Here is a 72,089-nt window from a genome sequence, read left to right as displayed (position 1 = left end):
AATAAAATGAACAATAATAATAATAATAATAGTAATAATAAAGTTATCTACGTAAGAATACATTAATGGCATTGGTACTACCCTTTCAGAAGAACAAAATGAAAAAAACTTTATTTATTTAAATAATCAAGTGTTTTAAAGAAGACCGAATTAGTGGCATTGCTATTATCCTTAAAGAAGAAATAAAATGTAAACAAACTAATGTCAGAATTTGCACACAATTTATCAATTTTTATTTCATTTTTCTTCTCCTTAAAGGGTAATACAAATGTAATTACTTTCAGAGAAAAAAAAATCTAATATATAGTAGATTTTTTTGCAAGAAACAAAGTTTTCTCTGGAAGTAATTACATTTGTATTACCCTTTAAGGAGAAGAAAAATGAAATAAAAATTGAACAGTATCAAAATAATGAAGTTTTCTATGGCAAAATCATTTAGTGGCATCGATATTACGCTTTAAGAAGAAAGAAAAGAAAAGAAAGAACAAATGTCAAAATTTCCACACGTTGCACAGAATTTGTGTTTTTTGTAATATACAAGAATAAACATATAATAGTGATTTTTGTAAAAAAAGAAATGGTTCCTAAGAAGGAATTTACTAGTGTAATTGGGTTTACCCCTGAAGAAAAAGGCAAACAAGCGCAGCCCAACAATTAGCATAGGCTAGGAAAAAATGCAGCACGAATATCGAAGCGATAATCAACGGCCAAGAAATTGACTGATCAAAATTTAAAATTCAGGCAACTTACAAGTAGCTAAAATGAAAGAAATAAAGAAAGAGTACGTGCACTCTGTCGATGCTGATTAAGTGCGTGCATGCATCCATCAATCTAGCTTTTTTTCTTTGCGGGGATCCATCAATCTAGCTGCACGGTTTAGTTTCGGGTCTGCTCTGGTTTCTTTAGCAAAAAGGAAAAAAATTAATTAGGGAAGTCAAGGATTTATATATCTCCCTAGTGCACATTCTTATTAAGATTATCTCAAAAGGTGCTAGCAATTTGGCTTCAACACTTCATCCCAGATCCTATTCATCATATATATGGAGTCAGTATTTATTAGGGGTGGATTCATTACTATCGAAAATTTCATCCTTGCCTCTGAGATGGTTCAAACAGCGGTTAAGAGGAAGCCATCAATGATGGTCCTAAAATTAGACTTCCAAAAGGCTTTGCGAAGCGGGCGTTGCAGTTGCAGCCTTTGGTGGATCTGAATGAGTACGTCTCCGGTTCGGCGCATGCTGCTGTGTCGCCATGGAGGGTGCGGGGCGCCTTCAGCGTGGCTTGGTGGCTCCCAGCGACGCGGCGGCTTCCAGCTGTGGCTGCACGGTGGCTCCCGGCTCGACTTCCTAGGCAGTTCCTACTCCATTGAGGTTCGTCTCGGCGCGCGTCTGCTGCCTATGGTGGCAGCTGCCCCGGTGCTGTGGGCGCGGGACAGCAAATCCGTCGGTTGGGAGCTAGCGTGGAGCTGACTACGCGACATGGTAGCGATCCAGTTGGTTGTGAGTTGGGGAGGAGATGCGCCCGATGAAAATCAAGCTCCGACTTCGGTCTTGGTTGGCGATGACAGGGTTTTATGCCGTTATTTTGTTGAAGGCATCATCGCTGCCACAATTGGAACTCAAATTCGTACTGTCGTATGGCTTGGATCGGGTCCGGAGGAAGTCATTGGTATTGTACATTGTAACATTTGGCCTTGAGTAATACAAGCATTTTTTTTATCACCAGAGTTTTGACTGGGGATGCTTATTCGACATTCTTCATCACCGGGATTTCCCTAGGAAGTGGATTAGATGGCCCAGACGCAGGTTCTCATGGCCCTTCCTTCGCATTCTGGTTGCTCATATTGTTCAACACACATGTATAAATAAAAGCTCTCAACGACGAACAACTCGTCCATCCGATATTTATACCTAATAATAAAGGGACTATTGCTTCTTGCGGTATGTCACGGAAATTACCTCAAAAGTTGCAAAATATTACCCACTGATACCACCTATAAGTAATAAAAGCCATTTCAGACACAGGAATCCCTCGCCTGTGCTGGCCCATGCAGTTGGGCCGGCTCATCTCCGGGCAGCCTGTTTTCTAAATTTCGCTTTTTATTTTCTATTTTTTCCTTTTGGTTTTTTCAACTTTAATAATTTCGGACTCCAAAAAAGTTATAAAATTTATACAAAATGAGAATTTTGAAATAAAATGTTTGTGGATTAAAAAATGTTTGCGCTTTTATCAAAAAAGTTTGCTTATTCAAAAAATCTTCGCAATTTTGGAAACAAAATTTCAAGAATTCAAAAAATGTTCGTGATTTTCTACAAAGTTTGTGTATTAAAACATGTTAAAAAAATTTCATCAATTCAGAAAATTTTCATGAATGGAAAAATATCCTAAAAATTCAAAAAACAAATTATGACTTACAAAATAGTTTATTCAATCGTAAAATGTTCACTGATTCAGAAAATGATCTTGCATTTCAAAAAATGTTCGTTAAATAAAAAAATGTTCGTTAAATAAAAAAAATCTTCATGAATTTCAAAAACTATTCCACCAATTTCCAAAACAATGTTCATCCACTCTAGAAATGTTCGCCGATTCAAGTACATTGTTAAAAAAACGTTCACAACTTTGGAAAAATGTTTGCGAATAGTAATATTCATGAATTTTAAAAAAATTCGAAAATTTGTAAAAGTGTTCATGAATTTGAAAAATGTTCACGACTTCAAATATGTTCACGAGTTTAAAAAAACGTTCATGATTTCACGAAATTCCGAGTGATAGTTTATCTTGGTGAAGCAGGAAAATGTGATCATGGCCATTGAAGATTATGATTTTTTTTTTCACGTTGCAATGCACGAATCCTTTTGCTATAGAAAATCAAGGGCTATTCCCAGTTTTACTGTACACAGCGACACACTTTTGCTCTTACATGGCATGGCACCACTCATGAAGCACGTGTTTTTTTTTATGGTAATACGTGTCTCATTTATATCATAAAGAACAAAGTACAAGTCACATAAACATGTGTGATGAAGCAAATTTTGACGGCCTTTTCGGTATTCTCTTATAAGGACCGAAGATAAACTGTCATCATAAAAGTAGCTAGCTTGGTACAACAGAGATTTGGGTATCCGGGAGCCCAATAGAGCTTTTTTACTCTGCAAAAAGAAAACTAGACTCGTTTCTTTTGCACAACAGAGCGCTTCTGCCTTTTCAATCCGAGCAGTAGCAGGCATCGACTCCTTTTATTAGAAAAGAAGGATTACCCCGGCCTCTGTATCAGAATGATGCATGTGGTCCCTTTATTAAACAAAGTATCCAAAAGGACTATACAGAACAAGCTCATATAGTGTTGAAAAAGTAATGAACAAAGTAAAATATGCCACAACCGGCGAAAATAGGACTAGATGACTAAACATCTATCCTATTACTGGACCGCCATCCAAACCGATTGTAGACATCCCGAGCTACCATCTCCCATCGGGTAGACCCAGTAACCAAAGGCTCACTGGCTTCCACAGGAGTGAGTAACAACCACGTACGGATCCAAGCAGTGGCCTTGTAAATAACCTACAAATTTTTTATACGAGTTTGTCTGTTAAAAACCATATCATTTCTACAGTTCCATATAGTCCAAAGCAATGCACATGCTCCTATCCGAATATATCTCGCAATATTTGTCTCTACTCCATTTAGCCACGTTCCAAATAATGTGTGAATACTATTTGAAAAGGTGATATTAAAGGCTATTTAGAAAGTATTCAACTCTGTGATTCCAACTGTCATGAATAGAGCATGCATGCAAGTAGGTAACACACTAACACGTAACATAATGGTGTTTACAGTTTGCATCATGTCTCATGGGAGAAAAGGTTATCATATCATCTGGAGACATCCTCCTAATCACAAATAATATACATATGAGCATCATACAGTACTAACTAGAGGCAGACTAGACTCCAATCTATCCCAAATAAGATACGAGTTCACGAACTCACTGTCATGGCAGGGTACCACGGTTAGAACCATACAGACAATGCATTAACTACCAGTATCTCTACACTTAAAGAGGGAGTTGGTTCATCGTTCGTTCGTACCCTCCCCACTCCCTCATCGGTCGAAGGAAGTCAACCATCAATCCCAGCCCCCACCGATTTTCTTTTCTTTATTCTTACTCCGGTTTTCTCTCAATTACCCCCGCTCATCCGGTTCTTTCCCGAGTTTATTGCCCACGTCACTCCTCTCCCACTTCCCCATCGTTCCCAAGTTTGTTGTCCACGATCGACACCCTTCCTGATGTTTTCCCCGCCCTTCCATCACGATGTTCTCTTCCACCAAAACCAATATAGGGTTCTAGCACCTACAACCATTCCCGCCGCTGCCGTGCACTACGTCTACATCGGGGGTGAGTGGAAATCCATGGGGGCGCGGTGAAGGCTAAGTCGATTAAAAAGGGCAGGTGCTCCTGAAAACGAAACCTTAAGAACCAAACTTGACGCATGATGGATGCTCCTGAAACTGATAGGCTAATTGTATTTTCTTCCTAACTTAATTCATAACCCGGTCATAGTTATTGGCAACTCCTGGTGCTGTATGTTCTCTTGTTGTGGGCTTCCTCCTCCGACCCCACCTAACACAATGCAAGTTGCACTTTAAGTTTAAATATGCATTTCATGCTTGCCAATCCAGATAGTGATTAAAAGTTTGGAGGAAAGTAATTCTGTGGTTGGATTTATATAGGACGAGGGGAAATGCTTCTACTTCAAAACCTCCAAACTTCTTTCCTCCTACAAATGGTTAATTTGATTCTATATAGCAAATTAAGAGAGACATAAAATGAACACATGTATTCAAAAATTTACTACATACATACATATACCTAAGGGGTGGGACTGGCCCTAACCCATTTGATATCCTCGCAAGTTTCCCTACAAGGGCCGATCACATTAATCTGGAAGCTTTTTCCTTGGTTGTTTCAAGCTTCCGAAGTGTATCTTTATATTTCCGCATTCCAGAGTTAGGCCACCCCTCCATAACACCACAACAAAGTGTGGTGCAGGGAACTAGGAGTTCCTTGGGGCCCTTACTTTTGCATCCAGTTTCTATCATTTAATCAAACACTCGTCAATCTTAGTAAACATTGTGGCTTTCACATTGCGATAGCATATTTTGACACTTCTTTTCTTATCCGAAAAATTCCGAAAATCGTTCTTTATGGACCTTTTGCTTAAATTGAGCTCTATTAGGTTTCCCATACCCTCAAATCCGTGTAACTTCCTTCAACCCCTCCCTGAACGGGATTGGGGATCATCAAAACATTAATCAAATGATTGCATAAATCCTTCAGGGTCATCGTCATCGGGGATTATAAACCCTCATATGTAAAGGTTGTCGTTTCTTATAACAAATATGATTTTACCATCTCCAAAAAATTGTTGTTATTTGTATACAAAGAGATACGTTGATGCTAAACTTTTATAAATTTTCAATTATTTGGTTAGCATGATTAACCATGTAAGAATGTGGCTAACATGGCTTTGTTATGTGTAAAAAATAATTTGCAGTTACTTTTTGTTTTTGTTTTTGAGATATTGCTCCTTAGAATGTACTCCCTCCGTCCCAAGATAAGTGTCTCAACTTTGTACTAACTTTAGTACAAAGTTGTACTAAGGTTGAGACACTTATTTTGGGACGGAGGGAGTATTTAATTAGATCCAATCCTAAATTGTACGAAATATTGAAAAGGAAAAGGATTCATGCCTCCATGGATTAAATTGTGACATTTTCATGAGGTCTTGTGTGTGTGACATCCTTAAATACTTTAGTAGAAATCTTTAGAGTGTTTGTGATTGTCTTAGTAGTAGCTTCTAGTGTATCGTTCGATATAAGTATTATGTTGCTGAAAGATTATTTGTTCCTTTGAAGTCTAAATATGATCTTTAGGACAAAAATCTGCAAATTGTTGAAAGAATCCAGCATGTTTGTAAAAACATTTATTTGTTTATGAATATTTGTGTCGTCGATTAAAAATTATACTGCTTTGGATACACTCTTGTTTACCAAAAGATTGTTTATGACTATAAAAAAGGTTCACGTATACTAAGTAAAATAGGTATTTATGCATATCAAAACAATTGATCATGTATGTAAAAATAAAAGTTGATTACCTTAAAAAAGAAGTATTCACGCCCCTCGGAAAGGGAATGTATTTACCTCCATAGGGAAGTAAGTAAAAATAAATTCAGAAAGATGGTCATAAAATACGGGAGAAAATGAAAAGAAAAAAGAACTACGAGAAGGAAAAAGACTACAAAATGAGTAGCAACCATTTTTATTATTTTCGAAAAAGGGTTGACCCTAGCCTCTGTGTCATTATGATGCACATAACCATCTTTATTAAACAAGTAGCAAGCCAGACTTTGGACCTACTCTTTGCATCCCGCCGCAGGGGCTCTCGCTTAGGAAGAAGCGTGCTCTCTTCTACGACATGGTGATCCATGTTTGTTCGGTGTAGGAGTTCATGGCTCCACCTTCCCAGAGTTTTGACGATGATCCTATGCAAGGTTTCTTCGGTCCTACGGCAAAGGATAGTGGCTCCGATGGGAGATTTGAGTGGAGGCTACCATGGACATCGCCGCTGTTGCTGCCTCCAAGTGCTGCCCTTGAGTGCTTTGCCGGTGGCCGTCGTTGGGCTGTTTTGGAGCATGGCACCTCCTCTGAGGCATCAGTCGTTGTGACCGCCGTGGTCAGATTTATAAATGTTCAAGATTTTAGATCGGATTATTAATGCGAACTTTATAAATGTGCTTAATCGGCATGATTTAATCTATCATTCTCATATACATACAATCTCAAGATGATGCCTCATCGAATGTCTTCCTTCGATCGATTTTGTACGAGAATTTCCTCTTCACCTTACATTGTTCAACCTAGGTCTTCTAGGCACGTCGCTAAGTTTTTTCTCACATGATGGTACCACTGATTGATTAAACATCATTACCTTGGTGCTACCTGGGTGGACATAAAAACAGAAATTTCAGACCTGGGGCATGCAAAAAAAAATATGCATGCAAAATTGTTGGGCCTCCCGTTCGCACGCTTAGTGGGCTTGAATGGGCCAAGAAGGGTGGAGGCAATTATGTGAAGGTAGAGGAAATTGCACAAACCACCTACTTTTGGTGCTAGTGTTGCATAAAACACCTACTTTACAAGTTTGTTGCACAAAACACCGTATATTGGGGTTAATTCATTGCAGCTAGGTCTAATCCATCATTTAGGTGTGTTGACATGATTCCTGACAAGTGGGTCCAGTTTGTAAGGCACCGGTGGCAAAAAAAAAAACGGCCACATTAGCAGCCAACTAGAACTGTCAATATCTCACAATTATTTGCTCTAGTTGAGCTGAATTTTTCCGAGAATATTAGTAAGTGCATTTATGATTTATTGAATTATTTTTGCATTTTTTTAAGTTAAAATTTGAACAAAAAAAATTGAACGAGCCAACAAATATTGCAAATATCTCACAATCCGTTGGCCCAAATGACCTGCGTTTTTTCCAGAGTAGTACTGGCTACATGTGTGATTTACTGGAATTGTTTTGCATTTTTTTTGTTGGATTTAAGGTTGGGGCCCTTAAGAAACTAGAAGATATTGTTGTGTACGCTTCAGAACTGTGCATCCCTGTTTCTGTTGACTTTGGACGCGGTTCAGTTCGAAGAGGCAATCAACTATTAGGAGACTGTCAACCAACGTAGTGCTGAGGGGAACTATTTACTCAAGATGGTTGACGAAAGTATCCGCGTGGGCGCTCTTCTCCATGGCCACCAACATAACGCTTGGGGATGGCGCTCTGACGAGCTTCTGGCACGACCGATGGCTGAATGGACAATGCCCCAAGACAATCGCCCCAACACTATATCAAATATCGGTTCGCAAAAACAGGACGGTTAAGGAGGCGATGACATGGGAGTCATGGCTCGCGGATTTGGCGATGGGACTCACAGAACACATGGCATCCGAACTCGCAGAGCTGGCCGCATTGCTGGATGCGGTCGACCTACATCCTGGTCAGCAGGACAGGATCTCTTGGCGTCTTTCGGCAGATGGCGTCTACACTGCGAGCTTGAAGGCTCCATTCCCCTGAATGGCTTTGAGTTGATCTGGTCGGCCTGGGCCCCTGGGAAGTTTAGATTCTTCATTTGGACTGCAATCCTGGGAAAGATTTTAACAGCAGATGCATTGCTCCGTCGCGGCTGGGAGAATTCCTACTTCTGCCCACTCTGTGAACGCAACTTAGAGACCCCCTTTCATCTTCTTGTGGAATGTCCTTGGGTCCGAGATATTTGGAGCTCTGTTGCAACGCTTACGAGCATCCCATCACTCAAGCCATCCACCCGGTCTGGTTGCACCAATATCAAGGAATGGATGTATACTTGCATCCAACAAGCACCGACAACAATAAAAAAGGGCACCTTATCGCTGGTACACCTCGTCTCCTGGGAGGTATGGCGAGAACGGAATAGGCGCCTGTTCCAGAAAGAGTTGATGCCCAAAGTAGTCCTAGTGCGCAAGATTGCAGATGAGATTCATCTTTGGAACATGGCCGGTGCCGGCATCCCTTATGATCCGGGTTGAGTAGATTGTTTCCTTTCCTCTTTTTCTTTTGCACCTAGTTCCATGTTTTCTGGTGCTTGCCTTTTGGCCTTCTCTGTACTTGTGCTTTCTCCCTGATCAATGAATTTGGCAAAGCTTATGCCAACATTCAAAAAAAAGTATCCGCGTGCTGGAGACTAGGTATACTCGCAATGCAAGAGGCGCGGAACATTTGCTGTGTCCAAAGCAGCTGGAGACGATAGACCCCTCGTCCGCTCAGTGGGCAGCTTTTCACCGCTTTGCTACCGGATAAACAGTCAATTAATCAAATAGCAATACATTTTTAAAAACTATTTATTGTACAAACATTGATGAGTTTTGTGAAGAAATTTTTATTTTTTGGATTTTTACTATTCATAACCAGAGCATTTGAGCTCAAGATTAGAATGCCACTTTCGGGTTAGGTGGTGTGTCTCGTAACTAGAATCTTAAGAAGCGCGATGTAGTCAAATGAACTTTAGACGCATGATTAGGAATACTCTGGGTGATTTAAGTTGGCATTGTCTTGCCATTCAAAGAGTAGATCAGAATTTCTCTATTAAAATTAACTCCAAAATTACAAATAGAAATGACACAATGCATGATTGCATATCAGGGATTTGCATTCGCAACCTGTTGCAAAGCAGTCCCTTTCTAAAAAACAATATAAGACACAAGCATTTCTCAAGATTTATCTTTGGTTAAGATCTTTTTTATGATACATGGATTAATTTTGTGATATAAATTGATATTGTTGTATTCATGCTTAAAATAACCTTGATTGTATTAAACAATCCATATATAACTAGATTTGTCTTCGTTCAAACTTGAATCTCGAAAACGTGTTTTCCTTATTATTTGCAATACAAGTACATAATTGAAGGCAATCATCTTGAATCATAATTGAAGGCAAGCATACATGCTTGGGCCTTCATGGGACTATACTAGGTTATGTCGCTGTGGGTCTACCCGGTGGGAGATGACCTTGTCATTAGCCCCTGAATTCGTCAGGGTCTTGAAATGAACATCAAGCAGACGGGAAGAGATCCTAATGGATTCTAAGAGCAAAGATTTCATGGCCTTAATTATTACGAACAAGTTTCATAAAATGTTTGATGATACACAATCGTCCCTCGGGAGAGGCTGACTAGTGATCCAACTGAGACTGACTAGTGATTCGACACTTTGGTTCCTAGAGAAAGGACCAAACCATGCCGCGGAAGGCACGCATCGAATTCGCCCCTTGTTTGTGACATCCCCAATGATACGACAATCTAAAAATAATGGATCATCGGTTTATAACCTTATAGAACTAACCTGCATAGAGTGAATGATCACTCGGATTTATCTTCGCACAATCGATTGGAAAGTGAGAAGACAAGTTCTTCTTTCTTTTATCACTTAGGAGCCATGCGAGATGAAAGTCTCATGCACGGTTTTGCATGAGAGAAAGAAGCGAGGAATCCTCTTTTCGACTCTGACTCCCGCACTCCAGTCGTTGCTTTTCTTTCTGATACTTCGAAAGTAGCTGCTTCAGCTTCAGCCACGCGAATTCTCGATATTCCTTTTTATTTCTCATCAAACGAATGTCATCTTCTTCTGGAAATCCTAGCTATTCTTAGCATGATTTTGGGGAATCTCCTTGCGTTTAGTTCAAGATTCTCTCAACTGAGATTAAAATTTCATCCGTCTGGAAGCAAACCGTCTCGTGACTTCTCTGGATGGACATCATAAATCTCAAGTTCCTTCTCCTCTGTTTTGAGGAGATGTCGGATCTAAAGATTAACTTTGATAAGAGTGAGATAGTTGTTGTGGGATTCTCAACCGAGGAACAACAACAGATTGCGGATAATTTCAACTGCAATCTGGCCTCATTTTCCATTACTTACCTGGGAATGTCGTTGGCCGACTGAAAGATCCTGATGAGCGACTTCGACCCGTTGGTGGGACGTGTGGCATCTCGGGCTGAGCCCTAGCGAGGACGGTTCACCTTCAAGGGGAGAAAATGGGTCCTCATTAGTGCTAACCTAGCAAGCCTTGAACGAAATATGCCCTAGAGGCAATAATAAAGTATTATATATTTCCTTATATCATGATAAATGTCTATTATTCATGCTAGAATTGTATTAACCGGAAACATAATACATGTGTGAATACATAGACAAACAGAGTGTCACTAGTATGCCTCTACTTGACTAGCTCGTTAATCAAAGATGGTTATGTTTCCTAGCCATAGACATGAGTTGTCATTTGATTAACGGGATCACCTCATTAGGAGAATGACGTGATTGACTTGACCCATTCCGTTAGCTTAGCACCCGATCGTTTAGTATGTTGCTATTGCTTTCTTCATGACTTATACATGTTCCTATGACTATGAGATTATGCAACTCCCGTTTACCGGAGGAACACTTTGTGTGCTACCAAACGTCACAACGTAAATGGGTGATTATAAAGGTGCTCTACAGGTGACTCCAAAGGTACTTGTTGGGTTGGCGTATTTCGAGATTAGGATTTGTCACTCCGATTGTCGGAGAGGTATCTCTGGGCCCACTCGGTAATGCACATCACTATAAGCCTTGCAAGCATTGTGACTAATGAGTTAGTTGCGGGATGATGTATTACGGAACGAGTAAAGAGACTTGCCGGTAACGAGATTGAACTAGGTATCGAGATACCGACGATCAAATCTCGGGCAAGTAACATACCGGTGACAAAGGGAACAACGTATGTTGTTATGCGGTCTGACCGATAAAGATCTTTGTAGAATATGTGGGAGCCAATATGGGCATCCAGGTCCCGCTATTGGTTATTGACCGGAGACGTGTCTCGGTCATGTCTACATAGTTCTCGAACTCGTAGGGTCCGCACGCTTAAAGTTACGATGACAGTTTTATTATGAGTTTATGTATGTTGATGTACCGAAGGAGTTCGGAGTCCCGGATGAGATCGGGGACATGACGAGGAGTCTCGAAATGGTCGAGATGTAAAGATCGATATATTGGATGACTATATTCGGACTTCGGAAAGGTTCCGAGTGATTCGGGTATTTTTCGGAGTACCGGAGAGTTACGGGAATACGTACTGGGCCTTATTGGGCCATACGGGAAAGAAGGAAAAGGGCCTCAAGGGTGGCCGCACCCCTCCCCTTGGTCTGGTCCGAATTGGACTAGGGAAGGGGGGCGCCCCCTTCCTTCCTTCTCTTTTTCCCTTCCTCTTTTCCTATTCCATATGGGAGGTGGAATCCTACTAGGACTAGGGAGTCCTAGTAGGACTCCACACTTGGTGCGCCCCCTCCTAGGGCCGGCCTCCTCCTCCCTTGCTCCTTTATATACGGGGGCAGGGGGGCACCCCAGAGAGACAACAATTGATCCTTGTGATCTCTTAGCCGTGTGCGGTGCCCCCTTCCACCATATTACACCTCGATAATACCGTTGCGGAGCTTAGGCGAAGCCCTGCGTCGGTGGAACATCATCATCGTCACCACGTCGTCGTGCTGACGAAACTCTCCCTCAACACTCAGCTGGATCGGAGTTCGAGGGACGTCATTGAGCTGAACGTGTGTAGAACTCGGAGGTGCCGTACGTTCGGTACTTGATCGGTCGGATCGTGAAGACGTACGACTACATCAACCGCGTTGTGATAACACTTCCGCTGTCGGTCTACGAGGGTACGTGGACAACACTCTCCCCTCTCGTTGCTATGCATCACCATGATCTTGTGTGTGCGTAGGAATTTTTTTTTGAAATTACTACGTTCCCCAACAGTGGCATCCGAGCCTGGTTTTATGCGTTGATGCTGTGCACGAGTAGAACACAAGTGAGTTGTGGGCGATATAAGTCATACTGCTTACCAGCATGTCATACTTTGGTTCAGCGGTATTGTGAGATGAAGCGGCCCGGACCGACATTACGCGTACGCTTACGCGAGACTGGTTTCACCGTTCGGAGCACTCGTTGCTTAAAGGTGACTGGTGGGTGTCTGTCTCTCTCACTTTAGTTGAACCGAGTGTGGCTACGCCCGGTCCTTGCGAAGGTTAAAACAGCACCAACTTGACAAACTATCGTTGTGGTTTTGATGCGTAGGTAAGAACGGTTCTTGCTAAGCCCGTAGCAGCCACGTAAAACTTGCAAATACAAAGTAGAGGACGTCTAACTTGTTTTTGCAGGGCATGTTGTGATGTGATATGGTCAAGACATGATGTGATATAATGTGTTGTATGAGATGATCATGTTTTGTAACCGAGTTATCGGCAACTGGCAGGAGCCATATAGTTGTCGCTTTATTGTATGAGATGCTATCACCATGTAATAGTTTTACTTTATCACTAAGCGGTAGCGATAGTCGTAAAAGCAATTATTTGGCGAGACGACAACGATACTACGATGGAGATCAAGGTGTCGCGCCGGTGACGATGGTGATCATGAAGGTGCTTCGGAGATGGAGATCACGAGCACGGTGCTTCGGGGATGGAGATCACAAGCACAAGATGATGATGGCCATATCATATCACTTATATTGATTGCATGTGATGTTAATCCTTTATGCATCTTATCTTGCTTTGATTGACGGTAGCATTATAAGATGATCTCTCACTAAAATTTCAAGATAAAAGTGTTCTCCCTGAGTATGCACCGTTGCAAAAGTTCTTCGTGCTGAGACACCACATGTTAATCGGGTGTGATAGGCTCTACGTTCAAATACAACGGGTGCAAAATAGTTGCACACGCGGAATACTCAGGTTAAACTTGACGAGCCTAGCATATACAGATATGGCCTCGGAACACAGAGACCGAAAGGTCGAGCGTGAATCATATAGTAGATATGATCAACATAGTGATGTTCACCATTGAAACTACTCCATCTCACGTGTTAATCGGACATGGTTTAGTTGCTTTGGATCACGTAATCACTTAGATGATTAGAGGGATGTCTATCTAAGTGGGAGTTCTTAAGTAATATGATTAATTGAACTTAAATTTATCATGAACTTAGTCCTGATAGTGTTTTGCAAATTATGTTGTAGATCAATAGCTCGCGTTGTTGCTTCCCTATGTTTATTTTGATATGTTCCTAGAGAAAATTATGTTGAAAGATGTTAGTAGCAAAGATGCGGATTGGATCCGTGATCTGAGGATTATCCTCATTGCTGCACAGAAGAATTATGTCCTTAATGCACCGCTAGGTGACAGACCTATTGCAGGAGTAGATGCAGACATTATGAACGTTTGGCTAGCTCAATATGATGACTACTTGATAGTTTAGTGCACCATGCTTAACGGCTTAGAATCGGGACTTCAAAGACGTTTTGAACGTCATGGACCATATGAGATGTTCCAGGAGTTGAAGTTAATATTTCAAGCAAATACCCGAGTTGAGAGATATGAAATCTCCAACAAGTTCTATAGCAAAAAGATGGAGGAGAATCGCTCAACTAGTGAGCATGTGCTCAGATTGTCTGGGTACTACAATCGCTTGAATCAAGTGGGAGTTAATCTTCCAGATAAAATAGTGATTGACAGAATTCTCTAGTCACCATCACCAAGTTAGTAGAACTTCGTGATGAACTATAGTATGCAAGGGATGACAAAAGTAATTCACGAGCTCTTCGTGATGCTGAAATCGACGAAGGTAGAAATCAAGAAAAACATCAAGTGTTGATGGTTGACGAGACCACTAGTTTCAAGAAAAGGGCAAAGGGAAGAGGGGGAACTTCAAAAAGAACGGCAAGCAAGTTGTTGCTCAAGTGAAGAAGCCTAAGTCTGGTCCTAAGCCTGAGACTAAGTGCTTCTACTGCAAAGGGACTGGTCACTGGAAGCGGAACTACCCCAACTATTTGGTGGATAAGAAGGATGGCAAAGTGAATACAGGTATATTTGATATACAGATTATTGATGTGTACTTTACTAGTGTTTATAGCAACCCCTCGGTAATTGATACTGGTTCAGTTGCTAAGAGTAGTAACTCGAAACGGGAGTTGCAGAATAAACAGAGACTAGTAAAAGTGAACAAAGGTATATTTGATATACAGATTATTGATGTGTACTTTATTAGTGTTTATAGCAACCCCTCGGTAATTGATACTGGTTCAGTTGCTAAAGAGTAGTAACTCGAAAACAGGAGTTGCAGAATAAACAGGGACTAGTAAAAGGCGAGGTGACGATGTGTGTTGGAAGTAGTTCCAAGATTGATATGATCATCATCGCACACTCCCTGTACTTTCGGGATTAGTGTTGAAACTAAATAAGTGTTATTTGGTGTGCGTTGAGCATGAATATGATTTGATCATGTTTATTGCAATACGGTTATTCATTTAAGTTAGAGAACAATTGTTGTTCTGTTTACATGAATAAAACCTTCTATGGTCATACACACCAACGAAAATGGTTTGTTGGATCTCGATCGTAGTGATACACATATTCATAATATTGAAGCCAAAAGATGCAAAGTTAATAATGATAGTGCAACTTATTTGTGGCACTGCCGTTTAGGTCATATTGGTGTAAAGCGCATGAAGAAACTCCATACTGATGGGATTTTGGAATCAATTGATTATGAATCACTCGATGCTTGCGAACCATGCCTCATGGGCAAGATGACTAAAACGCCGTTCTCCGGAACTATGGAGAGAGCAACAGATTTGTTGGAAATCATACATACAGATGTATGTGGTCCGATGAATATTGAGGCTCGTAGCAGGTATCATTATTTTCTGACCTTCACAGATGATTTGAGCAGATATGGGTATATTTACTTGATGAAACACAAGTCTGAAACATTTGAAAAGTTCAAAGAATTTCAGAGTGAAGTGGAGAATCATCGTAACAAGAAAATAAAAGTTTCTACGATATGATCGCAGAGGTAAAATATTTGAGTTACGAGTTTGGCGTTCAGTTAAAACAATGTGAAATAGTTTCACTACTCACGCCACCTGGAACACCACAGTGTAATGGTGTGTCCGAACATCGTAACCGTACTTTATTAGATATGGTGCGATATATGATGTCTCTTACCGATCTACCACTATCGTTTTGGGGTTATGCATTAGAGACAACTACATTCACGTTAAATAGGGCACCATCAAAATCCGTTGAGACGACGCCTTATGAACTGAGGTTTGACAAGAAACCAAAGTTGTCGTTTCTTAGAGTTTGGGGTTGCGATGCTTATGTGAAAAAGTTTCATCCTGATAAGCTCAAACCCAAATCGGAGAAATGTGTCTTCATAGGATACCCAAAGGAGACAGTTGGGTACACCTTCTATCACAGATCCGAAGGCAAGACATTTGTCGCTAAGAATGGATCCTTTCTAGAGAAGGAGTTTCTCTCGAAAGAAGTGAGTGGGAGGAAAGTAGAACTTGATGAGGTAACTATACCTGCTCCCTTATTGGAAAGTAGTTCATCACAGAAATCTGTTCCTGTGACTTCTACACCAATTAGTGAGGAAGTTAATGATGATGATCATGTAACTTCAGATCAATTTACTACCAAACCTCGTAGGTAAACCAGAGTAAGATCCGCACCAGAGTGGTACGGTAATCCTGTTCTGGAGGTTATGTTACTAGACCATGATGAACCTACGAACTATGAAGAAGCAATGGTGAGCCCAGATTCCGCAAAATGGCTTGAGGCCATGAAATCTGAGATGAGATCCATGTATGAGAACAAAGTGTGGACTTTGGTTGACTTGCCCGATGATCGGCAAGCAATTGAGAATAAATGGATCGCCAAGAGGAAGACGGATGCTGATAGTAGTGTTACTATCTACAAAGCTAGAATTTTCGCAAAAGGTTTTCGACAAGTTCAAGGTGTTGACTACGATGAGAGTTTCTCACTCGTATCTATGCTTAAGTCTGTCTGAATCATGTTAGCAATTGCCGCCTTTTATGAAATATGGCAAATGGATAAACAAAACTGCATTCCTTAATGGATTTATTAAAGAAGAGTTGTATATGATGCAACCAGGAGGTTTTGTCAATCCTAAAGGTGCTAACAAAATATGCAAGCTCCAGCGATCCATCTATGGACTGGTGCAAGCATCTCGGAGTTGGAATATACACTTTGATAAGTTGATCAAAGGATATAGTTTTATACAGACTTGCGGTGAAGCCTGTATTTACAAGAAAGTGAATGGGAGCACTACAGCATTTCTGATAAGTATATGTGAATGACATATTGTTGATCGGAAATAATGTAGAATTATTCTGTAAAGCATAAAGGAGTGTTTTGAAATGAGTTTTTCAAAGAAAGACCTCGGTGAAGCTGCTTACATATTGAGCATCAAGATCTATAGAGATAGATGAAGACGCTTGATAAGTTTTTCAATGAGTACATACCTTAACAAGATTTTGAAGTAGTTCAAAATAGAACAGTCAAAGAAAGAGTTCTTGCCTGTGTTACAAGGTGTAAAATTGAGTAAAGACTCAAAGCCCGACCATGGCAAAAGATAGAAAGAGAATGAAAGTCATTCCCTATGCCTTGGCCATAGGTTCTATAAAGTATGCCATGCTGTGTACCAGATCTATTGTATACCCTACGCTGTTTTTGGCAAGGGAGTACAATAGTGATCTAGGAGTAGATCACTGGACAGCGGTCAAAATTATCCTTAGTAGAATAAGGATATGTTTCTCGATTATGGAAGTGACAAAAGGTTCGTCATAAAGGGTTACGTCGATGCAAGTTTTGACACTAAATCTAGATGACTCTAAGTCTCGGTCTAGATACACATTGAAAGTGGGAGCAATTAGCTAGAGTAGCTCCGTGCAGAGCATTATAAACATAGAAATTTATAAAATACTTACGGATCTGAATGTGACAGACCCGTTGACTAAAATTATCTCACGATCAAAACATGATCACACCTTAGTACTCTTTGGGTGTTAATCACATAGTGATGTGAACTAGATTATTGACTCTAGTAAACCCTTTGAGTGTTAGTCACATAGAGATGTGAACTATGGGTGTTAATCACATGGTGATGTGACTTATTGATGTTAAATCACATGGCGATGTGAACTAGATTATTGACTCTAGTGCAAGTGGGAGACTGAAGGAAATATGCCCTAGAGGCAATAATAAAGTATTATATATTTCCTTATATCATGATAAATGTTTATTATTCATGCTAGAATTGTATTAACCGGAAACATAATACATGTGTGAATACATAGACAAACAGAGTGTCACTAGTATGCCTCTACTTGACTAGCTCGTTAATCAAAGATGATTATGTTTCCTAGCCATAGACATGAGTTGTCATTTGATTAACGGGATCACCTCATTAGGAGAATGACGTGATTGACTTGACCCATTCCGTTAGCTTAGCACCCGATCGTTTAGTATGTTGCTATTGCTTTCTTCATGACTTATACATGTTCCTATGACTATGAGATTATGCAACTCCCGTTTACCGGAGGAACACTTTGTGTGCTACCAAACGTCACAACGTAAATGGGTGATTATAAAGGTGCTCTACAGGTGACTCCAAAGGTACTTGTTGGGTTGGCGTATTTCGAGATTAGGATTTGTCACTCCGATTGTCGGAGAGGTATCTCTGGGCCCACTCGGTAATGCACATCACTATAAGCCTTGCAAGCATTGTGACTAATGAGTTAGTTGCGGGATGATGTATTACGGAATGAGTAAAGAGAGTTGCCGGTAACGAGATTGAACTAGGTATCGAGATACCGACGATCAAATCTCGGGCAAGTAACATACCGGTGACAAAGGGAACAACGTATGTTGTTATGCGGTCTGACCGATAAAGATCTTCGTAGAATATGTGGGAGCCAATATGGGCATCCAGGTCCCGCTATTGGTTATTGACCGGAGACGTGTCTCGGTCATGTCTACATAGTTCTCGAACCCGTAGGGTCCGCACGCTTAAAGTTACGATGACAGTTTTATTATGAGTTTATGTATGTTGATGTACCGAAGGAGTTCGGAGTCTCGGATGAGATCGGGGACATGACGAGGAGTCTCGAAATGGTCGAGACGTAAAGATCGATATATTGGACGGCTATATTCGGACTTCGGAAAGGTTCCGAGTGATTCGGGTATTTTTCGGAGTATCAGAGAGTTACGGGAATACATATTGGGCCTTATTGGGCCATACGGGAAAGAAGGAAAAGGGCCTCAAGGGTGGCCGCACCCCTCCCCTTGGTCTGGTCCGAATTGGACCAGGGAAGGGGGGCGCCCCCTTCCTTCCTTCTCTTTTTCCCTTCCTCTTTTCCTATTCCATATGGGAGGTGGAAGCTTACTAGGACTAGGGAGTCCTAGTAGGACTCCACACTGGGTGCGCCCCCTCCTAGGGCCGGCCTCCTCCTCCCTTGCTCCTTTATATACGGGGGCAGGGGGGCACCCTAGAGAGACAACAATTGATCCTTGTGATCTCTTAGCCGTGTGCGGTGCCCCCTTCCACCATATTACACCTTGATAATACCGTTGCGGAGCTTAGGCGAAGCCCTGCGTCGGTGGAACATCATCATCGTCACCACGCCGTCGTGCTTACGAAACTCTCCCTCAACACTTGGCTGGATCGGAGTTCGAGGGACGTCATCGAGCTGAACGTGTGTAGAACTCGGAGGTGCCGTACGTTCGGTACTTGATCGGTCGGATCGTGAAGACGTACGACTACATCAACCGCGTTGTGATAACACTTCCGCTGTCGGTCTACGAGGGTACGTGGACAACACTCTCCCCTCTCGTTGCTATGCATCACCATGATCTTGTGTGTGCGTAGGAAGTTTTTTTTGAAATTACTACGTTCCCCAACAAGCCTTCCCATGTATATGATGGGGATGTATATCCTACCGGAGGGCGTCCATGGATCCTTTGATAAGGAGCTTGCTGGGTTCTTCTGGCAGGCCGCCAATGGGCGCCAGAAATATCACGTGGTCAAGTGGGCGGACATTTGTATGCCTAAGGGCCAGGGTGGCCTGGGCATTGTGGCCTCCCGTCATCTGAACTTCGCGCTCATGTTGCGATGGGTGTGGAGGATATTGCGTGGAGAGGGTGGCTTATGGCTACAGCTCATTCATAACATGTTCTCGCTCAGCAGGATCACAATTTTGGCGATCCATCCAAAGGATCAAGGAGGACATCCGTTTAGACATTTCCTTCTCAAAAGGGAATGGGGACGGGACCCAATTTTGGTTTGACCCGTCGTTGGGTTCTGAACCTCTGAAAACGAGCTTCCCCAGCTTGTTTATATGTTTTGTGATAACCTCAATGGACTAAACCCTCCGGTTTATATAGACATCGGAGGGGCCTAGGGTTATACAAAGTCGGTTAACAGAGAAAGGAAACTATTTGAGTTATTTGATGTTTGGCAACAATGATTGGTGTTGCTAATATTGATCTGAGCTACACGAACATTTTTCAGTTCATGTAAATTTGAATCGTTGAACATGTTGCTATCTGAATTCTGAAATGATCAAACATGGTCTTTCATTCGTCATACAGGACATCACCGAGTACTTTAAGCTAGTTGTAGGAATAACATAGTTTACAACGCTGGTGTGCAAATTAAAGGTTCTAATACAGTTTATGTATCCAGATATTTTGAGTCATGCTGATTAATGTACTTCACATATTTGTTTTTAAACTAAGAGCTCCTAATAATCGTTTATCCTCTGTGTAGTTGCTATTTCAGTGATAGCTCCTAATAAGTGGCTCCTAAGATGTATTGTCAGGAGTTGTCTCTCGACGATGAGATTAGGTATATAGCTTCTTGCATAGTTTTTTTGTTAGTATCATTTTCTCTAGATTTGGTTAGCTTATAGAGCTAAGAGATAATATGGTAAGAAGTTTCTATCAAGTGGTTGAACTCCATTTCTCAAGGTCATTTAGGTAAGAAAGCGTCATTGTACTTCAACCAATAACATAAAACTGGATTATCTAATGGGTAATGAAACTAGCATTTTCCCTATTTATGATGGTCGAGATCATTACTCATTTGTGCTATGTAACCTTATTTCACTTCTAGAATTGTCCAAAATTTTCATACTTCAGTACAGGTTCACCTATCGTATCCTTTTTAGAATCCATCTTATATGAGTACATTTTGTTTATCACGTGACACATGTAAATCTAGAAGAATGGTTGATTCTTGTTATGAACTATCTTCCAGCTTTGTGTTATGCTCAGTTTGTATGTTAGGTACTGAACTATGGATGGTTTGGTTTGAGCAGCTCCATTTTACAGATATCATAAAATAGAAATTTCATTATCATCTGAATGCAGTAGTATTGAGTTTAATGGTCAGTAAATGATCCCTTGTTTCATTTTAGTTAATGTTTGTGTCGTGAAAGACAGAGTTACAAATCTACATGAGTACAAAGGGTTTGGAATTCAAAATTGAGAAAGATCTAGATAATGTAGGTTTATTTCTGTTGGCGTGAAGATAATTGATTTTACTTCATTTATCTCCTCTAGACGTGAGGTGTTTTTCTTTTTGCCGGCTATTAAAGATTTTGAACATGCTCAAACTATATCAAATCCAATAAAAGTGAACAAGCTACACACTTCTCTTGACCCTCCCACCCCCTTGGGTACTTTTGTACCAGGTATGCAACATAGTAATTGAACGCGGATCTAGATTGCTTAATTTATGACTTTATGATGGTGGGTGGTTTGATCTCAGGTGCTTAGATGTTTGGTGTATTTGAACAAAATATTCTACCATAGTTTTGTAGTTGAGCAAATTGAAATTTTCCTATTGACTACTGTTGAAGTGTTAAATTATTGTCTTTGTTGGGGAACATAGTATTTCAGAAATTTCCTACGATCACACAAGATCTATCTAGGAGAAGCATAGCAATGAGCGGGAAGAGTGTGTCCACATACCCTCGTAGACCGAAAGAGGAAGCGTTTATCAACGCGGTTGATGTAGTCGAACGTCTTCACGATCCGACCAATCCTAGCACCGAACGTACGGCACCTCCGTGTTCAGCACACGTTCAGCTCGATGACGTCCCTCGTACTCTTGATCCAGTTGAGGCCGAGGGAGAGCTCCGTCAGCAGGACGGCATGGCGACGGTGATGATGAAGTTACCGGCGCAGGGCTTCGCCTAAGCACTACGATGATATGACCGAGGTGTGTAACTGTGGAGGGGGACACCGCACACGGCTAAGAGAAACTTTGATGTGCTATTGGGGTGCCCCCTGGCCACGTATATAAAGGAGGGGAGGGAAGAGGTGGCCGGCCCAAGGGGGGCGCGCCAGGTGTGGGGAATCCTACCTGGACTCCCTAGTCCAAGTAGGATTACCCTCCTCTTTCCTATTCCTAGTAGGAGAAGGAGGGAACGAGGAAGAGGGGAGAAGGAAGGAGGGGGCACCCCCCTCCTAGTCCAATTCAGACCAGCCCATGGGGGGGCGACCACCCCTTGAGGCCCTTCTCTCCTTTCCCGTATGGCCCACTACTTCCCCCGACGAATTCCTGTAACTCTCCGGTACTCCGAAAAATACCCGAATCACTCGGAACCTTTTCGATGTCCGAATATAGCCTTCCAATATATCGATCTTTACCTCTCGACCACTTCGAGACTCCTCGTCATATCCGTGATCTCATACTCCGAACTATCTTTGTGTTGGGTAACGTAGCGGAAATTCAAAATTTTCTACGCATCACCAAGATCAATCTATGGAGTAATCTAGCAACGAGGGGAAGGGGAGTGCATCTACGTACCCTTGTAGATCGCGATGCGGAAGCGTTGCAAGAACGCGGATGAAGGAGTCGTACTCGTAGCGATTCAGATCGCGGTTGATTCCGATCTAAGCGCCGAACCACGGCGCCTCCGCGTTCAACACACATGCAGCCCGGTGACGTCTCCCACGCCTTGATCCAGCAAGGAGAGAGGGAGAGGTTGGGGAAGATTCCGTCCAGCAGCAGCACAACGGCATGGTGGTGATGGAGGAGCGTGGCACTCCAGCAGGGCTTTGCCAAGCACCGCAAGAGACGAGGAGGGAGAGGGGTAGGGCTGCGCTATGAGAGAGGAATTCTCATGTCTATGGCAGCCCCAAAACCCCCACTATATATAGGGGAGGGGGAGGGGCTGCGCCCCCATCTAGGGTTCCCCCCCCCCAAGGGGTGCGGCCCGCCCTAGATTGGACTTGGGGGGCGGCCAGGGGGGGAGAGAGGGGGGCGCACCACTAGGTGGGCCTTAGGCCCATCTGAGCCTAGGGTTTCCCCCTCCCCCCCTTCCTGCGCCCTCGGCCCCTTGTGGGAGGCGCACCAGCCCACCTAGGGGCTGGTCCCTTCCCACACTTGGCCCACGCAGCCCTCTGGGGCCGGTGGCCCCACCTGGTGGACCCCCGGGACCCTCTCGGTGGTCCCGGTACGTTACCGATAGCACCCGAAACTTTTCCGGTGACCAAAACAGGACTTCCCATATATAAATCTTTACCTCCGGACCATTCCGGAACTCCTCGTGACGTCCGGGATCTCATCCGGGACTCCGAACAACATTCGGTAACCACGTATATCTATTCCCTATAACCCTAGCGTCATCGAACCTTAAGTGTGTAGACCCTACGGGTTCGGGAACCATGCAGACATGACCGAGACGTTCTCCGGCCAATAACCAACAGCGGGATCGGGATACCCATGTTGGCTCCCACATGTTCCACGATGATCTCATCGGATGAACCACGATGTCGGGGATTCAATCAATCCCGTATACAATTCCCTTTGTCAATCGGTATGTTACTTGCCCGAGATTCGATCGTCGGTATCCCGATACCTTGTTCAATCTCGTTACCGGCAAGTCTCTTTACTCGTTCCGTAACACATCATCCCGTGATCAACTCCTTGGTCACATTGTGCACATTATGATGATGTCCTACCGAGTGGGCCCAGAGATACCTCTCCGTTTACACGGAGTGACAAATCCCAGTCTCGATTCGTGCCAACCCAACAGACACTTTCGGAGATACCTGTAGTGCACCTTTATAGCCACCCAGTTACGTTGTGACGTTTGGTACACCCAAAGCATTCCTACGGTATCCGGGAGTTGCACAATCTCATGGTCTAAGGAAATGATACTTGACATTAGAAAAGCTCTTAGCAAACGAACTACACGATCTTGTGCTAGGCTTAGGATTGGGTCTTGTCCATCACATCATTCTCCTAATGATGTGATCCCGTTATCAACGACATCCAATGTCCATGGTCAGGAAACCGTAACCATCTATTGATCAACGAGCTAGTCAACTAGAGGCTTACTAGGGACATGGTGTTGTCTATGTATCCACACATGTATCTGAGTTTCCTATCAATACAATTCTAGCATGGATAATAAACGATTATCATGAACAAGGAAATATAATAATAACCAATTTATTATTGCCTCTAGGGCATATTTCCAACAGTCTCCCACTTGCACTAGAGTCAATAATCTAGTTCACATCACCATGTGATTAACACTCACAGGTCACATCACCATGTGACCAACATCTAAAGAGTTTACTAGAGTCAACAATCTAGTTCACATCACTATGTGATTAACACTCAATGAGTTCTGGTTTGATCATGTTATGCTTGTGAGAGAGGTTATTAGTCAACGGGTCTGAACCTTTCAGATCCGTGTGTGCTTTACGAATATCTATGTCATCTTGTGGATGCTACCACGCGCTACTTGGAGCCATTTCAAATAACTGCTCTACTATACGAATCCGGTTTACTACTCAGAGTCATCCGGATTAGTGTCAAAGTTCGCATCGACGTAACCCTTTACGACGAACTCCTTTTCACCTCCATAATCGAGAAAATTCCTTAGTCCACTAGATACTAAGGATAAGTTCGACCGCTGTCATGTGATCCATTCCCGGATCACTATTGTACCCCTTGACCAACTCATGGCAAGGCACACTTCATGTGCGGTACACAGCATAGCATACTGTAGAGCCTACGTCTAAAGCATAGGGGACGACCTTCGTCCTTTCTCTCTCTTCTGCTGTGGTCAGGTCTTGAGTCTTACTCAATACTCACACCTTGTAACACAGCCAAGAACTCCTTCTTTGCTGATCTATTTTGAACTCTTTCAAAATCATGTCAAGGTGTGCGTTCTTTGAAAGTATCATCAGGCGTCTTGATCTATCTCTATAGATCTTGATGCCCAATATGTAAGCAGCTTTATCCAGGTCTTCCTTTGAAAAACTCCTTTCAAACAACCCTTTATGCTTTCCAGAAATTCTACATCATTTCGGATCAACAATATGTCATTCACATATACTTATCAGAAATGTTGTAGCGCTCCCACTCACTTTATTGTAAATACAAGTTTCTAACAAACTTTGTATAAACCCAAAAACTTTGATCACTCCATCAAAGCGTATATTCTGACTCCGAGATGCTTGCTCTAGTCCATGGAAGGATCGCTGGAGCTAGCATACCTTTTAGCATCCTTAGGATCGACAAAACCTTTCTGATTGTATCACATACAACCTTTCCTTACGAAAACTGGTAAGGAAACTTGTTTTGACATCCATCTGCCAGATTTCATAAATGCAGCTAATGCTAACATGATTCCGACGGACTTAAGCATCGCTACGGATGAGAAAATCTCATCGTAGTCAACTCCTTGAACTTGTGAAAATACTCTTTGCCACAAGTCGAGCTTCATAGACGGTAACATTACCGTCCATGTCCGTCTTCTTCTTAAAGATCCATTTATCTCAATGGCTTGCCGATCATCGGGCAAGTTCACCAAAGTCCATGCTTTGTTCTGATACATGGATCCTATCTCGGATTTCATGGCTTCTAACCATTTGTCGGAATATGGGCCCACCATCGCTTCTCCATAGCTCGTAGGTTCATTGTTGTCTAGCAACATGACTTCCAAGACAAGATCACGTACCACTCCGAAGTAGCACGCATCCTCGTCGTCCTACGAGGTTTGGTAGTGACTTGATCCGAAGTTTCATGATCACTATCATAAGCTTCCACTTCAATTGGTGTAGGTGCCACAGGAACAACTCCTGTGCCCTGCTACACACTAGTTGAAGTCATGGTTCAATAACCTTATCAAGTCTCCACCATCCTCCCACTCAATTCTTTCGAGAGAAACTTTTCCTCGAGAAAGGACTCGTTTCTAGAAGCAATTACTTTTGCTTCCAGATCTGAAATAGGAGGTATACCCAACTGTTTTGGGTATTCTATGAAGATGCATTTATCCGCTTTGGGTTCGAGCTTATCAGCCTGAAACTTTTTCACATAAGCATCGCAGCCCCAAACTTTTAAGAAACGACAACTTAGGTTTCTCTAAATGGTGTCGTCTCAACGGAATTGCGTGGTGCCCTATTTAAAGTGAATGCGGTTGTCTCTAATGCCTAACCCATAAACGATAGTGGTAATTCGATAAGAGACATCATGGTATGCACCATATCCAATAGGGTGCAGTTATGATGTTCGGACACACCATCACACTGTGGTGTTCCAGGCGGTATTAATTGTGAAACACTTTCCACAATGTCTTAATTGTGTGCCAAACTCGTAACTCAGATACTCATCTCTATGATCATATCACAGACATTTTATCCTCTTGTCACGACGATCTTCAACTTCACTCTGAAATTACTTGAACCTTTCAATAATTCAGACTTGTGTTTCATCAAGTAAATACACTCAGCATCTACTCAAATCATCTGTGAAGTAAGAACATAACGATATCCACTGCATGCCTCAGCACTCATTGGACTGCATACATCAAAATGTATTACTTCCAACAAGTTGCTCTCTTGTTCCATCTTACTGAAAACGAGGCCTTTCAGTCATCTTGCCCATGTGGTATGATTTGCATGTCTCAAGTGATTCAAAATCAAGTGAGTCCAAACGATCCATCTGCATGGAGTTTCTTCATACCAATAGACATGGTTCGCATGTCTCAATCTTTTCAAAAACGAGTGAGTCCAAAGATCCATCTACATGGAGCTTCTTCATGCGTTCTATACCAATATGACTCAAATGGCAGTGCCACAAGTATGTGGTACTATCATTACTATTTTATATCTTTTGGCACGAACATGTGTATCACTGCGATCGAGATTCATTTTAGGTGCAAGACCATTGAAGGTATTATTCAAATAAACAGAGTAACCATTATTCTCCTTAAATGAATAACCGTATTGCGATAAACATAATCCAATCATGTTTATGCTCAACGCAAACACCAAATAACAATTACTTAGGTTTAACACCAATCTCGATGGTAGAGGGAGCATGCGATGCTTGATCACATCAACCTTGGAAACACTTCCAACACATATCGTCATCTCACCTTTAGCTAGTCTCCGTTTATTCCGCAGCTTTTATTTCGAGTTACTAACACTTAGCAACCGAACCGGTATCTAATACCCTGGTGCTGCTAGGAGTACTAGTAAAGTACACATTCATATAATGTATATCCAATATACTTCTGTCGACCTTGCCTGCCTTCTCATCTACCAAGTATCTAGGGTAGTTCTGCTTCAGTGACCGTTCCCCTCATTACAGAAGCACTTAGTCTCGGATTTGGGTTCAACCTTAGGATTCTTCACTAGAGCAGCAAATGATTTGTTGTTTCATGAAGTTTCCCTTTTGCCCTTGCCCTTCTAGAAACTAACGGTTTTACTAACCATCAACAATTGATGCTCCTACTTGATTTCTACTTTCGTGGTGTCAAACATCGCGAGTTGCTCAAGGATCATCTATCTATCCCTGATATGTTATAGTTCATCACGAAGCTCTAATAGCTTGGTGGCAGTGACTATGGAGAACCATCACTATCTCATCTGGAAGATTAACTCCCACTCGATTCAAGCGATTGTGGCACTCAGACAATCTGAGCACATGCTCAACGATTGAGCTTTTCTCCCTTAGTCTGCAGGCTTAAGAAACTTGTCAGAGGTCTCATACCTCTTGATGTGGGCACTAGTCTGAAATCCCAATTTCAGTCTTCGGAACATCTCATATGTTCTGTGATGTTTCAAAACCGTCTTTGGTGCCACAATTCTAAACCGTTAGCATTACGCACTGAACTATCACGTAGTCATCAAAACGTGTATGTCAGATGTTTCGCAACATCTACAGACGACGCTGAGGTTCAGCACACCGAGCGGTGCATTAAGGACATAAGCCTTCTGTGCAGCAATGAGGACAATCCTCAGTTCACGGACCCAGTCCGCATAACTACTACCAACTTTCACCTAAATTTTCTCTAGGAACATATCTTAAACAGTAGAACTAAAGCGTAAGCTATGACATAATTTGCAAAGACCTTTTGACTATGTTCATGATAATGAAGTTCATCTGATTATTTAATGAACTCCCACTCAGATAGACATCCCTCTAGTCATCTAAGTGATACATGATCCGAGTCAAACTAGGCCGTGTCCGATCATCACGTGAGACGGACTAGTCATCATCGGTGAACATCTCCATGTTGATCGTATCTACTATACGACTCATGTTCGACCTTTCGGTCTCTTGTGTTCCGAGGCCATGTCTGTACATGCTAGGCTCGTCAAGTCAACCTAAGTGTTTCGCATGTGTTCCGAGGCCATGTCTGTACATGCTAGGCTCGTCAACACCCGTTGTATTCGAACGTTAGAATCTATCACACCCGATCATCACGTGGTGCTTCGAAACAACGAACCTTCGCAACGGTGCACAGTTAGGGGGAACACGTCTCTTGAAATTTTAGTGAGGGATCATCTTATTTATGCTACCGTCGTTCTAAGCAAATAAGATGTAAACATGACAAACATCACATGCAAATCATAAAGTGACGTGATATGGCCAATATCATCCTGCGCCTTTGATCTCCATCTTCGAGGCGCGGCATGATCACCTTCGTCACCGGCATGACACCATGATCTCCATCATCATGATCTCCATCATCGTGTCTTCATGAAGTTGTCTCGCCAACTATTACTTCTACTACTATGGCTAACGGTTAGCAATAAAGTAAAGTAATTACATGGCGTTTTCATTGACACGCAGGTCATACAATAAATTAAGACAACTCCTATGGCTCCTGCCGGTTGTCATACTCATCGACATGCAAGTCGTGATTCCTATTACAAGAACATGATCAATCTCATACATCACATATATCATTCATCACATCCTTTTGGCCATATCACATCACATAGCATACCCTGCAAAAACAAGTTAGACGTCCTCTAATTGTTGTTGCATGTTTTACGTGGCTGCTATGGGATTCTAGCAAGAACGTTTCTTACCTACGCAAAAGCCACAACGTGATATGCCAATTTTTATTTACCCTTCATAAGGACCCTTTTCATCGAATCCGATCCGACTAAAGTGGGAGAGACAGACACCCGCTAGCCACCTTATGCAACTAGTGCATGTCAGTCGGTGGAACCTGTCTCATGTAAGTGTACGTGTAAGGTCGGTCCGGGCCGCTTCATCCCACGATGCCGCCGAATCAAGATAAGACTAGTAACGGCAAGTAAATTGACAAAATCGACGCCCACAACTACTTTGTGTTCTACTCGTGCATAGAAACTACGCATAGACCTAGCTCTGATACCACTGTTGGGTAACGTAGCGGAAATTTAAAATTTTCTACGCATCACCAAGATCAATCTATGGAGTATTCTAGCAACGAGGGGAAGGGGAGTGCATCTACATACCGTTGTAGATCGTGATGCGGAAGCGTTGCAAGAACGCGGATGAAGGAGTCGTACTCATAGAGATTCAGATCGCGGTTGATTCCGATCTAAGCGCCAAACCACGGCGCCTCCGCGTTCAACACACGTGCAGCCCGGTGACGTCTCCCACGCCTTGATCCAGCAAGGAGAGAGGGAGAGGTTGGGGAAGACTCCGTCCAGCAGCAGCACAACGGCATGGTGGTGATGGAGGAGTGTAGGACTCCAGCAGGGCTTCGCCAAGCACCGCAAGAGACGAGGAGGGAGAGGGGTAGGGCTGCGCTATGAGAGAGGAATTCTCATGTCTATGGCAGCCCCAAAACCCCCACTATATATAGGGGAAGGGGAGGGGCTGCGGCCCCATCTAGGGTCCCCCCCCCAAGGGGTGCGGCCAGCCCTAGATGGGACTTGGGGGGGCGGCCAAGGGGGGAGAGAGGGGGGCGCACCACTAGGTGGGCCTTAGGCCCATCTGAGCCTAGGGTTTCCCCCTTCCCCCCTTCCTACGCCCTGGGCCCCTTGTGGGAGGCGCACCAGCCCACCTAGGGGCTGGTCCCTTCCCACACTTGGCCCACGCAGCCCTCTGGGGCCGGTGGCCCCACCTGGTGGACCCCCGGGACCCTCCCGGTGGTCCCGGTACGTTACCGATAGCACCCGAAACTTTTCCGGTGACCAAAATAGGACTTCCCATATACAAATCTTTACCTCCGGACCATTCCGGAACTCCTCGTGACGTCCGGGATCTCATCCGGGACTCCGAACAACATTCGGTAACCACGTATATCTATTCCCTATAACCCTAGCGTCATTGAACCTTAAGTGTGTAGACCCTACGGGTTCGGGAACCATGCAGACATGACCGAGACGTTCTCCGGCCAATAACCAACAGCGAGATCTGGATACCCATGTTGGCTCCCACATGTTCCACGATGATCTCATCGGATGAACCACGATGTCGGGGATTCAATCAATCCCGTATACAATTCCCTTTGTCAATCGGTATGTTACTTGCCCGAGATTCGATCGTCGGTATCCCGATACCTTGTTCAATCTCGTTACCGGCAAGTCTCTTTACTCGTTCCGTAACACATCATCCCGTGATCAACTCCTTGGTCACATTGTGCACATTATGATGATGTCCTACCGAGTGGGCCCAGAGATACCTCTCCGTTTACACGGAGTGACAAATCCCAGTCTCGATTCGTGCCAACCCAACAGACACTTTCGGAGATACCTGTAGTGCACCTTTATAGCCACCCAGTTACGTTGTGACGTTTGGTACACCCAAAGCATTCCTACGGTATCCGGGAGTTGCACAATCTCATGGTCTAAGGAAATGATACTTGACATTAGAAAAGCTCTTAGCAAACAAACTACACGATCTTGTGCTAGGCTTAGGATTGGGTCTTGTCCATCACATCATTCTCCTAATGATGTGATCCCGTTATCAACGACATCCAATGTCCATGGTCAGGAAACCGTAACCATCTATTGATCAATGAGCTAGTCAACTAGACGCTTACTAGGGACATTGTGTTGTCTATGTATCCATACATGTATCTGAGTTTCCTATCAATACAATTCTAGCATGGATAATAAATGATTATCATGAACAAGGAAATATAATAATAACCAATTTATTATTGCCTCTACGGCATATTTCCAACACTTTGGTCATCAAATCACATAAGTCATAATACAAATCGTCATCAAACGTTAAGCGTGCGGACCCTACGGGTTCGAGAACTATGTAGACATGACCGAAACACATCTCCGGTCAATAACCAATAGAGGAACCTGGATGCTCATATTGGCTCCTACATATTCTACGAAGATCTTTATCGATCAAACCACATAACAACATATGTTGTTCCCTTTGTCATCGGTATGTTACTTGCCCAAGATTCGATCGTCGGTATCCTCATACCTAGTTCAATCTCGTTACCGGCAAGTCTCTTTACTCGTTCCGTAATGTGTCATCCCGTAACTAACTCATTAGTCACATTGCTTGCAAGGCTTATAGTGATGTGCATTACCGAGAGGGGCCCAGAGATACCTCTCCAATACACGGAGTGAAAAATCCTAATCTCGGTCTATGCCAACCCAACAAACACCTTCGAAGACACCTGTAGAGCATCTTTATAATCACCCAATTACGTTGTGAAGTTTGATAGCACACAAGGTGTTCCTCCGATATTCGGGAGTTGCATAATCTCATAGTCAGAGGAACATGTATAAGTCATGAAGAAAGCAATAGCAATAAACTAAACGATCATAGTGCTAAGCTAACGGATGGGTCTTGTTCATCACATCATTATTTAATGATGTGATCCCGTTCATTAAATGACAACACATGTCTATGGTCAGGAAACTTAACCATCTTTGATAAACGAGCTAGTCTAGTAGAGGCATACTAGGGACACTTTGCTTTGTCTATGTATTCACACATGTATCAAGTTTCCGGTTAATACAATTCTAGCATGAATAATAAACATTTATCATGATATAAGGAAATAAAATAATAACTTTATTATTGCCTCTAGGGCATATTTCCTTCAGTCTCCCACTTGCTCTAGAGTCAATAATCTAGTTCACATCGCCATGTGATTTAACACCAATAGTTCACATCACCATGTGATTAACACCCATAGTTCACATCGCTATGTGACCAACACCCAAAGGGTTTACTAGAGTCAGTAATCTAGTTCACATCGCCATGTGATTAACACCCAAAGAGTACTAAGGTGTGATCATGTTTTGTTTGTGAGAGAGGTTTAGTCAATGGGTCTGCCACATTCAGATCCGTATGTATTTTGCAAATTTCTATGCCTACAATGCTCTGCACGGAGCTACTCTAGCTAAATGCTCCCACTTTTAATATGTATCCAGATCGAAACTCAGAGTCAGATCAGTGTCAAAGCTTGCATCGACGTAACTCTTTACGACGAACTCTTTATCACCTCCATAACCTAGAAATATTTCCTTAGTCCTCTAAGGATAATTTTGACTGTTGTCCAGTGATCTACTCCTAGATCACTATTGTACTCCCTTGCCAAACTCAGGGCAGGGTATACAGTAGGTCTGGTATATAGCATGACATACTTTATAGAACCTATGGCTGAGGCATAGGGAATGACTTTCATTCTCTCTCTATCTTCTGCCATGGTCGGGCTTTGGGTCTTACTCAACTTCACACCTTGCAACACAGGCAAGAACTCCTTCTTTGATTATTCCATTTTTAACTACTTCAAAAACTTGTCAAGGTATGTACTCATTGAAAAAAACTTATCAAGCGTCTTGATCTATCTCTATAGATCTTGATGCTCAATATGTAAGCAGCTTCAATGAGGTCTTTCTTTGAAAAAACTTCGTTCAAACACTCCTTTATGCTTTCCAGAAAATCCTACATCATTTCTGATCAACAATATTTCATTCACATATACTTATCAGAAAGGCTGTAGTGCTCCCATTCACTTTCTTGTAAATACAGACTTCACCGCAAGTCTGTATAAAACTATATGCTTTGATCAACTCATCAAAGCATATATTCCAACTCCGAGATGCTTGCACCAATCCATAGATGGATCACTGGAGCTTGCACACTTTGTTAGCACCTTTAGGATCGACAAAACCTTCTGGTTGCATCATATACAACTCTTCTTTAAGAAATCCATTAAGGAATGCAGTTTTGACATTCATTTGCCAGATTCCATAAAATGTGGCAATTCCTAACATGATTCGGACAGACTTAAACATCGCTACAAGTGAGAAAATCTCATCGTAGTCAACACCTTGAACTTGTCGAAAACCTTTTGCGACAAGTCGAGCTTTGTAGATAGTAACACTACCATCACCGTCCATCTTCCTCTTGAAGATCCACACTTTGTTCTCATACATGGATCCCATCTCAGATTTCATGGCCTCAAGCCATTTTGCAGAATCTGGGCTCATCATCGCTTCCTCATAGTTCGTAGGTCCGTCATGGTCTAGTAACATGACCTCCAGAATAGGATTACCGTACCACTCTGGTGCGTACCGTACTCTGGTGGACCTACGAGGTTCGGTAGTAACTTGATCTAAAGCTTCATGATCATCATCATTAACTTCCTCACTAATTGGTGTAGGCATCACTGGAACTGATTTCTGTGATGAAGTACTTTCCAATTCGGGAGAAGGTTCAATTACCTCATCAAGTTCTACTTTCCTCCCACTCACTTCTTTCGAGAGAAACTCCTTCTCTAGAAAGGATCCATGCTTAGCAACAAATATCTTGCCTTCGGATCTGTGATAGAAGGTGTACCCAACAGTCTCCTTTGGGTATCCTATGAAGACGCACTTCTCCGATTTGGGTTCGATCTTATCAGGTTGAAACTTTTTCACAAAGCATTGTAACCTCAAACTTTAAGAAACGACAATTTAGGTTTTCTTGCCAAAACACAGTTCATACGGTGTCGTCTCAACGGATTTAGATGGTGCCCTATTTGACGTGAATGCAGCTGTCTCTAATTCATAACCCCAAAACGATAGTGGTAAATCGGTAAGAGACATCATAGATCGCACTATATCTAATAAAGTACGGTTATGACGTTCGGACACACCATTACGAAGTGGTGTTCTAGGTGGCGTGAGTTGCGAAACTATTCCACATTGTTTCAAATGAAGACCAAACTCGTAACTCAAATATTCATCTCCACGATCAGATCGTAGAAACTTTATTTTCTTATTACGATGATTTTTCACTTCACTCTGAAATTCTTTAAACTTTTCAAATGTTTCAGACTTATGTTTCATCAAGTAGATATATCCATATCTGCTCAAATCATCTGTGAAGGTCAGAAAATAACGATACCCGCCGGAGCCTCAATACTCATCGGATCGCATACATCAGTATGTATTATTTCCAATAAGTCAGTTGCTCTCTTCATTGTTCCGGAGAATGGAGTCTTAGTCATCTTGCCCATGAGGCATGGTTTGCAAGCATCAAGTGATTCATAATCAAGTGATTCCAAAAGCCCATCAGCATGGAGTTTCTTCATGCGCTTTATACCAATATGACCTAAACGGCAGTGCCACAAATATGTTGCACTATCATTATCAACTTTGCATCTTTTGGCATCAATATTATGAATATGTGTATAACTACGATCGAGATTCAATAAACCATTTACATTGGGTTTAAGACCATAGAAGGTTTTATTCATGTAAACAGAACAACAATTATTCTTTGACTTAAATGAATAACCATATTGCAATAAACAAGATCCAATCATATTCATGCTCAACACAAACACCAAATAACATTTATTTAGTTCCAATATTAATCCTGAAGGTAAAGGGAGTGTGCGATGGTGATCTTATCGACCTTGGAATCACTTCCAACACACATCATCACCTCGCCCTTAACTAGTCTCTGTTTATTTTGCAACTCCTGTTTTGAGTTACTACACTTAGCAACTGAACCAGTATCAAATACCGAGGGATTGCTATAAACACTAGTAAAGTACACATCAATAACATGTATATCAAATATACCTTTGTTCACTTTGCCATCCTTCTTATCCGCCAAGTATCTAGGGCAGTTCCACTTCCAGTGACCATTTCCTTTGCAATAGAAGCACTCAATTTCACGCTTGGGTCTGGCTATGGGCTTCTTCATGGGAGTGGCAACTTGCTTGCAATTCTTCTTGAAGTTCCCTTTCTTCCTTGCCCTTTTACCTGAAACTAGTGGTCTTGTTAACCATCAACACTTGATGCTCTTTCTTGATTTCTACCTTCGCCGATTTAGCATCGCAAAGAGCCCGGGAATTACTTTCGTCATCCCTCGCATATTATAGTTCATCACGAAGTTCTAGTAACTTGGTGATAGTGACTAGAGAATTTTGTCAATTACTATATTATCTGGAAGATTAACTCCCACTTGATTCAAGCAATTGTAGTACCCAGACAATCTGAGCACATGCTTACTAGTTGAGCTATTCTCCTCCATCTTGTAGGCAAAGTACTGTTAGAGGTCTCATACCTCTCGACACGGGCATGAGTATGAAATACCAATTTCAACTCTTGGAACATTTATATGCTCTGTGGCGTTCAAAACATTTTTGAAGTCTCGGTTCTAAGCCGTAAAGCATGGTGCACTAAACTATCAAGTAGTCATCATACCGAGCTTTGTCAAACGTTCATAACGTCTGCATCTGCTCCTGCAATAGGTCTGTCACCTAGCGGTGCATGAAGGACATAATTCTGTGCAGCAATGAGGATAATCCTCAGATCACGGACCAAGTCCGCATCATTGCTACTAACATCTTTCAACTTATTTTTCTCTAGGAACATACAAAAAATAAACGGGGAAGCTATAGACGAGCTATTGATCTACAACATAGATATGCAAATACTATCAGGACTAAGTTCATGATAAATTAAAGTTCAATTAATCATATTACTTAAGAACTCCCACTTAGATAGATATCCCTCTAGTCATCTAAATGATCACGTGATCCAAATCAACTAAACCATGTCCGATCATCACGTGAGATGGAGTAGTTTTCAATGGTGAACATCACTATGTCGATCATATCTACTATATGCTTCACGCTCGACCTTTCGGTCTCAGTGTTCCGAGGCCATATCTGCATATGCTAGGCTCGTTAAGTTTAACCCGAGTATTCTTCGTGTGCAAAACTGGCTTGCACCCGTTGTATGTGAACATAGAGCTTATCACACCCGATCATCACGTGGTGTCTCAGCACGACAAATTGTCGCAACGGTGCATACCCAGGAAGAACACTTATACCTTGAAATTTAGTGAGGGATCATCTTATAATGCTACCACCGTACTAAGCAAAATAAGATGTATAAAGGATAAACATCACATGCAACCAATATAAGTGATATGATATGGCCATCATCATCTTGTGCCTTTGATCTCCATCTCCAAAGCACCGTCATGATCACCATCGTCACTGGCTTGACACCTTGATCTCCATCGAAGCATCGTTGTCATCTCGCCAACTATTGCTTCTACGACCATCGCTACCGCTTAGTGATAAAGTAAAGCAATTACATGGCGATTGCATTTCATACAATAAAGCGACAACCATAAGGCTCCTGCCAGTTGCCGATAACTTTTACAGAACATGATCATCTCATACAACAATTTATATGTCATCACGTCTTGACCATATCACGTCACAACATGCCCTACAAAAACAAGTTAGACGTCCTCTACTTTGTTGTCGCAAGTTTTACGTGGCTGCTACGGTCTTAGCAAGAACCGTTCTTACCTACGCATCAAAACCACAACGATTTTTCGTCAAGTGTGATGTTTTAACCTTCAGCAAGGACCGGACGTAGTCACACTCGATTCAACTAAAGTTGGAGAAACTGACACCCGCTAGCCACTTGTGTGCGAAGCACGTCGGTAGAACCAGTCTGATGAACGCGGTCATGTAATGTCGGTCTGGGCCGCTTCATCCAACAATATCGTTGAATCAAAGTATGACATGCTGGTAAGCAGTATGACTATTATCGTCCACAACTCTTTGTGTTCTACTCGTGCATATAACATCTACGCATAGACCTGGCTCGGATGCCATTGCTAGGGAACGTAGTATTTCAAAAAAATTCCTACGATCACGCAAGATCTATCTAGGAGAAGCATACAACGAGCGGGGAGAGTGTGTCCACGTACCCTCGTAGACCGAAAGCGGAAGCGTTTATCAACGCGGTTGATGTAGTCGAACATCTTCACGATCCGACCGATCCTAGCACCGAACGTACGGCACCTCCATGTTCAGCACACGTTCAGCTCGATAATGTCCCTCGTACTCTTGATCCAGTTGAGGCCGAGGGAGAGTTCCGTCAGCATGACGGCATGGCGACGGTGATGATGAAGTTACCGGCGCAGGGCTTCGCCTAAGCACTACGACGATATGACCGAGGTGTGTAACTGTGGAGGGGGACACCGCACACGGCTAAGAGAAACTTTGATGTGCTATTGGGGTGCCCCTGGCCACTTATATAAAGGAGGGGAGGGAAGAGGTGGCCGGCCCAAGGGGGGCGCCCCAGGTGTGGGGAATCCTACTAGGACTCCCTAGTCCAAGTAGGATTCCCCTCCTCTTTCCTATTCCTAGTAGGAGAAGGAGGGAAGGAGGAAGAGGGGAGAAGGAAGGAGGGGGGCACCACCCCGTCCTAGTCCAATTCAGACCAGCCCATGGGGGGGTGGCCACCCCTTGAGGCCCTTCTCTCCTTTCCCGTATGGCCCATTAAGGCCCACTACTTCCCCCAACGAATTCCCGTAACTCTCCGGTACTCCGAAAAATACCCGAATCACTCGGAACCTTTTCGATGTCCGAATATAGCCTTCCAATATATCAATCTTTACCTCTCGACCATTTCGAGACTCCTCATCATGTCCGTGATCTCATCCGGGACTCCGAACTATCTTCGGTCATCAAATCACATAAGTCATAATACAAATCGTCATCAAACGTTAAGCGTGCGGACCCTACGGGTTCGACAACTATGTAGACATGACCGAGACACATCTCCGGTCAATAAACAATAGCGGAACCTGGATGCTCATATTGGCTCCTATATATTCTACGAAGATCTTTATCGGTCAAACCGCATAACAACATATGTTGTTCCCTTTGTCATCGGTATGTTACTTTCCCGAGATTCGATCGTCGGTATCCTCATACCTAGTTCAATCTCGTTACCGGCAAGTCTCTTACTCGTTCCGTAATGCATCATCCCGTAACTAACTCATTAGTCACATTGCTTGCAACGCTTATAGTGATGTGCATTACCGAGAGGGGCCCAGAGATACCTCTCCGATACACGGAGTGACGAATCCTAATCTCGATCTATGCCAACCCAACAAACATCTTCGGAGACACCTGTAGAGCATCTTTATAATCACCTAGTTACGTTGTGACGTTTGATAGCACACAAGGTGTTCCTTCGGTATCCGGGAGTTGCATAATCTCATAGTTAGAGGAACATGTATAAGTCATGAAGAACGCAATAGCAATAAACTAAACGATCATAGTGCTAAGCTAACGGATGGGTCTTGTTCATCACATTATTATTTAATGATTTTATCCCGTTCATCAAATGACAACACATGTCTATGGTCAGAAAACTTAACCATCTTTGATTAACGAGCTAGTCTAGTGGAGTCATACTAGGGATACTTTGTTTTGTCTATGTATTCACACATGTATCAAGTTTCCGGTTAATACAATTCTAGCATGAATAATAAACATTTATCATGATATAAGGAAATAAAATAATAATTTTATTATTGCCTCTAGGGCATATTTCCTTCAGTCTTTGCATACTACACATGGACAATACTCACGAACCTTTTATAAGTTATTGTTCTGTTTTGGAGTGTCCATAATCTATACGGTGCCGTGAGCATAACAATGATTTCTGCCTGTTACTGTGTTCAATGATCAATTGATCATGATCATTATATGCCGCAGATGCACAACACACTGTAGATAGAAATTACATATATCTGGGTCGGATCTTTGGAACATTTGGTTTGATCTAACTTAAATATATTTATTCTTTTACTTTCAGTTATTACTTTTCATCTAATATCATACCGTGTTGCTTCACAACTTCATCTCATCCGATGTTATATTACTGGTCTACTGCAATTCTTTTCTGATACTATTGTAGGTCATACTTGGACTAATTGGTTTGTTTTACTGACTAAACTCACGTATACCTTCCACCTTCAAGGCTTGGACAAACCACTTAGTTCATCTAGCAGTTGATGTTAGATCATACTGGATGGAATATAAACACATTCATAGCATTTTAAGTTGTTAAAGCTTGTTTGGAATTTTCAGGTACCGGCGGCGGCGGCTACGATGGCGACGACGAACGGGACGCAGAACAATGGCTACAACAACATCTCGGCATCCACAAAGGCAGACTTGGTGAGCTCTGCTTTTTTCTCTTGTTAATTTCCGTTGTCCGTGCTTTGCATTGATTCCTTTTTGAACTGAAAAAACTCTAGTTTGGATTAGTTTGCAAAGTTTTCGTTGTATAAGTGTAGGCAAATTGGAAAGTTTCCATAATGTCGTTGCCTGATCCAAAACTCTGTTTCTGTACTGTAAGAGCTTATAGCCATGGTAATCTAAAAATATAAGAACATGCCACTGAACTGACACGTGTGCCATCTATAAACACAACCCGCTTTATTATGTTAGCTATAAAAAACCATGAAACCGTAAGGGAGGAGAGCAATGTCAACTGACCTATAATCATAAACGAGAAGAACAAATTCTCGGTTACATGTCTTCATGTTGGCTCTGCAACCTTTGGTCACCCGGCACCTGTTGATGTCTCTCCTTCTCTTTATGGTTGATAGCGTTGGTGGACATGGACACGAGAAACCATGGCAACATATGCGGCTTTCCTGATGATGATAATAGTATTCTGATTCTGAGCAACTTCCAAGTGGTGCTTACATGGAAGAGTATGTGTGAATAGATGGTGCTTACATGGAAGAATATGTGTGGATCGAAGGAAGGGTACCATTTTTATTGATTCTTCTCAGAGAAAACTGGTTGATAGATTGTTGATGAATATCTATGTTTTCAACTTCAATTTTTCATATAAGAATTTATAAAGCTCATCATCGTTGTCATGCTGATGGGTAAACAAGAACAGCAGCCTAATTAGCAATGCACCTGACCGCCTCAAGAGGCGCGCCCCAACCACTAGTATAAAGGCAAGTGGGAGAGAGAAAGAACCAACCCCCCCCCCCCCCCCCCAAGAGAGAACGGCCGCGCCTATCTCCACCTTGCGAAAACCGCTTGTAGCTTCGTCCGACATCGCCATTGCCGGTGATCAGACTCGCAAGTTCGAGCAGAAGAAGAAAAAAACGCGTCCATGCCTGCCAAGATCCCAAAACTGTAGTATATACAAAACTAAAAGAAGAAGAAGAACCAACAACAAAAGAAAAAATAATAGAAGAAAACCAGAAGAAAAGCCGAATAAATAACAACATAAAAAGGATCAGAAATAAATAAAAAACTAAAACTAAAACTAAAAAACCAAATAGTTTTTGTTTTTGGTTTTTGTTCTAGTTGTGCTGCCTCTAGAGGGGCGGCCCGGGCGAACCCTAACCACCGCCCCTACCCCCCATCCACCCGCTTTCCTTGCCGCCGCCGGAGGAAGCCGGTGAGCGAAGCTCGTCTAGCAGACGGCGGCGGCGGGCTTGCCTCCTTCCTCCTCGAGAAGGCCTCTGGCTAGCGCGCAGCGGTGCCCCTAGGCACTATGTGGGGGGCGAGTCTGGGTGCTGGGGGGCGGCCCCAGGGATTCTCAGTGGGGTTATGCCACCATGGCTGCGCGGGCAGCATGGGGGTCGGCCGTGGCTTCCGGTGGCGACAGATTTGGGGTTCTCTAGCCCAGATCCGTTTGCTACGGCGGGTGGTGGCTCGGGGCGCTAACCGGCAGCCTCCAATGGCGTGGTTGGAGATGGTCGAAGGTGCGGGAGCGTGCTGGGGCTGGGCATGACCCGGATCAGGTGTCGTTGGCGTCTAGGGTCGGTTCTGTCCGGGAGCTAAGGATCCACCCCATGCTTGGTCTTCGGGATGTCTCACGTGGCGGTGGTGGTGGCTTGCTGTGGCGCGAGATGGAGGTGGTGCATGGTTGCGGCTTCGATCTGGGTAGGATGCGATGCCCTTCTGGATCTGGTTCGTGTGCTGGTGGCGGATGTTGTGCTATGAGATACGCTCTCCTCCCACTGCGGCGGGCGGCCCGAGAAGCCCCGGGCTTGGGGATTTGTGGTCTGGGGTCGGGAGAAATCCATGCTTTGCAATGTCCGAGGCTGACAATGGCGACGCCTACGGGCGCCGTTCCCTCCGTGGAGGCGTTGTCTTGGCCCCGATCCATCTCCCTCCCTCATGCTCGGGGGAAACCCTTGGTCTGACCTACGGACTAGACGATGGCAACGTCATAGTGTCATTCCCTCCTTGGAGGCATCGTCTTTTTGCTCGAGGTGTCCTAGTGGTGCGGCTCAAGTTGGTGTCGGCCATGGCTCTGAGTGTGAGTCTCCAAGGCGCAATGCACAGCGTCGTCGGCGCTCTCTCGACGATGCCCACCCTAGGTCTACCCAAGCCCTGATGACTTCCTCTTTGGCGCAAATGGATGGGGTACGTTGGTTTGTGCTGTCCTCGGGTGTTGGTCATGTTAGGTCTTTGACTTTGGTCGTGACGCGTCAGGCTTCAGGTGGACACGTGCTACCCACGATGCCCACATAAAAGCCAAAAAACATGTTCGTGGACACCTACGGAATTACCTCATTCTTATGTGGTACATGTAGGCTATTTTTTAGAAATGGAGGATGTACCTCCGGTCTCTGCATCGTTCATCTGAACGATGCATGCTGCCATATTATTAATTATTCACAAAAACCATACAAGGTGATACATCAATAAGCCTGAAGCCACCAACTTGGCAACGTTGTTGCTACTCCTATCCCGTTGATGAAGGTGTGCCGAATGTCCGGACCTAATATCAAAAAGATATCGCACCAAAACCTAACATCTAAGCCGGTTGTCCTATCCAAGCCACTACCTGGATTGGGACACACCGATTTGACACACTCCCAATAAACACCGCACGCTCAAGGGATGGTACATCTGGGCTATCCCAAGAAAACCACATTACCCGCGTAGCCCCGTGGCGCCCGTGAGGACCAGAGTGAGGCGACCAGCAGCCGGAGCGCCGCGGCTAGCTCCGCCCCCATGTGTCCTCCGTGCCGTCGCGAGTCCTAGTAAGAGCTTCGCCGGCGCCGCCTCTAGCGTGTACCTCCACGCGATCACCTGCGCCGATCGTACTGAGGTAGAAGTTCTTGGCGTACTCCTTGCAGATCTCGCCGCAGTGCATAGGCCTTCTAGAGCCCGCCGCTACGCACCTCCAGCTCCCTGACAACGGCGGGCGGCGCTGCCTGCTGTAGTCAGAGCTGCCGCTTGAGCAATGTCTTATGCTTCACCACCACGTTGTACACCTTCGGCTCCAACGAGACGACGGCGACGATGCGTCGTAGGCCGGGATGACTGTCGGGCTCACCTGGTACGCCATGCTACGGCCGCCCGCGCCGCTGGCCTCCCCCGGCTCGGAGTCGCCGAGGCAGGCGTACTTGAGCGAGCAGAGGACCCACTGCTGCCGTTGCGGAGCACAGGACGACGCTGTCCCGGCCGACGTCACCGGCGCCGAGACCGCCGGACGAGGCTGGTCAGAGCAGCACCATGGTAGTGGCCATCGATGCTAGAGCTTGCCGCCGCAGAGCAGATAAGAGGAAACAGAGTTCTCTGTTTCTTCCCCTGCAGGAGCATTCAGCGCAGGCATGTACGAAATGGATTCAGCAGGACCACGTGCTGTGTTCCTCCCGGCCATCCATGTCCTCTTCACCAATCAGTTGCACAGATATGTAAGCACAAAACAGCAGCGCCATGCTTCACTCACATCCGTATTCCATCCACATGAAGTTTTGAACGATTTAGTTGATGGCAATACTGATGTGTGAGAACTATTTGTTGCATCTGCATCTGTAGGTGGGTGATATCCACCATCCTGGGAACATTCACCGGTTTTGGCATGGGCATGATCGGCCCCGGCATCCGGCCAACTGTCAGCCAGCTGCCGATGAGGAACAGCGTAAGGCCGCCGTCGACGTCGAGAATCCGGCGGTGTTCCAGTGTAAACATATGTTGTTTAGAGTTAATTGCAAGAAACTACCACACTTCGGCACGTTGTTACGAGACAGTACCACTAGTCACATTTTTTGCAGTTCAGTACCAACTCAAAGCCTAAGTGTTGCAAAACGGTCTGACAGCCGTATAAGCACGTATTGACCACGTATCTGACCGACCGAGCCCACGTGTCAGGTGCCACGGTGGCCTACCCGCGCGCATCCGCTCGGTCACTCGTCCCAGCCGGCTCAGTCGCACCATGTAGGTGGGTCATGTCGAACCCGTACGGGACGAACCCTAGTTTCCTCTCCCCTCTCCCTCGTCTCCCTCTCCCCTCTCAGGCGATGGCGGCGTCGACTCCCGGCGGCGGTGACGGTGCGGGCGTGTACGGAGACCTTCCCGGCCTCGGGAGCGATGACCACTTAGGTCTGGACGACGTCGACGGCTCCAGTTCGTACTACTCCAGCGCAGACGACGTGGATTTGGAGGAGGAGGCGGCGCTGTCCATGGAGGACAGGCTGAGGCTGGCAGAGATATGGGTGGCCAACCCTAGCAGTAGCCATCAGTGGACCAGTGGAGCAGCTGGCGGTGTGCTGTAAGTCCCTCTCTTCTCTCCTTCTTTCTGTATATTTCAAAACAGGGGGCTAGTGTTAGTTGCTCATGATGTTGTTTGTACTGTCAATTGTAGTTTGGATGATGCTGTTTGGGATGTTGGGATTCATTTTGATACACAACATAATCTGGATAGGAAGATATGCAACTCAGATGTGAGATTTCTGAACTTATATGCACTGATGCACACACAAGGTTATTCCTTCTCTGATGAACTGTACCACATGAAGAATTTAGGCAGTGGAGAGGAAAGAGAGCATGTGTTAGAATTGATTGACACAAACATCAAACTGCAGCAACTTAAGAAGGAATATGAGCATAGTTTAGTTCTGAATTTGCTAGTGAGGGCAACAACACCTTTTGTACGTCAAATAGAAGAAGATTTAGTGAGATCAAAGTACAGCAATGTCTGTCAGAGGAGAGAAGAAGATTTAGCAACTATATTGTATGAACCACCTTTAGTGTATGATCTCAGTGAGCCTGCAGTTCTTGCTGTTGATAAAGAAGGTGTTGTTTTTCATAGTCAGTGCACACAAGAGAGCAGAAATTTCAGTAAGGGGAAGCTGAAAGCTGTAATGGAGGAAGAGGCACTGCTAGAGGAGGGACATAATAATAGTGATGACTGTGAGGATGCATATGACAGTGATAACAATCCTTTCTGCATGGAGAAGTACAGGATATGTGAAGACACAGAGATAATTGAGGGGAATAAACTAGCAAAGCAAGAAGTTGAAGATCAATATTCAGATGGAAGATTCAGATGAGGTTTCAGAAGAGGAACAAGTACATTATGAGGGTGACACTGAGGTTGAGGATTTGTTTGAGATGGAGGAGGAGGAGGAGCAGGAGAAGGACGATGAGGTCAATGTTGTTGCAACAGAAGAAGCAGCAATGCAAAAACCTGCAAAAAGGAGAAAGAAGCTGGTAGTTAGGAGAGGCCCTACTACTAGGTCATATTCAAGTGTGTTGGAGGAGGTGAAACCTGATTTCATTCCTTCATCAGATGAAGAAGATGATGGTTTGCTTTTTGAGGATGAAGATGATGGACATGAGCCACTGTCATTTGTTCTACCTAAAGGGAGGAAGAGTAGGGCCAAGAAAAGGAAACCAAGGATCTGGTACAGTGACAAACTTGAGCAACCACATCAGCAGTTATGTCTGTACATGTGCTTTAAGGATCAGCAGCAATTCAGAGATGCTTTGTTGAGCTTGCACATCACACAGGCCAGAGACTTCAGGTATCACAGAAATTCAGACCAAAGGATCATTGCCTGTTGTAAGAAAGAGCACTGCCAGTTTTGCATAGTTGCTGCAGTTATCAAAGGGGGGAAGACTTTTGCTATTAAGAAAATAAGGCTGGAGCACACTTGCCCTCGCAGCACTGAGACATCAAGGATTAGTGCCAAGTGGCTTGCAAAGACCTATGAGTCACTGTTCAGGTCTGATCCAACCACAATGATTAACAACTGCAATGAGAAGTATGGTGTTGATGTGCCAAGGCACATGGCCTATAGGACCAAAAACCTTGTTGTAGAAGCTGTGCTAGGAAGCACAAGAAGCAGTATCCCAGACTTAGGGATTTGCTCAGACCATCATGGATACAAACCCTGGTAGTAGAGTTGTAGTTACAACAGTTACTCCAAAACCAACTACAAAAATACCACATCCAGAACCAATCTTTCATGCTATGTTCTTCTGCATAAATGGAGCAAGGGAGGGATTTCTCAATGGATGCAGACCATTCATTGGTTAGTTATGCCATTATCACTGCTGCTCAAATCATTGTTATTTGTACATCACAATCTTTTTAGTTCATTGTTAACTATGCCAATATAGTTTAGTAATGCTTTATAGTTCTTTTTAGTGACTGAAATATATAGTTTAGTAATGCTTTATAGTTATTTTTAGTGACTTAAATATATAGTTTAGTAGTGCTTTATAGAAGTTTAAATTGTTCTTTGGTTGCAACAACCACTACTGGAATCAGCTAATTTGCCATCTGCCAGCTCTTTGCCGTCCGCTAGCTGACGGCAAAGAAGCTCTTTGCCATCAGCTACACATAAACAGACGGCAAAGAAAAGGCTGACGGCAAAGAAGCTCTTTGCCATCCGCCAGCTCTTTGCCGTCTGCCAGCGGACGGCAAAGAGTGTGGTGGCCCCCACCCCCCGCTCGTTTGAAAAATCCTAACGGCCCACCTCTTTGCCGTCCGCTAGCAGACGGCAAAGAGGCAGAAAGGCGGACGGCAAAGGCTGGCGGACGGCAAAGAGGGCACTTGCCTAACGGCAGGTACCCCCCGCCCGTTACTCACTTCGTCCTCGCCTCGCCCTTCTCCTCCCACCCCGCCGCCGCCGCCGCCGCCCGCCGCCCGCCACCGCCCCGTCGCCCCCGCCGCCCCGTCGCCCCGCCGCCCCGGCTCCCCGCCGCCCCCCCCGCCCCGGCCCCCCGCCGCCCCGCGCCCCACCGCCGCCCCGCGCCCCACCGCCGCCCCGCGCCCCACCGCCGCCACGGCCCCGCGCCGCCTCCTCCACTGCCCCGCCCCGGCCCCCCGCCCCCCATCCCCCCCGCCGCCCCGGCCCCTCGCCGGCCGGGCCCCCGACGCCCCGCCTCCTCCACCGCCCCGCCCCGGCCCCCCGCCGCCCCGCCTCCTCCACCGCCCCGCCCGGGCCCTCCGTCGCCGGCCCCGCCCCGGCCCTCCGTCGCCGGCCCCGCCCCAGCCCTCCGTCGCCGTCGCCGGCCCCGCCCCGGCCCTCCCCCACAGTGAGCCCCTCCTCCCTTTTTTTTCTGTTTTTTTGTTTTTTTCTTTTTAAGTTTAGGTTTAATTAGTTTAAATAGTTTAGTTTTAATTAGTTTAGGTTTTTAGTTTAGGTTAGTTTAGGTTTAGGTTAAGTAGAAGGGGGAAGAAGAAGAAGAAGAAGAAGAAGAAGAAGAAGAAGAAGAAGAAGAAGAAGAAGAAGAAGAAGAAGAAGAAGAAGAAGAAGAAGAAGAGGAGGAGGAGAAGGAGGAGGAGGAGGAGGAGAAGGAGAAGAAGAAGAAGAAGAAGAAGAAGAAGAAGAAGAAGAAGAGGAGGAGGAGGAGGAGGAGGAGGAGGAGAAAGAAGAAGAAGAAGAAGAAGAAGAAGAAGAAGAAGAGGAGGAGGAGGAGACACCCCGAAGCCCCGACCCCGAAACAGCACCCCGACCCCGACACGGCACCCCGACACCGACACGGCACCCCGACACCTACACGACACCCCGACCCCCGACACGACACCCCCGACACCCCGACCCCGAGAACCCGACCCCGACCCCGACCCCGACACCCCGACCCCGAGCCTGACCCGACACCCCGACCCCGACCCCGACACGGCACCCCGACCCCGACCCGGCACCCCGACCCCCGACACCGACACGACACCCCGACCCCCGACACGACACCCCCGACACCCCGACCCCGAGACCCCGACCCCGACCCCGACACCCCGACCCCGAGCCTGACCCGACACCCCGACCCCGACACCGACACGGCACCCCGACCCCGACCGGCACCCCGACCCGACACCCCGACCCCGAGACCCCGACCCCGACACGGCACCCCGAGACCGACACACCACCCCGACCCCGACACGGCACCCCGAGACCGACACGACACCCCGACCCCCGACACGACACCCCCGACACCCCGACACCCCGAGACCCGGACCCCGACCCCGACCTCGACCCCGACCCCGACACCCCGACCCCGAGCCTGACCCGACACCCCGACCCCGACACGGCACCCCGACCCCGACCCGGCACCCCGACCCGACACCCCGACCCCGAGACCCCGACCCCGAAAAGGTGTTCTTTGGCCTTCCAGAAGCCGACGGGGTCATATATTTGTGAATTATTAGTTAGGTCATATATCTTTCGATTTTGTTATGAAAAACATCATATATAATTGTGTTGATCGGGTAGTTTTAAATGTGCAGTTGTTTCATCGCTGCGAGGTTTGGTGTTCGACGACCTCGCCGTGCGTTTGACGAGCTCTGCCCCTTCGTTCGTGGGTGAGCACAAATGACATGTCCTCCTCCCCCATTAATTATTTGATCTATTCCGATGAAACTTGATAGCTAGATATATATGTGTCTTGAATCATCAGTATGCGTAACCAATATGTGTCTCCCGTTCGAAAGCGTCATAGTTATAAATATGCATGCATTTGCATATTTATAACCTTGATTCTTTCGAATTGTCCAACGCTATCCATGGACAGCCCGAGTATGTTTAGATTGGGTTCGTTTTCCCATATGCTTTGCTCCGGATCCGACGCATAAATTTCGTCAGTGCCTCCCCTGTTGTTCTCCGGGTACACATCCTCTCTGTTTATTGCAGAGACGTGTATCAGGAGAACAGCGGGGAGGTGCTGCCGAAATTTTGCGTAGGATCCGGGGCATAGCATGGGAAAATGAACCCAATCTAAACATACTCGGGTGGGATTAGGACCTATCATTACCTATTAGAGTGTAGGTTGCATGGACGTAATAAAATTGACAAAGTAGATCAACTGATGAATACATACATGGTGAATTATATATATATATATATTTGTTGTGTGTCTAGTAGCTCTGAAAGTCAAGATGAGTGATCGTGCGTGGATGTACACCGGTCACACTGGTCAGAACAAATGGAGCACTGAATGGTTCACAAAAACCAAGGGGTTTGTGCGAGCCGCATTTGCAAATGGCCAGAGGAAAACCTGGTGCCCCTGTTTACGGTGCGGCAATTGGGAAAAGAGGACAGAGGCTGAAATGGGCAAACACCTGCAGAAGAGTGGTTTTACGCCCGATTATACGGTGTGGACATTTCATGGTGAGTCTGCCCAACGTGACCGAGCCGAGGTGGATCGTCGTCGCACCGACGAGCATGGTACCGGTATGGAAAACATGGTGCAAGACTTTGATGATGCTCGGGATTCGGACGAGGAGATGGAGGAATCTGCAAAGGCCTTCAATGAAATGTTGGAGTCTGCAAAACGTCCGCTCCATGAGCACACTGAGCTTTGTCAGTTGGATGCCATCTCACAAGTAATGGCTCTGAAGGCTCAGTTCAACTTGGGCAGAGAATGCTATGATGCAATGATGACAGTATTTGGACGCTTTCTACCCAAAGGCCATGTAATGCCTGCAAACCTGTACCAGTCGGACAAAATCCTCCGTGCACTGAAGATGCCCTATGATAAGATACATGCCTGTGAGAAAGGATGTGTCTTGTTTAGGCTTGACTATGCGGACTTGAACTGTTGTCCCATTTGCAAGTTTCTCTAGTGTTTTGCTTAACAAATGCATAAAGACCTAGACTTAGCTTTATTTCCTCCAATATGCTTACCATAATGACCTAGAGTTAGCTTATTTTCCTCCAAAATGACCCATTTTACCTAGGTTAGCTTATAAATGATGCAGTTCATCCAAGTTAGCTCAAAAATGACCCATTTCACCTAGATTAGCTCCTAAATGATCCATTTTACCTACGTTAGCTTTAAAATGGCCCATTTCACCTACGTTAACTCCAAAATGACCCATCTTACCTAGGTTATCTCATAAACGATCCATTTCAACTAATTTAGCTCATAAACGATCCATTTGACCTAAGTGAGCAAAAAAAATGATCCATTTCACCTAAATTAGCTCTTAAATGATCCATTTCACCTAAGTTAGCTAAAAAACGATCCATTTCAACTAAATTAGCTAAAAAAATGATCCATTTCAACAAAGTTAGCTCATAAACGATCCATTTCAACTAAGTTAGCTCAAAAACGATCCTTTTGACCTAAGTGAGCTAAAAAACGACCCATTTCACCTTAGTTACCTCAAAAACGATCCATTTCAACTAAGTTAGCTCAAAAACGATCCATTTCAACTAGGTTAGCTCCAAAATGACCCATTTCACCTTACTTAGCTCAAAAACGATGCCCTTCACCTTAGTTAGCTCATAAACGACCCATTTCAACTAAGTTAGCTCATAAATGATCCATTTCAACTAAGTTAGCTCATAAACAACCCATTTCAACTTAGTTAGCTCATATATGATCCATTTCACCTAAGTTAGCTCATAAATGACATATACTTCTTGTTCTAGTCTTCTTCTTGTTCTAGTCTTCTTCTTGTTCTAGTCACCTATTTCTAACTTTCTTATTTACCATTTTGCAGATTTCATTCACTTGATGGAAGCTAGCTTGCTATGATGGAGTGCTTGCTTTTCCTTTGATGAAACTTTGCATTGTATCTAGCTTGCTATCTTCATGACACTTTGCATTGTAATATATATATGGATGGAACAATGTGTATGGATGGAACTTCCTTATGTATGAACAATGTGTATGGATGAAACTGATGTGATATGTGATATGAAACTTATGTGCTAGATATGTGTTGGATATGTGCTGGATATGAAACTTATATATGTGATATGTGCTGCAAATTGTGGGATTTAATAAAAACAGAAAAACAGACAATATGCAGGCTCTTTGCCGTCTGCCACCGACGGCAAAGAGCTCTTTGCCGTCCGCCGCGGACGGCAAAGAAGCCACGTGGCAGCCAACTGTGCTTCCTGGGAGCTGACCCATTTGGTCAGTTTGCCTACAGTGGCAGACGGCAAAGACTTTGCCGTCCGTGGCGGACGGCAAAGAACCTGCAGTTTGCCTACAGTGGCAGACGGCAAAGAACCTGGCATCTAGTGACGTGTAGATGACATCATAAGGCAGACGGCAAAGACCAAAGGCTCTTTGCCGTCTGCGGCGGACGGCAAAGGTCTGCCGTTAGCCACTTAACGGACTGACAGCGCAAATATTGCCGTCCGCCCTCTTTGCCGTCCGCCGCAGACGGCAAAGAGCCTTTGCCGTCCGCCGCCAGGAAGCAGACGGCAAAGAAGCTGTTTACCGTAGCCTTCTTTGCCGGAGCCTTTTGCCGTCCGCGGCTGACGGCAAAGGTCTTTGCCGTCCGCCTTTCGAGCCTTTGCCGTCCGCCATGGCAGACGGCAAAGTAGCTGTTTCCTGTAGTGAACAGGTGTTGATGGATGCTTTATTAAGCTCACCACTGGTGCTCAAATCCTGGCTGCCACTAGAAAAGATGGGAATAATAATATTTTCCCACTTGCATTTGCTATTGTTGGACAAGAGGACACAGTTAACTAGTGTTGGTTTCTACACCAACTGAAGATATGTCTAGGAGGAGAAGTTGGGAAATTTGGGCGTTATACTATCATGTCTGATAGACAGAAGGTATGCATGCATCTTCCTGTTATGTTCTTGCTGTTATGTTCTGCATTAGCATGTTATGTTCTAGATGCAGTAGTACATCAGCTAAGTCTAGCATGCTATGTGAACAGGGGCTACTAAATGCAGTAAACCAAGTTTTTCCAAACTGCCATCAAAGATTTTGCCTTAGACACCTCTATGCAAATTTCCAGAATGCTGGGTTTAGGGGGGAAGATCTTAAAAAATGCATGGATAATGCCAGCTATGCTTATAACCAGCACAAGTTTAACATTGCCATGAATGACTTGAAAAATGAGAGTGAGGAAGCTTGGAAGTGGCTAAGTGGAATACCTAAGCACACATGGGCTAGGCATGCTTTTGACACTAACTGCAAGACAGACTTGGTTGTTAACAACCTGTCTGAGGTGTTCCACAAGTACATCCTAGATTTTAGGAAAAAACGTATTAGGACTATGATTGATGGTATTAAGGACAAGCAGATGGTGAGGTGGGATAATAACAGAGAGAGAGGAAAGGCATCTCTGTAGGAGATTACACCACATTATGCTGAGAAGCTTGAGGTGGAAAAGGAAAGGGCCAGATTCGGACACCGGAAGAGTTTCGGGGGTTACCGGATAAATACCGGAGTACCGGGGGTTACCGGAACCCCCCTCCCCCCCGGAGCTTAATGGGCCTACATGGGCCTTAGTGGAAATAGAGGGCAGCAAGGGAGGTGTGGGGCGCCCCCCCCCAAGGCCCAAACCGAATTGGTTTAGGGCAAAGGGGGCCGGCCCCCTCTCTCCTCCTCCTCCTCTCCCTTTGCTCCCCCCTCTCCTACTCCTACTAGGAAAGGGAGGAGTCCTACTCCTAGTGGGAGTAGGACTCCCCCCCTTGGGCGCGCCTCTCCCCCTTGGCCGGCCACCTCCTCCCTCCCTCCTTTATATACGGAGGAGGGGGCACCCCATAGACACAACAATTGATCCCTTGGATCTCTTAGCCGTGTGCGGTGCCCCCCTCCACCATAATCCACCTCGATAATATCGTAGCGGTGCTTAGGCGAAGCCCTGCGTCGGTAGAACATCATCATCGTCACCACGCCGTCGTGCTGACGGAACTCTCCCTCATAGCTCGGCTGGATCGGAGTTCGAGGGACGTCATCGAGTTGAACGTGTGCTGAACTCGGAGGTGTCGTGCGTTCGGTACTTGATCGGTCGGATCGTGAAGACGTACGACTACATCAACCGCGTTGCGCTAACGCTTCCGCTTTTTGGTCTACGAGGGTACGTAGACAACACTCTTCCCTCTCGTTGCTATGCATCACCATGATCTGCATGTACGTAGGATTTTTTTTTTGAAATTACTACGTTCCCCAACAGCTACTCCACCTGCAAGATCAAGGAATGAAGCCACTCCACCTGCAAGATCAAGGAATGAAGATACTCCATCAGGATCATAGTAGCCACCAGCAAGGACTGCTACTGCAAGATCTGCTTCTGCAAGATCTGCTACTGCCAGATCTGCTAGAGGGTTAGCTAGTGCAAGATTTGCAAGGCCTTTCACTGCCCCAAGATTTGCTACTGGAGCTTCATCTTCCGGTCCTTCTACTTCTGGTGCTCCTTCAAGTGTCCTAGGGAATTATACTCGCTTGATGTAATTCTTTACTGCCAGTGGTAACCATTGAGTGATAGAATGATTCTGATGGTTGCATGTTGCAACTTTGGTCTGATGTGTACCAGAAAATGCTTATGGATTTTGCTTCTGAACTAAGTTGTTTGTGCTACAAAACCATGTATGTTCTGATGTAGTACTAAGTTGGGTCTGATGTGTACTAAGTCTCATCTGGTCATTTGTGAACATATCATGCTCCTGTCAACATATTATGCCTGCAATATTTGGTCATTTGGCATTATTCAAGAATTCAATGCTTTTTGTGTTATTGCAAAGATGCTCCTGTCAACATATCATGCACATAAATTTGGTCATTTGTCAAGAAACCATGCTCATGTCAATATTATTCAACATTTTAGATGAGTTTAGATCATGCTCAAACTGGATGATAATGCCATAATGGCCACATACTTCATTACTAGGATCAACATACCAAATCTTTTTTACAAAGACACCTAGCTAACACATTACTAGGATCAACATTCAGTTCCAGCAACACCTGACCACAACCATTCAGTAAACCAAGGATCAACCTGACCACAACTTGCATCTTCAGTGCCAAAAGATCACTTGAGTCTAAACTACTGACCAGTACCACTAAACCTGACCACAACTACCACTAAACAAGCTTACTGCAGCAGCATCTTAGCTGTCACTAAACCTACCACAAAGACAAGAAAAAGAAAGACAACATTCTGATATTTCCCCTTCAGTGCATCTATCTCTGCATTTTTCTCATTGAGCTGGTCTTCCAAAGACATAGCCACCACCTCTCTTCCTCTTTGAGCTTCAGGCAGAGCCACAACTGCAGTGTCATCTTCAAACACAGCAACACTTGATTCACCTCTCAGCCTACGCACTTCATCCCGCAAATCTCCGATCAAATCACTCGAAAACTTGGGCAGATGATCATGATGCCATTCAACAAAGCCACAACTACCATGCTGTACCAACAGAAATCAGGGTTTGAGAGGGGAGAAGATCTAATGAACAGAAAAATAGAACAAAAATGAAGCTCACCATGGCATCCACGCAGGCGTAGTACCTCCGCCTGGGTTCTGACGGCTCCATGAGATCCATCTCGGGGCCTTCCAACGCGGCCTGCACCAGCAGAGCTTCTCCGGCTCGTACGCCATCGGGCTCTCACGGTAGGGCACCGGCGACCTCGATTCGTCCCCTCTCCTTCCAGAGGCTCGACGGAAGCTGGGAGCCTGAGAATGACCCGAAGACCACGACATTGCCTTGGACGCAGCCGCCGCCGCTGCCGCCCCCTGCGAGATCGCCTCCGCCGCCGGCCCGCTCAGGAATCGCCTCCGCCGTCGCCTAACCCTAGTTTTTTCCCCCAAATCCCCAATCCGTTTCCTGTTCGCCCCCACGCATTGCTGTTATAACCAGGGCCACCACTCAGAGCGTTTTTTTGGCTATAGGACAGTGGCCACGTTAGCGTTTTTTTGGCTAAAACGTCACTAAGGTTTGATTTGGACCAGGATTCGTTAGTTTAGAGGTATAACTTGAGCCATCTAACAGCCATCAAAGCAACATATTTCATCAGAGGTATAACTTGAGCCATCTAAGAAAGCATTAGCTAAATAACGTAGCATAGTGGAGTTCAACATAACCATAGATTCTTACAGCCATAATTAATAGATTCTTACAACATTAGCTAAAGACCATAGCATAGTGGAGTTCAACATTGTTCACAACTACTACATCCATACATTACACTTCACTAAACCACCCTTCACAAAAGATTAGCAAAGCCTTCTATCAAAGCAACATATATCATGATAGGTATGCTCTACTTCATCTACCAGATCATCTTCATCTACCTCATTCCTTCAAGATGTCATGGATCAACTTCAACTTCTCTTTGCTCTTCTCAAGTGAATTGAACTGAACAGCTAGCTGGAGCTTTAACTCATCCCTGCGTTTTATCAGATTCTCATGTCCCCTCTTGAGATCATACATGTGAAGGTTCAGCTGCACATTCTCTTCTGTGAGTTTTTTCACAGACTTGGTGAGCTCATCAACCTGAATCTTTAAATTGTTGTTGCCTTCAGTTAGCTTTTCCTTCTCTTTCAAATGATTCGTCTTCAGGTTCCTAATGACACTGCCTTGAGCTTCTAGCAGGTTCATCAGCACTTTATACTTCTCTTTCAGCTTCAAGTTCTCTGCCTCTTTCTTCTCCATCTCATTCTTCATGCCAGCCACAGCTGATGCACTGGCAACCTCAGCTCTCTTCTCCTTAGCTTGCACATAGCTCAAATCCAACACCCTGTCCTCCTGTGCACCGAGAAGTTGATGGACATCTTCAACTAGTTTGTCATAGTTGGCATCCAGATTCCTTTTCTCTTCTTTAAGGTGGTGGATAGTAAGTGAACTTTCCAGGTTATCCTTCCTCCTAGCATGCTTGCTGTCTTCAAACATTTCCCAAAGCTTCAACAATGCATTTTGCATTGTGGGAGGCCACTCTGGGTCAACCCACGCAAGAAAACCACAATTCTCACTTTCCTGTATATAGTAAACATTTATATTGTTACTCTCTCAAGAATTACAATTATGAAAGGGCACTTTTAAAAAATCAACTAAGAGCATAAGAACTACAACCTATACATGTGGTCAACTAAAAAGTGCTACTTCTACTGCAACCTATACTGCCTCAATTAAAAATTAGCATTTACACTGCTAACTAAGCTGCTGGTCATATATACTACTACAAAAAAGTGGGCAATTTAACTAAACAGGAATATACATGAGCACATGCCTACACAACATGTTGCAGTGAGCTTCAGTACTAATAAATAACTAAACTATGAGCATCTCCACTACCAACTAAGCTGCTGCCCATATATATTACTAACATCAGGTGGCATGTTTAACAAAGGTGAGCATCAAAGCTACTAACTTACTAATAAATAACTAAACAATGTGCTTCATCATCAGTAGGAGTACTCCATCAGTAGTACTAACTTACTAAACAGAGGCTACCAACTATATTACAGTGAACATAGAGAGAGAGCGTGAGTCTTACAGGCTGAGCACAAACTAGAAACCTCCTGCCCGTCTCAAATGATTCAAAAGCTACACAACGCTCAGTTGGCAGCCGATGCTCCACGCAGAGCCCTTCTGATGCCTTCTCCAAGCCATTGTAGTCTTGGTCTTCAATGCTAGCAGGAATCTACAGAAGCAAATCCCCAAATCAGAAAACCAGATCAGCAAATCCCCAAAATCCTTAAATCAGAAACCCTAACCCTAACTCACTCTAGCTCTACCACTGACCTGATAATGCATACCGTCTTCGGAGGAGGAGATCTGCAGGTTGGACAAGTCGTCGCTGCTCTCATCCTCGAAGACCATGGCGCGGCGGCGATGGCAGACGCGGCGGTCTGCGCGGTGAGTGGCGGTGGATCGGAGCGACGAGGGCGATGGGGCGAGGAGAGGGACAGAGTGCGGCTGGCTCCGGTCCGACGAGCCCCGGCCCAGCTACATGGTGCGACCGAGCCGGGCTGGAACGAGTGACCGAGCGGGTAGGCCACCGTGGCACCTGACACTTGGGCCGGTCGGTCAGATACGTGGTCAATACGGGCTTATACGACTGTCAGACCGTTTCGCAACACTTAGGCTCTGAGCTGGTACTGAACTGCAAAAAAAGTGACTGGTGGTACTGATTCGTCACGACGTGCCGAAGTGTGGTAGTTCCTTGCAATTAACTATGTTGTTTAGTTTGTAGCCATGTGCCGTTGGTTGATGCTTGGGAGTTTGGCGCTCCAGCGTAAACAACGTAAGCACAGGCTGCACAACACAGCGTAACGGTAGTGGAAGGAAGCGATGTGCTTTAGGCGGGTATCCCATTTGTCTCTCCGTGGATGTAGGATGTAGTATTATCGCTTATCCCACATACTCGTCTAAAACACGATTTGCCCTTTTATTTATTGCTCCACACAAAGGAATCCCCTCCTCACGCTGCTCTTGCTCGCCACCTGCCCGTGAGCACTGGGCCTGCGCCGCCACGATTTTCCCTTTTTATTTATTCCTCCACATTCCCCTCACGCTGCTCTTGCTCGCCACCTGCCCGTGAGCACTGGGCCTGCGCCGCCACTCTCTGCGCACTCCCGAGACGCTGCCGCTGCCCGCTGCTACGATGGACTGGGAAGAAGCGGCGACTTTGCAGGTGGAGGCCGTAGCGGCGGCGGCGGTTGATTTGTCGCCGGTGGAGGCCGTAGCGGCGGCGGAGGAGGTTGAGGCGGACACATCAGTCAACCGCAGCATCGTCAACAATCAGGTACCGATGCCTTCTCCCCCTTTTATGTATATATATATACTCCAGTGGAAGTAGATTCCAGCAGTCTTTTTTAGAATCTGAGCAGTTTTTTACTAGACTAGATCTTAATTAGAGGAGGATATGTCTAATCGATCTGTCGGTTAAGCGGTGACAAACAATAGCGGCGGCTGCTACGGATCAGCCGGATGATTTCCCCACGAAATCATCCGGCTAGCCAGCCGTACGATTCAGGCGCGGTGGCCGTTCGATTCATGTGATGCAGCCAGTCTTCCTTTCCTTTCCCCGGGTCTACACACAACGCGACACCACATGAGCTTCAACGCTTCCGCCGTGGCACCGGCGCCGGCGGCCACCCAGCAGCGGATGCTGCGACCCCGACGAGACACGAGGCTGCGCACTACCTGTTGCATCTCTCGCCACGCGGCAGCACTCGTGCTACAAAAAATCAGAGCGACGCCGGCCACCGTCCTTGCCATTGGTGCCTTGCAGCTCCGCCACCCCCACTCTGACCGTGGATGCTTTGCAGCACTGCCGCCGCTCCCGCAGCACTAGTGCCTCCACCACAGCACCGACGCCGCTGATGAGCGCTGCATCGCGCATCACTGGTTCCTCTCCGCAGCGACACACGTGTTGCATAGAACCGCCGACAGCACCGACGAGCGTTTTGCAGCACTGGAAGTTGCCGAGGAGCGCCGTGTCGCTGTGCCGGCTGCCGTCGATGAGCGCCGCATTGCCGGCAACACTGACGGGAGTTGCATCTGAACATTGCAACTACCCCTCTCCACGCTGCATTGAAGCTCCGCCGCCGCGCGTGCACCACCATGCGTGTTGCGTTGTCAGCTTCCGTCGCCGGCGAGATACACGGGTCGCAGCAGCAGGTGGTTTACGCGAGGGAGAACTCCGGCTCGACGCGCCAGCGGTCACACGCTGAAGCTCCATTGCAGCGTCCTCGGCAGCACGCAGTGCTCCATTACAACGCCGGCTGACGTCGATGAACGTTGCATCGCAGCACCGGTGGCCGCCGAGGAGCGCCACATCGCCGGCAGCACTGACGAGAGTAGCATCTGAACATTGCAACCCGCCCACGCTGCATTGAGACTCCGCCGCCGCGTGCACACCACCGTGCGTGTTTCGTTGTCAGATTCCGTTGCCGGCAAGATACGCGGGTCGCAGCACCAGGTGGTTCACGCGAGGGGAACTCCGGCTCGACGCGCCGTCGGTGGCATGCTGAAGCTCTATCGCGTCGCCCTCAGCACCACGCGATGCTCCATTGCAGCGCCGGCACGCGATCCTCTATCACAGCGCCGGCGGTCGCACGCTGAAGCTCTATCGCATCGCCCTCAGCAGCACGCGGTGCTCCATTGCAGCGCCGGCACGCGATCCTCTATCGCAGCGCTGGCGGTCGCACGCTGAATCTCCATCGTAGCGCCGGCAGGCGCGCGAGGAAGCTCTATCACAGCAACCCGCGACGCTCGGTGATGCAACCGGCGATGTTGCATCAATTTCGCGGTCGGGATTTGGATGCGCGGGAGGGTGGTCGGCGTCTGAATCCTCTCTATATTCACGGTGGCGGGGAAAGTGGTGGTAGCGGCCGAGAGCTGTCTCCATATCCGGCGAGAGGTAAGGGGGTAAGAGCATCTCCAAAAGCCGCGCAACGCGCGACGCGTTAAAAGTCAGAATACAGCGCCGGGTGAACCAGGTTTTGCGCGCGGCGGTGCGCTGGCTCCAGCGGTCGCCGCAAAATAAAGCGCGCCCGAGCCGCTCCAGCAGGCGCGCTATATTTTATAGAAATGCGTACATAGTTCAGTCTTCTCCTACAATACATAGTCCATAGTACATAGTTCTACGATACATAAATAAAACGAAAAACTACTACTACTCGTCATTCTCCGACTCGGACTCTGCCTCGGTGATGTCCTCCTCAGACGTTGGAGCGTAGGCGTCAAGGAACCGCTCGTCGCGGGAGTCCCAGGACTACGCATCTTCTAGCGCGATGTTGTATTTAGCGACCGCCTTTCGCGTTCGCTTGTCCTCGTGATAGGCGGCTCGCTCCTTCCTCCTCTCCTCCCTCCCCGCCCTCCTCTCGGTGAAGAACTGTTCCTCATTGATAATATCTTGCGGGAAGCGTTGCCTCCACAACGCCATGGCTTCCTCGTCCATCTCGGTCAGGCTAAGACAGCGCTCCCGCCTCCGGTTTTTGCGCCGATCCTCGTCGGTGATAAGCCGCGGGAAAGGAGCCAACTCATGTGCCCGCTCCGGCGTCGCCACGTCAGTGAAGTTCATGTCCCAACGGGACCGTCGGAGGCGCCACGCCGCAGCGTCGTACGCGCGGGCACCGTCCTGGGCGGTGTCGAAGGTTCCGAGGCCGAGGCGCACGCCACCGCCCAACCGGATCGAGGCGGAGTATGTGCCGGACGGACGCACGCGGACGCCGCGGTAGCCCGAACCTCCCCGGCGGCGAGGCGGCATGATGGCGCGGTGGTGTCGTGTCGGCGGCGAGGAGAGAAAGCGCTAGAGGGAGCGAGAGAGAGTGGCAGAGGGCGCCGCAATTTATAGGCGCGCCGAACGCGGTGCGCCAAATCTAGCGTGCGGGCTGCCGCCTTTTCCCGCGCGCGCGCAATCGTTTCCCGCCACCGCTGGAGCGCGCGAAAACGTCCCGCACGTGCTAAAAGCCCAGTTTACCGCGAGCGCGTCTTTTGGCGCGGCTGTTGAAGATGCTTTAAATGGAGAAGATAAGTTGCGGGCGAGAAAAGTCGCGGAGAAAAGATATGACTGGGAGAGATATGGATGCGGTGTGTGTGGGACCGAGCAAATGACTCGGTAGATAATACTAAGAGTTTTCCCAAACAATAAATAGGCTTGTATCTCATGAGATTTACGACACTCAGTTTTAGTATCAACTCCGGCAGCGGCAAAAAATAAATATAAAAATATAAGTACGTACCAAAAGACAAGTACTCATAATCATCTTTGTCTTCATTTTTTGTGCAGAGACTCACTCCTATTGCAAAGCTTCTCATTACATTGGTAGGAGTTGTAATTGCATTTCAACCTGCTAGTGCTATCAAGATTCCTGAGAGTATTAATGGGTATGAACCTCTTTTTTTTGTTTTTATTTTCCTTATACTAAATGCATAAATACAAGTATACAGTATGCGAATATTTCATGGCCTTTAGTAATTAGTTCTTTTTTAATTGGCAGAGTGCCACTTATTGGGATGGAAGCGGATCTAGAGGACTATGCTAGGTTGGCTCGGGAAGGACGTCGAGTAGCCAAAATGCGCTCGCCATTTACCATGTCAAGGGAAGGTCTGCCTGTGCTTGAAAATCAGACTGGAGTTGCAAAACCACCGCCGGCCTGGTTATATAACAAGATTGTAAATGGCCATGATCAGGTGGTATTTCTGATTAGAAGCGATAACCTGTATATCGGTGGATACATAAATCCCCAAGGAATTATCCATTCATTCGCCCAATATTCAAGTATGCTCCCCGGATCCATTTCTCTAGGAATCGGTGGAAGTTATAGAGACCTAGTTGGTCGTAGGTCAAACCTTGCAAACCTTGATCTAGGCAAAAGGGCAATGAAGAGAGCTTTGAAGATTCTTTCTCGGTACAAACATGGAGTCAGCGACTTCTTTCAGATGACAACTTCACTGGCAAGGTACTCTGTGGTATTATGTGAGGCACAGAGGTTCACGGAGATTCATGAATCTTTACTTGATAAATGGAACTCAAGGACTGGATACTATATTCAGCGGCCTAAGGAGCTCTTAGTTAGCTGGGCTTCACTGTCGTGTGGTGTGCTGGAGAAGTGGAAACCCACCCTCAAATATGGTAAAACCTATTATTATGAGACATTGTGGAACTATGACAATGTACGGTTCAAACTTAGAACATCAAAAACAGGAGCTCCATATCTCTTGAGATTGCTGATAAAGGGCAAAAGATGCCAGGATAGCATAATGGGCTGGGGCCACCGCCCTTAGGTATGCAGGCAAGTATTTTTCTTTCGTTTTATTCATACCATGCAATTTACAATGCTGAATTGGATACTCTGCCCACCATTAGTACCATGAACTTTCCTGGGGTTTTAGATCCATGACAGCAGCCTTGAGCTGAATGTGCTTTTGTTGAACTACAGGTGTGGAGAAGGGCAAGATGGAGTGCAGTGATGGAGTGCTACCCCTCCTCTGGATCTGAAGCCTAATAAGGAATAAATAAAAAGCTACAACACATGGAGTTGACTTGGTTCCTAACTCCATGCTGAATAAATATTCTTCTGGGATGTTACCCTGCCAAGTTGTGTTGAACATGTATTAAAGCATAGGGGCACTTATATCTCCCCTAATAATAATAATTAAACCGGGTACTTGTCTCCCCAAACTCTGGTTTTTCAGTTGGTTCGGTTGGCATGGCACGGCTCGCCGATTTTTCATTCTGTCGATATATCCGATTACCTCTGTCATGTCCGATTACCTCTCATCCCATCGTCCGTATCAATAGGTTGCTGCACTTTGCTTCCTTCATCTGCGTTTTAGGAGCGTCTCCTTGCTGCGGGCATGTTGTTCTCTTACGACCCTGCGTTTTGCAGATGCTACAGAATCTACTCCTCTTTGCTCAGGCCTTCATACAGCGTCTTGTCCCTCGTGTTCATAGGCCTCCCTGCAGTCCTCATCTTCAGGGGTGCTCCCAATCACGAAGGAGGTTGCTGTGCCCTGACATCCTGTCGTGTGCGCTGTCAACAGTTACTGCCTGCTCAGCTACCTTGGTGGCTTGCTTATTGGTAGCACGGTCCTCGAGCCCAAGCCCATCCCTGGCATGCTCAAATGGCGTCATCACAACAATGGCTTGCTCGAACAGACTCATCAGTCTTTCATACGCTTCCACACTCACATCTTCGAGCTTAACCAGCTCTAGTGCCTTGACGTACATTCTTGTATGCCTGAATGTTAGCGCGGTGGCACAGAGCTGGTCTCCCTGGTAATGCTGAAGGTGATCTGGCAAAACATCCCTCACATCCCTTGTCCACCTTTTTACAATGTGCCTTTCTGGTATCTCTGTCATGCCACGATAGTCCATAATCTGTCTCATGCAAAACAAATAGTATAGGTTAGCTCCCAGGATTGGGCTAATGATCAGCTTCACAATTTCTGTACTTGTGCACACCTTAAGAACATGACAGCATAACATGCCCATATGTTCGAACATACCACATTCACATTCAGATTCTGCTCAATTGTCAATCATCTTCACCAGGAAAACAACCCTGCTCCATTTCTCCCTTCTTTTCAGGCCGAGTGTGTGTTGCCCTGTATAATTCATTGTTCTCAGCCTGTTCGACCCGATACCCACCCGACTAGTACAAAATTTGGCCGAATTGCTCGCCCGAGTGTACACCTTGCTGGCATGTATTTCAATTGACGAGTTCGTTTTGAGGACGTCGCCACCCTGAATGTGAAACGGTTTTTGTCAGCTCACTCATTCAAGACTAGACTCTTCGTCACAGAACAGTTTTAACTTACAATCTTGGTTCTTTTCTCCTCGTAGCTCTCATCGGACTGGCGATCAAACTACAACCTCATGTACACTCGCACCTGTTCTCATGCAAAGGTTTCCCCTAGACAAACCAACGAGAATATTTGTCAGCACGGTACATCTTAAATTCAGCTCAGCAACTTACATATCTTAGGCTGAACTCCCTACCGAGCGTCCACAAACAATTTCCTGCATTGTCTTCCACTTCTCAGGATTGAGCCGGCTCTTTCCATATCTCATACTCCATCCATCCCAAAATGTAAGATCATTTTTAACACTTTTACACTATCATATGACAAAAATGATAAAAAATGATCTTACATTTTGGGACGGAGTGAGTATCAATCTGTGCTCCCAGGAATACAAATTGTAGCAGTGGTATGCCTTTGTCAGTGAGTTGAAGGTGTTGCCCAGCTCCAGCTTGATCACTTCTTCGCCATCCCTCTCTGCAAATCCTCTTATCATTTTCTCCAGAGCACCCATTCTGCTAGCGCATGGCGCTCGGAACCACGCTAACTCTGTCCAGCAAAATAGAAAGAAGATTCAGTGCATAGACGGCGGACTCAGAAGTCAGAACCCTACACTTCTACTTCTCTGCTACCAGAACAACAAAAAAATCAGAGCACACAACACCTAATCACAGCATGCGAGCATTAGAGCATATCCACTCGATTCGGCCCTGGGGGGCCGCTCAAATAGCGCCGCCTGGGGGCGCGCCGGCGAAAATCTCGGCGTCGGGGCGAGATGTTTCCCAACCGCCGACCCAAGGCCGGCCCCAGACGCCGTTTTTTTTGTTTTTTTTTCAAAAACAAAACTCGGCCACAGTTCAGCCAAACACGACGCAAATTCGAGCAAACTTGGCAAGTCCATTGACATATTTACAGGAACTTGTGAAAAACAAACTAATAAAGGAAACCTTCATGGCGAGGAGCACCGGCTCGACGACGCACGGCTCCTTCTTCGGCCTAACGAGCCGGGCAGAGGTGGGGAGGGCTCGTTGATGGCGATGCCACCGCCGCGGGTGCGCCGACCGAGCGGCGTGTCTTGGGGCTCCGGCTTGACGGGGCGGAGAGCGGGCGAGCCGGAGGAGCGGGAGCGGGAGCCAGACGAGGAGGAGGACTCCGGCTCCATGCGCCTCGGCGTCCACGAGCTGCCACACCGGAGGGAGAAGGTGGGGGGCGACGGGTACTCCAGCCGCGGCGTGTTGCCGCCCTCGATGTATTTGAGGACGGCCTCCAACGTGCGGCCTGGCACGCCCACCTTCGGCGGCGCCCTTCCGAGTTTTGGCGGCCGCGGGGTTCGATGCCGTTGGTGGCCTCGAGTTGCTCGGCGTGACGCCGCCTGAAGTACGGCTCCCACAGCGTGCTGTCAGAGGTGAACCTCGGCCCGTCCCTCGCCGACTGCGGCAGTGAGGCGTGGATGCGGGCGATCTCCACCCACGGGTCCGCCCCAGAGGGAGGCGGCGGCACTGGACCCTGCCGGCGCTCCTCCACGGCCCCGACACCCGCATGTCCGGTGGGGCCGGGTAGCCGGCCTCGTAGAGGAGGCGGGCCTCGTCCTCGCGCAGGGGTAGCGCTCGGCAATGGGGAAAAAGGAGGGACGCCAAGGAGAGAGGAGAGACGGGAGCGTCGGTGGTATAGAGAGTGCAAGTGTGCGTCTCACCGGCGTGGGAGAGGTGGCTTTTATAGCCGCGGGCGGGCGGCGAGCGTGTGTCCGCCGTGTGTACGCGTGGCGGGAGAGGGCCGGACACGCATCGCCATGCCTTCGCTGCGGCACCCGTGAGGCATCAATGGATGGCTGACCAGCGTGCCAGCCTCCCCTCGGGAAACCGAGGCGATGAGGACGATGCGGGCGCGGGGTCGCTGACTCGGCGGGCCCGCCGTTCTTTCGCCCCAAAACCGATTGCCCCGGCGCCCCCGGGCGCCCCCAGCGCGCTGGGTTCGGCCTGGGTCTGCCGACGCCAAATTCGGCCCTAACTGGCGAAAAATTGGCTTTTGGGGGGCGCGGCTGCGCTTTCAGCGCCGACGATAAGAAAGGGCCTTGGGGGGCTTGTTGGGGGCGCAGCTGGAAATGCTCAGTATTTCAATACATCCCAAGCACACGACCCCATCAACAACAACACCCCTCCCCCCGGCTCTATTCCATACGATGGTCATCCTTAAATCAATCTATATAATTCCTTACAGGGGCACAAGACAGGCATGACCGCACGAGCTTATTACTTTGTTTTCCAATCCCCACAAGCACAACAATAGGATAGCGGGTGCAGCAAAATCACTGAACTTTTTTTGGGTCATGCCTGCGCGTTTGGTAATACTCCCTCCGTCCGGAAATACTTGTCGGAGAAATGAATGTATCTAGATGTATTTTAGTTCTATTTTTATCCATTTTTCCGACAAGTATTTTCGGACGGAGGGAATATTTGGGAAGGGGTATGGGAGTTTAGAGTAGGGAGTTCTATTGAGATTAAACATGGGATGAGACATTTTATTCTTAATCCTCTGTTTGGCACACAATACAAATTATATGTGAGATTTAAAGAGAAACTATATTCCCTTATTTGTTTCATGGGAATTGATGAGTGACTAGACATGGGAAGTTAACGTAATTTATGATGAAGGGCTAAGATTGACTCACTAAAACAATTCCTTTCCAACTCCCACCCCCTCCAGTGTTAATAAAATGGTGGGAGTTGAAGCCTAAAGTCCCATGCCTATTGCCTTCTGAATTTCCAATCCCTCGATTCAAACAGTAGATTTGAAGTCTCATACCCTTTCAATTTCCATTCCCTAAATCTAATTACCTCCAACCAAACACGCTGAAGATTCAGCCGGGTGGTCGCGGATATGGTTTGATCGCAGACTCGCCTGACTGACTAGACTGTTCGCATCGTCCCGGGCGGGGTCGCCGCCATTGAAGTACGCAGCCACAGACGACTCCCGCACGCCTACTCGACCGCCACTACCGGCCTCGCTCCCGTCGTTCAGATCCGAGCCAGCGGGGACAACCCCATCGATGAAGATTGGCAACCTGCCACAATGGGTCAGAGAAATCAGCGAGGCGGCGCCGAAGCTAACAGATCAAACACTACAAAACGCCGCCGGCACAGCCACACAGCAAGGGCCGGCACGGCCAGCCCGCAGCGCAAATACCATATAGGATTGGGGAGGGGAGGGGCCAGAGGAAGGGGCAAGGGGATGGGGTGCACACCGCCGCTCACCTGCACACCGGATCCATGGGTAATCGCCACCGGCGCTGCTAAGCATCGCCGTCCTCTCGATCTCCTTCTCCAGCCGCCGCCCTCCTCTCTGTTTTCTGCACTCGGAAACGCAAAAGCAGCCCGCTGTTGCGTGTTGTGGCCGAAAAATTTCTGGACCGTGGTACATGTATAAAGCGTTTTTTTTTTTTTGAGTAACGTATAAAGCGTACCTGTACCAGCGGTCCATGCGCACAGCCCCCTCCCTCCCCATTATCTCATCTTGGCTACCTTTACATACGGCTACTGCATTGCAAAACCAGAAGCTCATACTATAATGATGATGATTAGTTAACTAAAATCTGAAACTCTCTGGCCATTTTCTCTAGCTGATAGCAAGAATAATGAACAGCAAGCACTATACCCGATTAGTGTAGCGAATGCCTAATCAAGGTCCATCTGAATATAATTTAATTGTGTTTGATTTGGGCATGCATATAAGTTTGATATCCTGTTGCGGACAGTTGTTTCTCATTTGTTGTTGACCTGATCTAGATCCCTGAACTCTTGTGCTTTGAACCTGAACCTGAAGATTTTATAGCTGTTCAAAGCACTATAAGAAACCTGTTAATACATGACAGTTCATGTCCGTCACAGACCAGGCGAAAACTGTCATGCGTGGCCATGCATGACAGATTTGAATTCCGTCATGTATATCGCGTCATAATTTGACATCAAGTCGTCCATGACGGTTCTCGGCCGTCAAGGATTAGCCCGAGGCCCGCGCAGCCCAAACCAGGCCCTAACCTTCGTGACGGACGATGCCACGTAGGATTTCTGAATCATAAATTGGAATGACGTGGCTGCCTACATGGAAATTATTTTCGTCACGAAAATCATCATGGATTTAGGCACAATTTCAATTTAGTCCCATTATCTCTTTCTTTCCACCCAAGTTTCACCAACACATTTTTAGCATAACTTGTTACACAGATCATAATGGCAACTTTCACCAAAGACAAGCATTTCCAAAATCGCGTACATACATATATCAATTAATATGCGTCCGCCCGCAGGTATCTACAACATTTGCAATTCACAATATTCTCCATGAAATAATAATTTACAACATATACAAAATATATCACACAACAAGATTAGGAAATAGTAGAATCCAGGTTACATAGACATAACATACAAACTATTAAGGTTTTTATTATAGGTCTTGCCGTCAGCCCTCCAAATGGCAATTATCACGTCATGACAGATTGTGATGGGCTGCACCGAGTAGCCCGCTACCCAATCATACCAAACATATTTACAAAACAACAGATATTGGTCGATACGGATAGATAACAAGAGAACTGCAAAAAAGTGAAAAATGGATTACATGCTGTCAAAAAATCGTAAATCTTATAGTGCCTACAAATGAGGATAACATAGTATCTACAACATATATGTTTCATTTATATCCAAATTAATTAAAACAGCCAAGTTACAGGTAAAAAATGAAGTGTTATGTACTTGTGCATACCATCCAAACAAGAAACAATTTATTTTTTTGCGCACTAGGCATGGGATTGATAGAAGAAGAGTACAAGCATGGGATTACAACGCTTACAAGGCCATGTGCGCACTAGGCATGGTGTACAAGCGAAGGAGCACAACAGATGGGGGTATGCTCAGCCCCGCGACCGAAAACTAGAGACTAAGCACCGGGGATAATGTTTTGCATTCCGGTGGCGCCCGCCTTGGTCCATAGTCGCGCCTCGTCCTTGATGGTGTCGGAGGTGAGGTTGATCGATGGTGTCGCTCCGTCAAAAATGCAAGCGTTGCGGTGCTTCCAAATCCACCAAGCTGAGAGGATGATGAGGGAGGATAGACCCTTGCGCATGGAAGCGGGCGCGAGGTCGAGAGAGGATTGCCACCATAACTGGAATGGTGTGCTGGGGTCAGGGAGGTTGATGGGCACACACGCCCAGCCGAGGATCTCGTGCCAAATTTGGCGAGAGAAAGAGCATCCGGCAAGAAGGTGGTGCATGGTCTCCTCCTCTTGGTCACACAGGGCGCAAGTGTCGTCGTGGGGCAATCCGCGGCGAGCCAGGCGTTCCGCGGTCCAGCAGCGGTCTTGCATGGCCAGCCAAAGGAAGAACTTGACGCGGAGAGGAGCCCAAGGTCGCCAGGTGAGCCGCCAGAAAGGGTCTTCACAAGCTTCGAAGAATAAGGCCTTGTAACAGGAACTTGCAGTATATGTAGCAGAAGAGGTCCATCGCCAGCGTAGCGTGTCCGGCTCGCTGGAGAGATTAGTGTGCCGCACCAAACACCATAGCTCGACGTGCTGCACCATGGCCGCCGGCCCAAGCGCGCCTCGGATATCCTGCACCCAAGAGCGCTGGTGTAGACCATCACACATGTAGCGCTCCTTCCGAAGGCGCCTTGGGACGAGAGCGAGAACGAGAGGGGCGATCTCGGCCACAGACCTGCCAGCGATCCAGTGGTCGGTCCAGAATCTGCAAGTATCTCCAGCTCCAAGCTGCCGAGTCGTGGAGGCTTTGAAAATTGCACTCGCGTTCGCGTCGTGGGGGATGTGAAGGTGGCTCCAGGGGCGAGTAGCGTCGGTACGTTGCAGCCATAGCCAACGAACACGAAGAGAGATGCCCGTACGCTGTATGCCTCGGATGCCGAGGCCACCGAGGGAGATAGGCCGGCATACACACTGCCAGTTGACGAGGCACTAACCACCGTTGGCCTTGTCTGATCCTGCCCATAAAAATCCGCGGATGATCCGGTTCACCTTCTTGATGGCAGTGCTGTTGAAGGCAATGGCCATGAGGAAGTGCGTGGGGATGGCACTTAGGACATGGTGCACAAGGGATAGGCGGTCTCCCTTGGATAGCATAGATGCCCGCCATGTGGAGAGCTTGCGCCCAAGCTTGTCAATGATCGGTTGCAAGCTCGTCGAAGAGGCCTTGCGGACTGAGAGGGGCAGCCCGAGGTAGGTGATGGGAATGTGAGTGACGGGACACTGCATCTCCGTGGCTATAGCAACAATGTGATCCTTGGTGCATTAGATAGGAGCGGCCGAACACTTGTCAAAGTTGGTTTGCAGCTGTGACGCCCGGATAATTAGGCCACAGTAATTCCCTGCTAATGGGGCCACATCACCACGATCACTGTTGTTATTCTCCCGATGATTCAATCCCGTTCAAATTCAAAATTCAAAATCAAGGCAAACGATAAAAGTTTTCAAACATTAAAACTAAAATGTTCAAATTGGAACAAATAAATCCTAAGTAATAATGGAGGAGAAACCACACTTTTATAAAATGTGTAAATACTCTAAAATGAGCAAAACAGCAGCTACATATAATTAAATGCTTTTTATAATATATAAAATATTAAACTAATTTATTTGGGAGCCCAAGTTATTGTGACATTAGAATAAGTAGTAACACTATTTTAGGAACTAATTTAGCATTTTATAAAACTATAGTAAATAGAAAGTGAGATAAAACAGTAAAAAGGAAATAGATAAAAGAAAACCAAACCAAAAAAAAAAAAGAAAGACCCCCGGGCCAACCGACCCAACAGGTCGGCCCAGTCAGCCACCAGGCCAGCCCACCCCGTCGCCTTATCCCCGCACCCCCCCTGTGACCTAAAGCCACGTCCCCCACTCCCCCACCCACGACTCTTCGTCCCTCGCACGCTCCCTCCCCTTGTTTCCAGATCGGGCGCCCCTGGCACCGATCGATGCCGCCGCCTGCGCCCGACGTCCTCCCCGCCACCTCAGACTACGCCGGGAGCACCGCCTCCGCCGTCTTCGTCAACTACAAGGACGTATCGGAGCTCGGGACCTCTGCCTCGCGCCGATCGAGCCGTTCCCTTCCCCGGATCGCCGTCACCCGCCGCCGGACCTCGTCGCCTCGCCGCACGTCGTCCCCGTCGTCCTCACCACGCCCCGCTGCCTAAGACCCTACAACCCCGGTGAGGCCCCCCGGCCTCTCCTTCTCTCCCCGCGTCGTCGCCCGTTACCGCCCCATCTCCGTCGTGGCCGCCCCTGCCGCGCTGGCCGCTGCTGCTGCTCTCCAACGCCTCGCCCGCGCGGCCCCGCTTCGCCCTGCCGCCCGCTTCCCCCACTGCTGCCCACCTCGCTCGCCGCTGCCTCCCGCCGGAGCTCCACGCCGGCCGCCGCTGCTGCCGCTCCCCACGCTCGCCCGCGCCTCTGCTCGCGTTGATCTTACGAGGCCGGGCATGACCCATAAAAGTGTGTCCGGCCAAATGGGATCGAGCGTGTTGGGTTATGTGGTGCACCCCTGCAGGGAAGTTTATCTATTTGAATAGCCGTGTCCCTCGGTAAAAGGACGACCCGGAGTTGTACCTTGACCTTATGACAACTAGAACCGGATACTGAATAAAATACACCCTTCCAAGTGCCAGATACAACCCGGTGATCGCTCTCTAACAGGGCGACGAGGAGGGGATCGCCGGGTAGGATTATGCTATGCGATGCTACTTGGAGGATTTCAATCTACTCTCTTCTACATGCTGCAAGACGGAGATGACCAGAAGCGTAGTCATCGACAGGACTAGCTACCCCCCTTTTATTCTGGCATTCTGCAGTTCAGTCCACTGATATGCCCCTTTACACATATACCCATGCATATGTAGTGTAGCTCCTTGCTTGCGAGTACTTTGGATGAGTACTCACGGTTGCTTCTCTCCCTCTTTTCCCCCTTTCCTTGCTATCTGGTTGTCGCAACCAGATGCTGGAGTCCAGGAGCCAGACGCCACCGTCGACGACGACACCTACGACACTGGAGGTGCCTACTACTACGTGCAGGCCGCTGACGACGACCAGGAGTAGTTAGGAGGATCCCAGGCAGGAGGCCTGCGCCTCGTTCGATCTGTATCCCAGTTTGTGCTAGCCTTCTTAAGGCAAACTTGTTTAACTTATGTCTGTACTCAGATATTGTTGCTTCCGCTGACTCGTCTATGATCGAGCACTTGTATTCGAGCCCTCGAGGCCCCTGGCTTGTATTATGATGCTTGTATGACTTATTTATGTTGTAGAGTTGTGTTGTGATATCCTCCCGTGAGTCCCTGATCTTGATCGTACACATTTGCGTGCATGATTAGTGTACGGTCAAATCGGGGGCGTCACAAGTTGGTATCAGAGCCGACTGCCTGTAGGAAACCCCCTTTCCAACTCCTTGGCCGAAGTCGAGTCTAGACATTGCAAAAACTTTTACTAACATGGCTGTGTGTCTTACGGGCCCACGTCGCCATTGGGTGGTATTAGGATCTTTTACTCCTTGTCTCTGGGACTCTGATCTCTCTTCTATTCGGGTTAAGTGAGTTTTGCTAAATCTAACATTAGGATCTCGTTATCGCTTTCACCCGGAGAGCCCCTTATTACTAATGATCGTCTGCTGCACGTGAAGACCCTGAAGATACTCTCCGCTGATAACCCAAGAACTTGTGTTCATCGCTTTTACAATTCCCTTTCATCGATGAACTCCTATGGATAACCACGTATACTCGCAATTCATACAATGTTTCCCAGTTGATCTTGTTACTACAAGATACCCCGTAATGCTCTCTGTTGTTCCAAGAATCCTTTGAGCTTACTGCTATGCTGTTCTTTGACACCTGAATACCCCTACGGATAATTCTCGCACTTACCGAGTATCCGCTCATCCCCAGTTGAATTCAAGTATATCACAAAAGTGTTCAGAATACCATTCGATCTTCCGAAAATCCTCAGGAGCCTATTGCTCTTGAAATTCTTGCTTGCTTGCATTATGGATAATCCCATAAGTCTCGTAATCTTATAGTCATTCCTTGTCATTATCATTTTGAGTCTGTTGATTCAAAATATTGCGAATGCTCACAATCCTCAATCAGATCCTAGAATTCTTCCTTCTGGCTCAAACGTCATTTTTAACATGAGCTGGATCTCGACCTATCAAATTGCCATCGATTGTACCCCTAAGCCTACTCACTTATCCATCCTTGATCAGAGCGTTGCTTCTGACCCCCTGATTTGGAAATCATAATTCTTTTTGCATTCGAACTTTGAGTTAGTCAGTTGTTTCTATAATCAGATCTCCTTGCATTCTTCTTCCTCTGGTTGAGTACCGATGCTCACATCAGATCCCTTGTGGACCATCGGTTCCTTTGTTGGATTTTATCCGACAGTGTCCTTCCTATTGAATAACCTTGTGAGTCTTTCCATGGGTATATAATGCCTTTGGTAAATTGTATCCTCTGTTTTCTCAACCATGCTCCGTTTTCGAGCTGGTGGTATTTACTGTTGAAGCTGGTGGTATATGATTCCACGATACCCTGACGGGTTGAACCTATGCCTTCCTTAATATGTGTGAACTCAGAAGTTTTCACGAGTCATACTCATCTGGTATTTCACGAGGTAAAACTTTCAACACTAATGCCTTTATCAAAGCGAGGAGTGAATGGAAGGTTATACAGTGAAGAAGTGGGAGTCGACCTTGAACCTTTGTGTTCATGCCCATGGACACGATGTAGATCCTATCATGGAAGCTTCTTATAATAATAACTATTTCCCTGGTATAATATCA

General features: G+C 46.1%; 1 protein-coding gene and 1 long non-coding RNA gene across 7 annotated transcripts; one reads left to right on the top strand and one right to left on the bottom strand.

Annotated features, from left to right (window-relative positions):
• The first annotated feature begins 56,450 nt into the window (after window positions 1-56,450).
• Window positions 56,451-61,145, top strand: LOC123095728 (protein synthesis inhibitor I). 2 transcript variants are annotated; one of them, XM_044517285.1, is made up of 4 exons: window positions 56,451-56,759; window positions 59,751-59,848; window positions 59,962-60,748; window positions 60,904-61,145. In XM_044517285.1, exons 1-3 carry the CDS (start codon window positions 56,619-56,621, stop codon window positions 60,746-60,748), a joined length of 1,026 nt encoding a protein of 341 aa, XP_044373220.1. In that variant the 5' UTR covers window positions 56,451-56,618; the 3' UTR covers window positions 60,904-61,145. The 2 variants fall into 2 exon arrangements, with proteins under 2 accessions (XP_044373220.1, XP_044373219.1); XM_044517284.1 differs by having other exon boundaries at window positions 56,453-56,759; window positions 59,962-60,756.
• LOC123095729 (uncharacterized) lies at window positions 60,668-65,670 on the bottom strand. Of its 5 annotated transcripts, none has more exons than XR_006446316.1 (6): window positions 65,518-65,670; window positions 65,101-65,327; window positions 62,466-62,815; window positions 62,285-62,379; window positions 61,929-62,210; window positions 60,668-61,844 (listed from the first exon to the last, which is right to left on the bottom strand). It is a non-coding gene; the product is annotated as an uncharacterized lncRNA (long non-coding RNA). The 5 variants fall into 5 exon arrangements; XR_006446315.1 differs by having other exon boundaries at window positions 65,508-65,651; XR_006446317.1 differs by having other exon boundaries at window positions 61,973-62,210; window positions 65,508-65,651.
• Between the last annotated feature and the right edge of the window lie 6,419 nt (window positions 65,671-72,089).

Source organism: Triticum aestivum, chromosome 4D, assembly GCF_018294505.1.
Source record: "Triticum aestivum cultivar Chinese Spring chromosome 4D, IWGSC CS RefSeq v2.1, whole genome shotgun sequence".
NCBI lineage: Eukaryota > Viridiplantae > Streptophyta > Magnoliopsida > Poales > Poaceae > Triticum > Triticum aestivum.
This window is presented reverse-complemented; position numbering and strand designations above follow the sequence as displayed.

Bases quoted from the DNA above. Each gene is read 5' to 3' on its own strand.
- LOC123095728 (XM_044517285.1), top strand. From the start codon at position 56,619: ATGGACTGGGAAGAAGCGGCGACTTTGCAGGTGGAGGCCGTAGCGGCG. The intron at 56,760-59,750 runs GTACCGATGCCT...TTTTTTGTGCAG, and splicing joins GCAGCATCGTCAACAATCAG to AGACTCACTCCTATTGCAAA. The intron at 59,849-59,961 runs GTATGAACCTCT...TTTAATTGGCAG, and splicing joins ATTCCTGAGAGTATTAATGG to AGTGCCACTTATTGGGATGG.